At 36.7% G+C, this 57643-nt stretch overlaps 1 protein-coding gene across 2 annotated transcripts; it reads left to right on the forward strand.

Moving 5' to 3' along the window:
- The first annotated feature begins 18010 nt into the window (after positions 1 to 18010).
- LOC123550924 (3-oxoacyl-[acyl-carrier-protein] reductase FabG-like) lies at positions 18011 to 52328 on the forward strand. 2 transcript variants are annotated; one of them, XM_045339425.2, is made up of 9 exons: positions 18011 to 18150; positions 27759 to 27892; positions 28515 to 28607; positions 32736 to 32821; positions 43723 to 43816; positions 45521 to 45590; positions 47735 to 47771; positions 48393 to 48456; positions 49438 to 52328. In XM_045339425.2, exons 1-9 carry the CDS (start codon positions 18093 to 18095, stop codon positions 49594 to 49596), a joined length of 795 nt encoding a protein of 264 aa, XP_045195360.2. In that variant the 5' UTR covers positions 18011 to 18092; the 3' UTR covers positions 49597 to 52328. The 2 variants fall into 2 exon arrangements, with proteins under 2 accessions (XP_045195360.2, XP_045195361.2); XM_045339426.2 differs by lacking the exon at positions 32736 to 32821 and adding an exon at positions 33349 to 33434.
- Positions 52329 to 57643: the final 5315 nt, after the last annotated feature.

The raw sequence follows: 57643 nt of genomic DNA on the forward strand, positions 1-57643 counted from the left end.
CGCTGACTTAGTAGTCAAGTAGACGCCAGTAAAACAAGATTGAAATGTCACCCTTCTTCAGGTAAGAAAACCCAATGTGAATACGTCTCAGTCTGGTTACTACACTCATATTGAAAAGAGAATGTTCGCATTCTGTTTGATTGTAGGCTGTTTTTTCATTTTGTTTATGTTCGTAAGGTTGACGTGTAGACTAAGCGTTTGCTGTTAATTTTAATATTAACCTTTAGCCTGCTGGTGGCAAGTGATTCTGCCTTTGCAACCAGTGCAGACCAAGATCAGCCTGCACAGACGTGCAGACTTTTTTTCATAATAGGGAAAAAGTGTCTTAATTAGGAGCAAGAGACAGTGAAAATAAAGAGTCTATATTAGCAACAGAACATGATTAAACCAAGATTAAAGAGTGACTTTTTTGGTCTTTGGCATGAAGCTCCATGCAGTTTTGGTCAAACTTAGCTTTTGCTACCTTAACATAACTGATATTTTTATTCCTGTGGTGGCATTCATAACTCCCATTACTGTACAAATGTATTTCAATAGATTTTGATCATATTTCGGTAGATAAAAAAATATCAGCTGATTTCATTTACCTAAAACATACATAAAATTGAATGCTATACATCAGCAAAATATAAAAGATCTGATGGAAATTTTTAAGGCCGGGTTTGGTGAAAAACATACAAAAAGACCTGCAAGTTTGTTTTCTCGTTACTTTTAGCAAACCTTTGAACATCCTTTCTTGAATATGAAATTAACCCTTTTCCAAGTCACCCGGGCTCGTGACAATTATATAACCCATAAAAGTGCTATAATCATATCAACAAAGAAAAAAGCAATTCTCCAGTGCAATGCATAGCAGCTTGTAAAATGGACCACACTATGTACGATCACTAGTCAAGGCATTTTCAAATGAATGCGGTAGCACTGATGAATATCTAAGAGTAGGCGTACTCTATGAAGGAGCATTCATGTAAACAAACATTTGGTATAGAACAGAATAGAACAGAAAAAGTATACTTTTTATCACAATCATTTCAAAGTTTATAAGCTTATACTGTATTACGTTAGTAAATGTATTATTTATTTGCATGCATAATCAAACTTTTGAACAGAGCGCTGGCAAAAAAATAGCATCCTAAGTCAATATACATCAGTCTTCTTTTGTTTTTGCTTTGCAAAATTAGGTAAATATTATAATGTGGTAATTAATGTTCACATATACGTAAGGTTTATAGAAATAACTGTTTTCTATTATGTATTGGAACATTTGTTGTTATTAGTTGTAAAACGCATTTTAAAGTGATTCCGAATACACGAATAAACTGTATACAAGGTAATTATGATATTCATCCTTTTATTATTTTATATCATGAAGCTTTTAGAAGTGCCTAAAATCCATATAATCTGTCAAATTTGTTACTTCCAATGATAGTAGACATTTTAAACATGTCACTTTTAAAGCATGTCAGGTTCTTCGGTGCATTTTCCAGAAAGTCTGTTTCCATTTGAACCTGAGTTACAATTATTAACCCATTTACTTGGGCTCAATGACTCAGAGTACATTACATATGTAAGTGGTACTTCTCTACTCACCTGTTTTACTCTGTATTGATTTTTCGGCGACGCCGTCTAAATTCGTTTTCGTTACCTACGCCACGTGACTTCAGTTTGCAAATCAAACTACTTGATAACGCATTATAGATAATTTATCAAAATGGAAGATTTATGCAACACTCTTCCTGATTGGACGAGAGTGTCAATTTCTTTCACTCTGTTGATTGTGCTACGCTGAGTGAAATGTAGTCAAAGCGTTTATCCTAAACGACGCTGTTCACAGTTTTAAAGCTAACTTTGGCTCAGTATATCTAGCAAGAATATTGATATATCTCAAAATGATAAGTAAGTTTAATAAATATGATAAAAACCTGTTCAAATACCAACATATATCAAATTAAAAAAGAGAGCTGAATACTGTCTGCGTATCACATGAATAAGGGTGTGATAAGAGTCTTTTATGTAGAGAAGTGCTTTTTAAAAGATTTTCCTTGTTACAATTGTCGTCTGTATATGAAAAGGTTTCTTGCTTTTGTGACTTATTCAGATTGCGTATTAAAATGAATACTTGTTTGCTTTGTTATATTTGTTATAAATTATTTAACTGATTTATTATATATGAATGTTTTCCTTTAGTATGGTATGCAAATATTGAACTCAGTTGAAATCTGTTTTATTATATATATGCTATATAATGACTGAATCTCATTACACTTAACTAGAAATGTGTCCATGGGACACAGATGCCCCCACTACATGACATTAGTCAGGGGCCAGAACTCCTACAATACTGAATGAATCCGGATGCGAAACCCCAGGTGCACAACTACACATGCTGACCAACATTCCTGTAAACTTTGGTGATTCTAGATCAAATACTTTTGGGGCTATGCGCGTCACAACATTAAAATGACCAATTTTTACAAAGTCAGGGGCCATAACTTCTACATGACTGCATGAATCCGGACGTGAAACCCCAGGTGCACAACTACACATGCTGACCAACATTCCTGTAAACTTTGGTGATTCTAGGTCAAATACTTTTGGAGCTATGCGCGACACAACATTAAAATAACCAATTTTTTACTAAGTCAGGGGCCATAACTCCTACATGTCTGGATGAATCCGGACGCGAAACCCCAGGTGCACAACTACACATGCTGACCAACATGCCTGTAAAGTTTTGTGACTCTAGGTCATATACTTTTGGAGCTAGGCACGACACAACATTAAAATGACCAATTTTTACAAAGTCAGGGGCCATAACTTCTACATGACTGAATGAATCCGGACGCGAAACCCCAGGTGCACAACTACACATGCTGACCAACATTCCTGTAAAGTGTTGTGACTCTACGTCAAATACTTTCAGAGCTACGCGCGACACAACATTTTCGGAAGGACGGACGGACGGACAGACGGAAGGACAAGAGCAAATCTATATGCCCCCCCCCCCCCACCAAAGTGGGGGCATAAAAAATGAAAGTACGCTGCATACAGTTTATCTATGTGATATGACTACGGTCAAACTTTGCTTATGAAACAGAAATAATTACATTTGTATGTTTTGCTTGACCTTCACTTTTTTATAGATGTGACGTCATTGTCCAAAGATTCATGAATAGCGAATATGCATTTGTTAAAGCAGGAACAGATGGCCTATTTTAGAAATAAATAAAAATAATAAATAAAATAAAATCCTTTAATTGATTTTTTCTCATGTATTCTAATCAAACTTAATTTGTAGCATCTTTATTAGGCCCGCAGCCAACTTTGTTCAGCTGGGATATTTAACCCCTTTTAGGGGCTGCTAGAGCTAAAACTAGAAATACCTTTATACAGCGTCTCATGAACAGCTTGGTGGATCTTTGTCATACTTGGTCTGGAGCATCATTATAAGGTCCTCTTCCAAATTTATTTATATAGGAACTTGGGCCCTATTAGGGACCACTATAGCTAAAAGTAGATATGCCTTTCTTCGCATTAACCACTAAAATGTAATGGATTTTTATCAAACTCGATGTGTACCAATATCGTAAGGTCTCCTGCTATTTTGTTACAAATGGGGATAGGGACCAATTTAGCTAAAAATATAAACACGTTTAATGACCTCTTCTCATGAACCGCTTCATGAATCTTCATCAAACTACTGCTTTAATTATTCGTCTAAGGATAAACGAAACAAAATTGCAACCCCACGAAACCTTTGCGAAAAATTAAAAGAGAACCATTTAAATTGTTAAAGTACGGTGTTTAGTTTTGCAATTTGAAAAATGTTAGATGAAAGATGAATGTTAGATGAAAAATTCATAAACTTCTTTCCTTATTACAATTCGCCGACCATCATTTTTAAAGATATTTCTTGTTTTGTAGTATCATTGAACAAGGTGTAACGATGAGCTAGTTTCACGATACAATACATATCAGTATACAGATGCAACGATACGGTACATATCGCGATACAAATTGAGTATCATAAGTAAGCATTCATGTTACAAAATGAAAAGAAAAAATCAAAGTTCCTACATTTGGAAAGTACTTGAAATTTTGCTTTAAAGTTACTGTTATAAATGGTACATCTGTTTAGTTACTATCTTTAACATTGATTGTATGAAAGTTTTCATTCCAGTGCCGTATCCGGAGACAATTTTTAACCGATGCAATCTTGAGAGGTCGGTGGGCATGCCGCCTGGATTTTTTCGCTCAGGATGTCTCTGGTGTGTTCTGGAGCACTCTCAGACTGTGTTATATCACAGTAAAAATTGTCATTTTAGTCCTATTTATCACGGTTTCTTTCATACTTTAAGAAAAAAAAACGTTAAATATTGATTACAAGGATAATAGGTGATTTATCCTAGTCTAATATGGTTGGATATAATCATTTTTGTAATTGAAAGGCAATAAAATCAGAAAACCATCAGCAAAGACATACAAAAACATGCTATTTATCAGTTTACTAGTACTTTATTAGTTTATAGCCCGAGAGAGGGTAGGTACGGGCGTAGAGGGGGGGGGGCGGGGTGCTCTGTCCGTGAAAGTGGGGGTGGGTGGGAGAGGTATTCCCCTAGAAATGTTTGAAATACAGGTATGAAATGGTGGCCTCTGGTGTTTAGGGGGGTCAAGGGGGAATTTTGAAATACTGATACGAAATGATGGCCTACGGTGCATTTTTTTCTCTCTACATTTTGAGGTACTGTATGAGGAAACCCATCGTTTTAGAAGGGTCAGGGGTGGGGTGGGGGGTTCTCTCCCTGGAAAAATTTGAAATCAAATATGAAATGGCAGCCTCTGGTCCATTTTTTTGGTCTTTATTTTAAGGTATGGCAGGGGTTATCCCTCAGTTTAGTGGGGTCAGGGGGCTGATTTCCCTGGAAAATTTTGAAATACAGATACGAAATGATGGCCTATGGTGCATTTTTTTTGGTCTAAATATTGAGTTACTGTAGTGGGACTCTCTCATGTTAGGGGGTGGTTAGGGGCTCCCCCTGGGAAATACAGGTATGAAATGGTGGCCTCTGGTGCATTTTTTGGTTTAAATTTTGAGGTATGGGAGAGGGTTTCCCCCTCATTTTAAGTGCCTCAATGATGTTATGAGGCAAATGATATTCTGATATATTGTAATGATATTAATGTACCTTTTTGAACTTTTATAACTGAATTTTTCATCAGTGTGATAGGCCTACTTTTTACCCCTTTTTGGGCTCCTCAAATTTTAACCGAGGCAACTGCCTAGGTTTGCCTCAGTGTGGCTACGGCATGATTCAATGTTTCTACTTTTCACTATATCGTTCTGTATATCATACGATATGCGTATCGCCAGACTAACCTATCGTGATACAGTGAATTTCGATATGTCGTTACACCCTTAAAATCGGATAAGGGATTTAACTCGCTTTCTAAAAAAACTCCCACAGAAATATAAAAATTATAAAATTTTAATTGTTTCTCATATGTAACCTGTCCTCAAAAATTGAATATGTTTGCGTCATGAAAGTGTAACTTGCAAAAAGAATTTGTTTTTTTAACAAAAACACCGCTCAACCAAAGAAGTGTAAATACACGTCTCTCATTAAGTTGAACAACTCACCTTTGAAGAAATGTTCGGGGCCTCCGTGGCCGAGTGATTAAGGTCGCTGACTTCAAATCACTTGCCCCTCATCGATGTGGGTTCGAGCCTCACTCGGGGCGTTGAATTCTTCATGTGGAGAAGCCATCCAGCTGGCTTACGGAAGGTCTGTGGTTCTACCCAGGTACCCGCTCGTGATGAAATAATGCACGGAGGAGCACTTGGGGTATTCCTCCAACATCAAAGCTGGAAAGTCGCCATATTACCTACAATTGTGTCGGTGCGACGTTAAACCCAACAAAAATAAAATAAAAATTTGAAGAAATGTTCAATGGTCTGATTTCAAATCAGTTTTCGCCACTACCATATGCGTGTTTTCATTTACCGTCATTTATCGGCGTTTAGTATTAACACATACCTTACAATTTATGTATAAGATTGTTTTTAGTTTGATGTATAAGATTGTTTTTTGTTTGATGTGCAATGTATGTTAGCAAATAGTTCGGGAATGTATACATTGGTAATACTGTTCTTGTGTGGTGGCAAGTTTGTAGTTTCTGACATAATTTATTGGCGGTTGTTGTCGCGGATTTTGACTTGTTTGCCCCCGGAAACACTACGGCATCAGAACGCCAGTTAGGATGATGAATTATATTATGTAAGGAATCTGTCTAGCAGTTTTAACAGGCGCTCATAAAATTCGTAACATAAATTAAGTCTGACTTTAACCATCAAAGAATTCCCCTAGGAAAAACTTAAACAAACATGCAATGTCAATGCGACCGCTAGATCTATATTCTCTGCACTTACCAAACCTGTTTTCGAGCTCAAATTTGTCAGGACGAAGGGTGGCGAATGATCAAAACCAGTATATCAGTTGGGTATGAATCAGGACATTCATCTGCCGTGGCATTTGTACCGAATCGGAAGTATCTTCTCAAACAATTTGTTGGGCACACACACTGTTCACATACGTTTACAAATGAAACTGACACTGTGCATGTTATTTTGAACTAGACTTTTTTTATCGGGGTAGATAACCTGCTTGTAATGATTTATCACAGTTCTATCGCAGATTCACATCAGGCAGGCAAAATGTGTTTATATGAAACTGCTTCGGCATTGACAACACCCTTCCTGGTACAGCTGTATATCAAATAGGCCTACTAGTTTTGGGCATCTTGTAGATTTCTGTATTTCCAGCATCGGCATGTAGAACTTTATTATTGCATGCACTCAAAATTGTACGGTAGTTTAAATATTGCTGATTTGTTGTAAAGTTTTAAGTGTTCGGCATGCAGGTGTAATGAAGTATTTCGACCCCCATAGAATAATGACCCCCGGTCATTATTCTATAATAAAAGTGACCCCCCCCCCCCCCGGTCATAGTATTATGACCTCCAGATCATAGTACTATGACTCCCCCACGTGAAGTAAACTGAACCTCACGAAGAATATTGACTCCCATAAAAAAAACGAGCCCCGGTCATTTGGTCAAATTTAGTGATAACTCGTGTATCTAAGGCCTAATTGCTGCATTTTATGCCCCCACTCGGGGGAGGGGGCATATGGATTTGCCCTTGTCCGTCCGTCCGTCCTTCCGTTTGACCATTAGCCCCAGATACCATCACTTGACACAGAAATCAGAGCATTCCGCAACGGGAAAAGGGATTCTATTTCTAGACGCTGTATCTTGGTGTATACATTTCTTTCAGGAAAATAACAATTCACAATACGTTCACAAAACACACCAGTGTCAATAATCCCTGCAAACTTCGGTATGAAGTAATTCTTCAGAAGAAAACCACTGGCACCAGATCAGAAAGAAAATGCCTCCGTACGTGTTATACCCTACCCCTAGGTATTCTATAAGAACCATGGTCGTGAACGGAAAAATATACTAACCCGTTTCAATCGCGCATTTCATACCTTAAACACGCAGTGGGGTAAATATGTACTATGGATATCAAACAAGTGGTAATTTATCTTCCATTGTGTACCGGTCACATTTTTTCAATACATTTTATCTTAGAAAAACAACGCGTAGTTTATAGTAATTTCAACATTACACAAAAAACCTGCTTGAACTTCCCTGGTGAAGTTCCGTTCTAGATTATAAAACGATTCTGATTGGCTGTTGTAAAAATGTATGTCAATCGTCATTTTACTACACGTGTTCGCTAAAATGTGAAAATGCAGCAAAATGTGCAAAATGAATAAAATATACTGAACAGATGCAGACCAATGTACGATTTCAAATTAAAGATCATATACAAGATGAATTTCATTCATCATTTCGAGTTTTAGTGTAAAATTGTGATTTTTGAAAAATCTGTTTGTGTTTGTTTACGTTTCGCCAAACATGTGCGCACTGCCGTGACCTCTAGACCGGATGTTCATTAGGGAAGTTCAAGCAAGTTTTTTCTGTAACGTTGACAAAAGCATAAAATATGTTTATAATCTCAGCAATATGGAATATTGAGACAATGTGACTGGTGCACGATGGAAGATAAATTATCGCTTGTTCAATATACTAGGTACCCATTCACCGAACTGCGCGTTTAAGTTGAGAAATGTACGATTGAAACGGATTAGTGCACTTTCCCGTTCATGACCATGGTTCTTATAGAATACCTAGGGGTAGGGTATAACACGTACGGAGGCATTTTCTTTCTGATCTGGTGCCAGTGAAGAAAACTGCACAAGAAACTGCTAGCATAGAGCTTAGTATTAATAGAAGTTGCAATACTTAGCAGTGGAAGTAAAGTACGGTAGCGGCAACAATAGAAAGTAGTAGTAGTAGTAGTAGTAGTAGTAGTAGTGACAGTGGTAGTGGCAGTTGCAGTAACAGCAGCAGCAGCAGAGGAATAAGTGACAGCAACAACAGCAGCAGGAGAAGAAGAGGTAGATGTACAAGACGTATTAGTGGAAGCAGGTATAGTAGTATCAGTAGTAGCAGTAGTAGTAGTAGTAGAAGAAGAAGAAGTGCATGTAGTAATAGCAATAGAAGTAGCGGCACCAGTAGTAGTAGTACAATCAAAATGTTAACTATTGGCAATGGAGGGTATTAGAGTTGTAGATCTAGTAAAATTGTCCGTTAGGTTTGGTGGGGATCACTTTTTAATAGATATTATCGTCGAAAGTCTTTTTAGGAGCCGGTGTTTTACACGGAAAGAGTAACTTTTTTAAATAGAATAATGTCCGGGAATCGATATTGTATGAGAGTTCGAATGTAGTAATTTCGGCAGTGAGTATTTTACATGGAAGGAGCCACTTTTTCTATGGAATAATAACCGGGGTCGTTATTCTATTTCAGGCGCGTAACTAGGCATACGCAAATACGCACGTGCGTCATTTTCAAATCGCATTTTCCAAAAATAAAAAGTCTAAAAATGCAAAATCTGCATTAAAAATCGATGCCTAAGCGGGGTTAGGCATTAAATTGCTTTCGATCTTGAGTTCCTTATCTCAAAATCAAAAGATGTCCCTCACAAAAAGCCGACCGCAGACCTACTTTGTGTAACGATTTATAACCCTTGGTTGTATCGCTTTATCATTGTATCTCGGTATATTCCGAATGTAAAGAAGCCGCGAATGTTTGAAATGGCTGACTGTGGCACTTCGCCGCCTTACACTGACGTTTTTGAAAGCACAGAGAATCCAAGCTCTTGTAATAAAGATGAAGAAGTGGCATTACTCACTCACGAATGGAGCCCGCCTGCTTAGCTCAGTAGGGAGAGCGTTGGTCTACAGATCGCGGGGTCGCGAGTTCGATCCCCGGGCGGGGCGTATGTTCTCCGTGACGATTTGATAAAAACATTGTGTCTGAAATCATTCGTCCTCCACCACTGATAATTCATGTGGGGAAGTTGGCAGTTACTTGCGGAGTTTGTACTGGTACAGAATCCAGGAACACTGGTTAGGTTAACTGCCCGCCGTTACATGACTGAAATACTGTTGAAAAACGGCGTTAAACCCCAACCAAACAAAAACAAACAAACACTCACGAATGGAAGCGAGTCCATGTTTTTGATTTCCCGTATAAGTAAGTTAACTTAGAATGAAGTAGAATCACTTCTTCTGGTTAGATCTAGATCTATATAATTATATTCCACATCATGATTACAATAATATATTGCGCAATCGTACAGTCGCCATAGGTCTTTTGGGAGAGCACTCGCTGCCGAATCTATGGGTTCGAGGTTCGAATCCAGCGAGATATGTTTTATCAATTCTCATATATTTTTTTTTCTTTACATAATAGTGACAAAATTCGAAAGATACAAGCTTCTTGCTTTGTGGATTACAAATTGTTGCGATATTCGGTTAAGTGTAAAGGAGGCTACTGCGTCAATTGCTTTTTATTTGGTGAGCATAACCCATGTAATAAGATGCTCTCTAGAGAGCCTGCCAAATTCTTACCATGTTCAGCAATCTATTGCTGCAGATAATTTTTTGGCTGTAATGAGTATGGTGGGGGGGAGGGGGGGGGGACAGAAAGGACTATGAAAAGGGTGAAGACCTATCTGCGCAGTCCGTTGAGTACAGAAAGCGGTTGTCCGGGTTAGGACTCCTGAACATTTATAGAGAGCAAGAAATTAGTGCAGAACATGTTGACATATTTGCGAACAGGAAAAGCCGACGTTTGGCTCTTCCGTGTTTGAATATATAACAAGTCACACTGATAATTGATACGACACAAGCCCGTCGACCATAGCCATGTATAGTCAATCACGGGAACTTTGTGTTTTTCGTGCTGACGATTGAAGCGTGTAAAACGTGTATCTAATTAACTCCTGTCTTTATCGGAATAAAAATGTTCTGCATATTTTGATGATTTTCAGCACTGTGCCGTAGAATCGTTGCTATTCAGTTGGGTATTAATTGATATGTTAGATCTAGTGATGGACCCTCTCTGGTCACTAATAATGATGTGGTTGAAGCTGTGTTGCGGCTGTTATAAAAAATAGCATAGGTGTAGGAGCCGGGGGGGGGGGGGCCAGCGGGGGCCAGCCCCCCCCCCCCAAAGCTAAGATAGGGGGGCCGAACTATAGTTTGGCCCCTCCAATATTTTGGAAAAGAGATAACTTGCAGTCTATTATAACATTTACTTTGTATCATATAATTGTTTTCAACCTGATTTCTGATTTGCATTTGGCCTTTCCTTGCATTCTGACTGACTTCTCTCTTTCCATAAGATGTCATAGGCGTAGGAGCAGGGGGGGGCAGCGGGGGCCAGGCCCCCCAAAACTAGGAGAGGGGGGGGGCCAAACTATAGTTTGGCCCCCCCAATATTTTGGAAAAAAGATATAACTTGCAGTCTTATATAACATTTACTTAGCATCATATATAATTCTTTTCAACCTGATTTCTGATTTGCATTTGGCCTTTCCTTGTATTCTGACTTGTCTCTTTCCGTAGTGTGAGTAGATACTAAAATCTGTACGCGCCACGCCAAGGATTGTTTGATTACTTTTTATAAAAATAATATATCATTGAGCGCAACCACTACAGATTGAGCGTCTGCAAAATCCATGTAATTATTAAGCCTGTTTACGCATGTAAACGTTATGTATTTTTTTTTTCATTGTCCATTCAAGAGAAATGATATTTCCACAACTTTATATCACAATTAGACAAATGCAGCGCTAATTGATTGTATGTCCAGGGCTTCAACAGAAGAATGTAAAAAGATGGCACACTTAATTAGAACAATACATATTAAGACAGTTCAGTGCGTAGTCGTATGTGTATCATACGACTAACTCAATGATTGCTAAAACATAGAGGCCTGAGGGGGCCTATGGCCCAATTGGCCCAGCTGTACAAGGCTTTGAGGCTTTGTCATGAATAATGCACCGGGGATACCTTGCCGCCTAACCCCCCCCCCCCCCCCACCGCCGGTCAAAAAGGTTTGCCCCCCCCCCCCAAAGTTAAACTCGCTCCTACGCCCATGGATGTGTATTGAAAACCTGTACGCACGAGGATTGTTTAATGTTGATTACATTTAAAAAAAGAATATAATATTGAGCGCAATCACTACAGTTTCGATTTGAGCGTCTGCAAAAACAATGTAAGTATTTAACCTGTTTACGTATGTAAACGTTATGTATTTACGTTTTTCATTGTCCATTCAAGGGAAATGATACTTCCACAACTTTATATCACAATTAGACAAATCAGCGCTATTTTATTGCATGTCCAGGGCTTCAACAGAAGAATGTAAAAAAGTGGCACACTTGATAAGAACAGTACATATTTTGCCCGATTAAGTTACAAGCTGCAGACAGTTAAGCGGTTAAGCGCCTAGTCTTATGCGTATCATCATAATAACTCAATGATTGCTAAAACACAGCGGCTTGAGTGGGCCTATGGCCCATTTTTCTCCTGGACAAGGCTTTGTCATGAATGCACCGGGGATCGCCCCCCCCCCCCCCCCGCCGAAATGGTTTCCCCCCCCCCCCCCCCCCCCAAAGTTGAAGTCGCTCCTACGCTAGACTAGCCACTAGACTGATAATAACTGTATTTCTATATTTTTTCCTTTTTTGACGAATTCAATTTCATAGAGACAAAAGCCAGTCTATTTTAGAGATTTTCACACAGGACTGATGTTGAAATTATCAGTCTAGTACAATCCGAAATGCTCTCAGAGAGATGATTGGCACCTATGGCTATTAGATTACCATGGATAATTTGGTACATCATGCTAGTGGTCAAGTGTTAGCTGCTGATCTAGACTAGCCACTAGACTGATAATAACTATATTTCTATATTTTTCCCTTTTTTGACAAGTTCAATTTCATAGAGACAAAAGCCAGTCTATTTTAGAGATTTTCACACAGGACTGATGTTGAAATTATCAGTCTAGTACAATCCGAAATGCTCTCAGAGAGATGATTGGCACCTATGGCTATTAGATTACCCATGGATAATTTGGTACATCATGCTAGTGGTCAAGTGTTGTGCTGCTGATAATAAATCTGTTTACCTAACTGATTTTTAATGGTGATAGTTGAAGAACCATTCTCATCTAGAATAAACCATTTTGCTACTTTTGAAATCTTGATGGGTCATCTTGCAAAAATATTTATTAACAATAATATGTTTATTTTATTTAAAAGATTATTCTAATCATTAAAATTCTGAAACTGAAGAATGGATTTTAAAAGTTTATTACAGCATGTCTTTGTCAAAGGCACATTTTAAAAAATATGTCAAGTTCAAGTTTATTCAAACGATAAAGAAACTGCTTTGTATAGTATGTGTCAAAAAAGAAAATTATGATTGCTACCATATAAAACTTTTCAAAGGTGTTAATAAAACCGATACTTGTTGTCCCATTGGAAAGCCAGTAGATATAGACAAAATTATGAGAAAGCTGTACCAAAATTAAAAGAAACACAAGTGTCAGCATAAAATGATTTCTATTCAGTGACCAAGCACCGTACTGCAATCACTGCAGCACCAAACAAAAAAGATGTTTTATTTTCTTAACAAAGATTGATAAATAACAAAACTATTGAAGGTCGATGCATATATGCAAGACTGGTGCACCATTCTTATTGCCAGATATCTAATGCTAATCGCTAAATAAAATATTCTTACTCTCATAATAAATGTGAAAATTTCAAATAGCTAATGTTTACAATGCTGAAAGATAATGCTAATTGTCCATTGATTTTATGAAATAAAGGTATGCATCATGTTTTATGAGTCTAATTTGAAGCATCTTCCACCATGTCATGCTAGCATCGGACAATGCATGTTAGCATTCAGCTTTATATGGAGGGCTGGTGCATCATGCTAATTGCCGAATGTCAATTTTAATGCTAAATGCCAATAAATTTATGCTAAATACATATTATTTAATGCTAAATGCCATTTTTTATTAAATAATTTGTCATTTAGCATTTTGCAATTAGCATAGCGCACCGTCCTTCCACAGTATTGTTTTGCCATCGCATTTGACAATTATGACTCAATGTTTAAGATTTAGCATTTGGCATTAAATATTTTGCATTTAGCATGTGGCATTTTTCAAATGAAAGGGCGTAGTTATAATTTTAACTCCTAATGCTATATATTTTATGCGAAATATCAAATGCTTAATTGTATTTAGAGTATTAAACATTTTTAACGTTAAAATGAAGTATTTGGTAAATTGAACAAGCCTTCCATGAATAAAACTATACTATTATAAACTAAATAGCAAATAAAGTGGTTTAACAAGATGTGATGACCAGCGCTTAAAATTTCAAATAATATTACTTAATAGTATACATAAGATTTTCAACCATCTCCAGTCCTCTCTTCACTACGCGATTAATTGAACAAATGCATGTACCTTATAAGAGATATGTAACTAATTGTTAATATGTAGAGTTAGCTTTTCAAAACCAAAACACTTTGAAACCACATGTCTCTATTTAACATTATATTTTTCACAAATCAATTAATTTTTATTTTAAAACATTTGGCTCTGCTAATCTTTACTAAAGATTTATACAAGTATGGGGTTTTCTTGATTTGTATAGTAGTAGTTAACTAACTGGAGTTAACTTAAAGGTCCATTACTAAGGGAAAGTGAGTTGGCAATTTTTTTCATAGCCAGTGCATAAACTTCTGCAAGACACTAAATAATGAAGATTGGCAGGTCAAAATTTACAGAAGATCTTTGGAACTCAAAGAAATGTATGTGTATTATATTGAAATTTCAATGAATCGACAGAATGACCCCCCAGGTCTTTTTAACTTTCTTCATACATCATAGAAAAATAATTGTACATATACTGCGATTTATTTCGAATTTCTACATACCAACTTTCATTTTCCAATAAAATGAATAAGTTTCTCTGCTTTTTAAAAGAAATTAAAATGTTCACTTTCCTTAGTATTGGACCTTTAAGAATATAGTATGCAACATGCGAAATTTGCACAAATAAGAAACATACAAGAATTATAAGCTTAAATGTATATCTAACTTTGAGACGTTTCTATCTTCTGCAGAAATACCAATTTTTATGTAAAAAAGTGTGCTTTCATGTATTTACATATAGATTTTTAAAGCTAAAAATTCCCCCAGAAAAGCCATAGACCTTCTAACTAACAGAATACAGTATAACAAGAAATGAAAGCATTCTGTCCGAATATTCTCAGAGCAAGATTGCAGATTTATGTGCATGTACTTGTGTTTCACTGTCCTTCAAATACAACATTTCAGCATGCATTATTCAGCCCCTGAACCTGGATATTCATTAATGCACAAAGAGGTGATGCCACTATATTGTATGTGCATTCCGTCTATTAACTTAAGGTTTTAACACAAATATCGCAAAAGCTAACTTTTTCTGCTACCAGTTCAGGGAAAAAACACATCTGTTCTACTTCTTTTTTGTTCAAATGCAGTTTAATTCCTTATGTCCATTTTATGACAAGCCATAGGAATGTGTATCTTTCAGATTTTCCAATCTAACTGCAAGTACCAATACAGAGAAATGAAAATTCATTTCTGATAAAATTTCAACTCAGCTGACCCCTGCAGTTGTAAATCCCAGCTACCAGATGGTCTCGATAAATTGCATAAACATGTGGCAGTAAACTATCAGTTAGGCTGTGGTCAGTTCTTGACATTGATTGATAACAAACCTAAAAAGAGGTTTGTGAATTTTCGGATTGTACTAGACTATGATATTGGACATAGGATATAGACTGGCTCAATTCACTACATTCAATCATAAAAATGTAAAAAGATATATCATTGTCTAGGAGCTAGTCTACTGCTGATCATAAATCTGTTTACCTAACTGATTTTTAATGGTGATAACTGAAGAACCATTCTCATCTAGAATAAACCATTTTGCTACTTTTGAAATCTTGATGTGTCATCTTGCAAATATTTTTATTAACAATAATATGTTTATTTTATTTAAAGGATTAATATAATCAGTAAAATTCTGATACTAAAGAATGGATTTTACAAGTTTATTACAGCATGTCATTGTCAAAAGCACATTTTAAAAGATATGTTCAATGAGTTCAAGTTTATTCAAAGATAAAGAAATTGCTTTGTATAATATGTGGCAAAAAAGAAGATTATGATTGCTACCATATAAAACTTTTCAAAGGTGTTAATAAAACCGAGACTTATTGTCCCACTGGAAAGCCAGTAGATATAGACAAAATTATGAGAAAGCTGTACCAAAATTAAAAGAAACGCAAGTGTCAGCAAAAAATGATTTCTATTCAGTGATCAAACACCATACTGCAGTCACTGCAGCACCAAACAAAAAAGACCTTTTATTTTCTTAACAAAAATTGACAAATAACAAAACTAAACTGAAGATCGTTGCATATATAGAAGGCTGGTGCACCATTCTTATTGCCAGATATCTAATGCTAATTGCTAAATACAATATTCTTGCTCTCATAATGCAAAAATTTCAAATATCTAATGTTTATAATGCTGAAAGATAATACTAATTGGCCTTTGATTTTATGAAATAAAGATCTGCATCATGTTTGATGTGTCTGATTTGAAGCATCGAACAATGCATGTTAGCATTCAGCTTTGTATGGTGCTAATTGCTGAATGCCAATTTTAATGCTAGATGCCAATAACCTTATGCTAAATACATATTATTTAATGCTAAATGCCATTTTTATTAAATTATTTGTCATTTAGCATGGCGCACCGTCCTTCCACAGTATTGATTATGACTCAATGTTTAAGATTTAGCACTTGGCATTAAATATTTTGCATTTGGCATGTGGCATTTTTCAAATGAAAGGGCGGAGTTATAATGTTAACTTCCTAATGCTTATTTTATGCGAAATATCAAATGCTTACTTGTATTTAGAGTATTAAACATTTTTGACGGTAAACTGAGCCTTCCATGAATAAAACCTATACTATTATCAACTATATAGCAAATAAAGTGGTCTAATGAGATATGATAACCAGCGCATAAAATTTCAAATAATATTACTTTATCGTATACATAAGATTTTCAACCATCTCCAGTCCTCTCTACACTTGCGATTAATTGAACAAATGCATGTACCTTATAAGAGATATGTAACTAAATGTTAATATGTAGAGTTACCTTTTCAACACCAATACATTTTGAAACCACATGTCTCTATTTAACATTATATTTTTCACAAATCAATTATTTTTTATTTTAAAACATTTGGCTCTGTAATCTTTACTAAAGATTATACTTGTATGGGGTTTTCTTGATTTGTATAGTAGTAGATAACTAACTGGAGTTAACTTAAGAATAATAGTATGCAACATGCGGAATTTGCACAAATAAGAAACATACAAGAATTATAAGCTTAAATGTATTTCTAACTTTGAGACGTTTCTATCTTCTGCAGAAATACCAATTTTGATGTGAAAAATGTGCTTTCATGTATTTACATACAGATTTTTAAAGCTAAAAATTCCTTTCAGAAAAGCCATAGACCTTCTTACTAACAGAATACAGGATAACAAGAAATGAAAGCATTCTGTCCGAATATTCTCAGAGCAAGATTGCAGATTTATGTGTCTGTACTTGTGTTTCACTGTCCTTCAAATACAACACTTCAATATGCATTATTCAGCCCCTGAACCTGGATATTCATTAATGCACCAAGAGGTGATACCACTATATTATATGTGCATTCCGTCTATTGAAGTTCAAGGTTTTAACACAAATATCGCAAAAGCTAATTTTTTCTGCAACCAGTCCGGGAGCGGGAGGGTGTGTGTGTGTGGGGGGGGGGGGGGCACATCTGTTCTACTCCTTTTAACATTGCTCAATTACAGTTTAATTCCTTATGTCGATTTAATGACAAGCCGTAGTCCTGAATGTGTATCTTTCAGATTTTCCAATCAAGTTACAAGTACCAATACAGAGAAATGAAAATTTATTTCTTACAAAATTTCAACTCAGCTGACCCCTGCAGTTGTAAATCCCAGCTACCAGATGGTCTCAATAAATTGCATAAACATGTGGCAGTAAACCACTGATCTCTATCAGTTAGGCTGTGGTCAGTTCTTGACACTGATTGATAACAAACCTAAAAAGAGGTTTGTGAATTTTCGGATTGTACTAGACTATGATATTGGACATAGAATATAGACTGGCTCAGTTCACTACATTCAATCATAAAAATGTAAAAAGATATATCATAGTCTAGGAGCTAGTCTACTCCTACGCCTATGAATAGGTATTAAATCAAATTTGCTACCGTGAATTGTATGATTTTTATATTGAAATTCGTCATCTGGATACCCTCCAGAACGCACCAGAGACGTTCTAAGAAAAAAAATTCCAGGGGGAGCATGCCCCCGAACCCCCCTAGCAATCGTGCGTATTCTCAAAATAGACCCAGTTACGCCCCTGGTATTTTAATGGAGATTGGTAGGCTACGTGATGCCTGACGAGCGCAACAATCACGTTTCATTGTTCTGACGGTACCAACAATAATGGCGGACAGAGGATTCGGTCTGGGAAGGTTGGATGGAAAAGTTGCTCTTATCAGTGGTAATAACTCGTTCAAAATTATTACCAATTGAAAAACGAACCATTTAAGTATATCGGAGCTGTTTGTTACATAATTTTAGACTGACATTCCTCCGAAAATTCGAAAATCTTCTTTCACTCCTATTTCTGGGTGAAGGTGTATGGACATTAAATTTTAAAATATAATAAAAGCTAGGTGCTACCTAAAAAAATCAGAACTCACTTGAAAAATCCACAGGTACCTGGCGGCTGGAAAAACAGCTACCGTTCTCACTAGCTGCAATGCAGGGTTTTTTTTTTACGACTGGGGAAGAGGCCCCAGCCTGTCATTGGGGGAAGAAAATAGCGCGCGACGAGCAGTTTTGGGGGATTTTTTCACTCAGGGGGGAATTTACAATTATGCATAATAAACACTTTAAACTATGTTTTTATTACATATTCTTGCAACTTTTAGCAACTATACACACTGTCACTTAGCAATAGATGGACTTGCACTAATGTCCACTTAATGACTTATCATTGTAACAAGGTGGGTAGGGAGAGTTGAAATGCTCAAATCATTGAATATTTAAAGGTCACATGCTTTTATTCACAAAAAATGCTTTAAAATAAGAGTTGCTTTTGCAAGAGTCATCATATTATTATTAAATGCATACTTTTGTTGGCTTTTTATTTCAATTGTAGTAGAAAATCTTGTAAGAAAGGATAAGAAAGTGCGAAAATCACGATCGCGAAAACGTGTGACAAATATGAAAAAAACGAAAGCAAACATGAAAAATTCTTGATAAAATTTCATCTTTTCACCAGAACTATTCCATACTTATAATATCTGATTACTTAAAACATTTATATTTTATTTTGCTCTAGCAAAATACCTCGGCAAAGATAATAAATTTGCGTAACGGCCGACCGGCTTATTTAATCAGATCAAGCACATAAAAAAATTACTTTAAATTAACAACACATATTACACAATACAGCATAAGCTGTTACCGCTAGTTAACAAGAGGTACAAACACGATAATCTGACGCTGCATTGTTTATCAATCATCTATATTACAATCTGATGATAACCACGTGTCACTCGGCGCGTGGCGTGATTGACATCTGTCAGTAGCTTATTAACATACGACGCTCCGCCTACTGTCATACTTACGCTGGTGTCGACAAACAGTATGAAGTTCACTGGGATTTTGATTGACAAGGGGCAGAGCTTTTGAACTCGTTATGCATCAAAGAGTATTACCGCAAGACAGGCAGACGCCCACGGCATATTATGTCCGGGTCAGATACGAGTTTTTATCGATTTTCGCTGGTCAAAACCGGAACCTCTGGTCCACTGAACGCTCTTCTAACATGTTTCTACTATTTCTAAAGGTTTCACACCCATTGAAAATTGTGAAAGACCGTCTGCAAATGTGAACGGGTCCGATAATCGGTCGGGAAAATCGCTGGGAGTAATCTCCATTGCTTTGTTTACGATTTTGGAGGGGGGAAATTTCGGACGTAGGGGAATTTCAACTGCGGTAGGGGAAATCCTTGGCTGTGGGGGAAATGCTCGGCTGGGGGACGAGGCCGATATTCGGCCTCTGCTATAGAATAAAAAAAAACCCTGAATGATTTGATGTTATTTCTCCTAATTGAAATTCTTTACATACACCGTCACCAACACAGGCACTCGTTTCGGTCAATAAAACACATACAGTGCAATATTACACCACTGTAGCCTCTATATCACATACAATGCAGTATTACACCCCTGTAGCCTCTAAAGATTTAGAGGCTATAGGGGTGTAATATTGCATTGTATGTGTTTTATTGACAGAAACGAGTGCCTGTGGTCACCAAATAACCAACAACTTTCAATTTAAATGCTTTTTTGAAATATCCAAAATTTTCCAGTGATATTAAAAAAAATGATAAGGTAGCTCTCACGAAATTTTTTCAACCAATGGAAGTCGATTGAGCGCGGCTTGGAAGTGAAAAGACATGCGCACGCTGAGAATCTCGCCCTTTTTACCTGCCCTCTCAGACTTTGTTGTTTTCATTTGTAAGCAGGATTCAGTCCACTTCCGTTGGTTGAAAAATGGCGTTAGGACTACCTTGTAATGTTTTTAATATCATCAGCAAATTCGTAATATTTTAGAAGCATTTAATTCGAAAGTTGTGGCAATCTAAACGTCAAAACTCCGAAGGACCAAAATAAAGGAGGATAAATCACAGTACACATGTCATGTAAGGTTTTTGGTTTATTGCTTGCACATACTGGTGTGTAGATACGGTAAATGTTAATTGTGTACAGTACATACATAGGTTTAGATTACCAGAAAATTTGTAATTTTGGATATTAATTTTATTATTTGATAATTTTTACATAAATCAATGAGAAATTGAATCCCCTTTTGATACATGTTAGTTTTATTTGAATTTATAGCCAATTCATGATATAATTGGCATTTAAACCTGTAGCATGTAAAGTGTCGACAGCAGGCCTCGACCATAGCGGTGGACCGTTGGACCGACGCAACCAAAATATCGGCAGGTCTACTAACTATCAAAAGTTGGATAGACCGACGGTCAACCAATTTTCAGTCACGGTCTGCAAATAAAATAAAACCCTTAAAAGTGAAAAATCGGGGGAACAATCGTACCCATATCGGCGAATTCACAAAACGAAAGTTGATTGTTAATTGTCCACTTAATGACTTATCATTGTAACAAGGTGGGTAGGGAGAGTTGAAATGCTCAAATCATTGAATATTTAAAGGTCACATGCTTTTATTCACAAAAAATGCTTTAAAATAAGAGTTGCTTTTGCAAGAGTCATCATATTATTATTAAATGCATACTTTTGTTGGCTTTTTATTTCAATTGTAGTAGAAAATCTTGTAAGAAAGGATAAGAAAGTGCGAAAATCACGATCGCGAAAACGTGTGACAAATATGAAAAAAACGAAAGCAAACATGAAAAATTCTTGATAAAATTTCATCTTTTCACCAGAACTATTCCATACTTATAATATCTGATTACTTAAAACATTTATATTTTATTTTGCTCTAGCAAAATACCTCGGCAAAGATAATAAATTTGCGTAACGGCCGACCGGCTTATTTAATCAGATCAAGCACATAAAAAAATTACTTTAAATTAACAACACATATTACACAATACAGCATAAGCTGTTACCGCTAGTTAACAAGAGGTACAAACACGATAATCTGACGCTGCATTGTTTATCAATCATCTATATTACAATCTGATGATAACCACGTGTCACTCGGCGCGTGGCGTGATTGACATCTGTCAGTAGCTTATTAACATACGACGCTCCGCCTACTGTCATACTTACGCTGGTGTCGACAAACAGTATGAAGTTCACTGGGATTTTGATTGACAAGGGGCAGAGCTTTTGAACTCGTTATGCATCAAAGAGTATTACCGCAAGACAGGCAGACGCCCACGGCATATTATGTCCGGGTCAGATACGAGTTTTTATCGATTTTCGCTGGTCAAAACCGGAACCTCTGGTCCACTGAACGCTCTTCTAACATGTTTCTACTATTTCTAAAGGTTTTCACACCCATTGAAAATTGTGAAAGACCGTCTGCAAATGTGAACGGGTCCGATAATCGGTCGGGAAAATCGCTGGGAGTAATCTCCATTGCTTTGTTTACGATTTTGGAGGGGGGAAATTTCGGACGTAGGGGAATTTCAACTGCGGTAGGGGAAATCCTTGGCTGTGGGGGAAATGCTCGGCTGGGGGACGAGGCCGATATTCGGCCTCTGCTATAGAATAAAAAAAAACCCTGAATGATTTGATGTTATTTCTCCTAATTGAAATTCTTTACATACACCGTCACCAACACAGGCACTCGTTTCGGTCAATAAAACACATACAGTGCAATATTACACCACTGTAGCCTCTATATCACATACAATGCAGTATTACACCCCTGTAGCCTCTAAAGATTTAGAGGCTATAGGGGTGTAATATTGCATTGTATGTGTTTTATTGACAGAAACGAGTGCCTGTGGTCACCAAATAACCAACAACTTTCAATTTAAATGCTTTTTTGAAATATCCAAAATTTTCCAGTGATATTAAAAAAAATGATAAGGTAGCTCTCACGAAATTTTTTCAACCAATGGAAGTCGATTGAGCGCGGCTTGGAAGTGAAAAGACATGCGCACGCTGAGAATCTCGCCCTTTTTACCTGCCCTCTCAGACTTTGTTGTTTTCATTTGTAAGCAGGATTCAGTCCACTTCCGTTGGTTGAAAAATGGCGTTAGGACTACCTTGTAATGTTTTTAATATCATCAGCAAATTCGTAATATTTTAGAAGCATTTAATTCGAAAGTTGTGGCAATCTAAACGTCAAAACTCCGAAGGACCAAAATAAAGGAGGATAAATCACAGTACACATGTCATGTAAGGTTTTTGGTTTATTGCTTGCACATACTGGTGTGTAGATACGGTAAATGTTAATTGTGTACAGTACATACATAGGTTTAGATTACCAGAAAATTTGTAATTTTGGATATTAATTTTATTATTTGATAATTTTTACATAAATCAATGAGAAATTGAATCCCCTTTTGATACATGTTAGTTTTATTTGAATTTATAGCCAATTCATGATATAATTGGCATTTAAACCTGTAGCATGTAAAGTGTCGACAGCAGGCCTCGACCATAGCGGTGGACCGTTGGACCGACGCAACCAAAATATCGGCAGGTCTACTAACTATCAAAAGTTGGATAGACCGACGGTCAACCAATTTTCAGTCACGGTCTGCAAATAAAATAAAACCCTTAAAAGTGAAAAATCGGGGGAACAATCGTACCCATATCGGCGAATTCACAAAACGAAAGTTGATTTTGCCTTAAGTACGGCATTCTACAGTTATAAGCATTGGCGAGTTAAAGTCAGGATAACACAAATGGACTACTCCACCGATCGGGCGAGTGGTTTTTACGTGGTAACTTTACCAAATTGAGAAATTACATCAGGCAAAATTACCTGGATTGACTGGAATTTACCCGCGAATTCTAAAAATATCAAAACGTCATGCTGGTAATTTTCCATTCCACTAGCACGTGCGCCCTATCGTAATATCTAATTTTTAAATCGCGGTTACTTTTGACACAGAAAATGCGCGTAGTGCATTCATTTTATAATATAATCGCTTCAAATTTTCAACACCGCTTGAGAACTAATACAGTTTGAATTCTATAACAATTTTAATAAGATATCGACAGGAATGTAGGCAAAATTCTTTAAAAACGATCAAATTTTCATATAATGTTTTGTAAAATTTCCAACAGCGCAATCTTGATTATTTATTTCTTTCTTAAAGTAAATAAACAGTACATACTATAGTAATAAAATTCAGACTTCTGACCAGAAAGTACAAAAAAACACAATTAAAAAATCTTAAATAATGAAAAAGTGGCAGCAATTTAAATACATGGAGTAAAACGATTTTTGGCAAACAGATTTCTGTTAGCGCTGCAGAATAGGTTACGTGACCTCATGAACGTAAATAGAAATGTGGTTTTGAAATAAAGTAGTATGATATCGTTGCGGTTTTTAGTAAGTTTTAAATGATTCTTTTACATGTATTTTTGACACAACACTTTGTTAGATATTCTTCTCAAACAATAATGTAAATTTCTTGAGGGCAAATAGGTCACAGAGGTAGGACATCCACTATCATCGTTCACGGTTTGACACATTTACATGTCAGTTTATTCAGGATATTGCACATTCGCTTTTAAAAAATTAAAGAAAAAACTTTTTTACTGATTTCTTCTCAACAATTAAAGGAATCGAGAAAGTACGATCAGACAGTGATGTGTCACATGGCGCGAAAACATGACGTAATGCCATGACAATCTCAGGGAAACTATACCGCTTTGATCTCCACTTCAGATGCCATAATAACCGACACACTTCTTTTAGCTGTTTGAGGGGGTGTTAATTGATGATGAAAACAAGGCCAATTACTTAGTTTATCATCAGAATTATTACCGATAATTGTTGATGTTTTTTTTTTCACTTTCAACACGGGTCGGGAGGATGATGATTATTGTGTCCATATTTTGGGACACTTTTCAAAATAATTATTTTTAGGGATAACAGATTGCTACTGTTCCATTTTAGATTATTTTAGAAATAAGTCCTGTTTCTTTGAGTCATATGAAGTAATGATGTCTACAACATCACAATTTATGTGATAGAATTGGAGGTCCACTAAAGTCTGAGCAGGTCTACTAGATTTTAGCAGTTGGTGGACCTGCTGGCAGCTGCTGAAAAAAGTTAAGGTCGAGGCCTGGACAGCGATGAAAATTTCATCAGAAATTTCCTCCACTATTTTGGTCTTTCGAGTGTTTGACGTGAGTGGGGATATTGCCCATATGAAAAAAATTATCTCAATATTTCCTAGGATCGCGCCAAATTTGTTGGACTAGTAATCTGACGTGCTTAATAACTCTGTTTTACTTTATCATGAAAATACTGGTTGGCGACCCAGTTTCGGACAATTTTACAACCTAAAATTTTCAGCTGTCATATTTTCATTTTTAATGCAAAATCCATGAAATTTTACCTGAATCAAAATCAGTTCTTCGGTGCCACAAAATGTGAATTTGTTTGTATCTAAAAATAAAGTGAACACGTCTCTGAGGCCCGAAAGAGGGTAGGTAAATTTATCGTTTTTAGTGTGTTGTAGGACCCAGAAACCAGACAGTAGGAAAACATTAATCATCATCATTTCTGTCTCGCAGAATCACTTTTAGGTCAGTGTTGATGTTAAAAAGACATGTTTACCTTGTTTTCATCCAGTTATTATACCCCCACAAAACGAAGTTTTGGTGGGTCTATTGGAGTGAGCTTGTCGGTCTGTTGGTTTTCATGGTTTCCGGACAATAACTCATGAAAGGCCTGACAGATTTAAATAATTTTTGGTACACAGGTGTAACATCAGAAAATACAGGTCAAGGTCGACTTTGAGGCCAGTAGGTCAAAGGTCACAGTGACCCTGAACAGTTAAACAGTTTCCGGATGATAACTTGAGAATGCTTGGGCCTAGGATCAAAAAATTTGGTACACAGGTGTAACATCATGAAATACAGGTTAAGTTTGACTTTGAGGTCAGAAGGTCAAAGGTCAAGGTCACAACGACTCTGAACAGTTCAACAGTTTCCGGATGATAACTTGAGAACGCTTGGGCCTAGGATCATAAATTTTGGTGCACAGGTGTAATATCACAAAATAAAGGTCAAGTTCGACTTTGAGGTCAGTAAGTCAAAGGTCAAGGTCACAATGACCCGGATCAGTTAAATGGTTTCCGGATGATAACTTAAGAACACTTGGGCCTAGGATCATAAATTTTGGTACACAGGTGTAACATGATAAAATACAAGTAAAGTTGAACTTTGAGATGAGTAGGTCAAAGGTCAAGGTCACATTGACACAAAACAGTTAATTGTTTTCTGGATGATAACTTGAGAATTCTTGAGCCTAGGATCATGAAAATTGATAGGGAGGTTGGACATGACAGGCAGATGACCCCAAGTGATTTTGAGGTCAGTTGGTCACAGGTCAAGGTCACAGTGACCTGTAAAAATTTAAACGGATTTCAGACAATAACTTCAGAATGCTTTGGCGTAGGATCACGAAACTAAATAGGGAGGTTGGTAATGACCAGCAGATGACCCCTATTGATTCCGAATTCAAAAGGTCATAGTGACCCAGAACATTTAAATAGTTTCTGTACAATAACTTGAGAAATCTTAGGTCAAGGACAGAGCTCCAGATAAGCTGCGTATTTGCGTATTTACACAATTAAAGTTGCAGAAAACCCAGTTGAATTCATACAGTGTGAGTACTGAAACACAGTTAGAGTTCCTAATACCCAGTTCCTTAAAAATCACTTGCATATCTCATTTTCCATATTATAGAACGGGTACAAGACTTTAACGCTAGACAACTGACTGGTTATACATTACGGCAAAACAGGTATCTATTTATTGGAAAAAGCACAAGACCATTCAAAAAAATTACGCAGATAAACTGACCACTTCGCAGAAAAACGTTGCAGCACAAACAAACAAAATAGCAGGATATTTTGTTGTTCAGCAAAGACAGTTTATCTGTTTGTGATAATAAAGTGCAACCGATACTGGCTGACATCTTACAGGAGAGCGCATATTGCAGTGAATATATCGTTCGGGATATTCATCATATTGTGGATTAATTTATCTCTGACTGCATTTAAAGTGCCAAAAAGACAATGGAACAAAGTTTCCCAGAAAACATTAAACAATTGGAGAAAAAATATCATTGGTTAAAATTACACATAATTAGACCAATAAATTAAAATACACCTTTACCTTCCTTACAGGCATGCAGAAAAATAGTCAAACCTGGTTAATGATATATACTGTAACAGTAAGCCTGTTTCATCCAGTATAATTTAGCCAAAAAAAAAAAAGCCTCAATTGTTTGTGCGAGATTGGTGAAATACCCAATTGGTTTTAGCAGATTACTTTTGAAAAGCCTTAGTAATAATATTATTTTTACCCAGTTCAGATTTCTAATACCCAATTCAGACAAAAAGTGATGAGTAAATACCCAATTCCACCAAAAGCTTATCTGGAGCTCTGCAAGGATCATGAACTTTCATAAGGAGGTTGATCATGACAAGCAGATGATCCTTTTTGATTTTGAGGTCAGTAGGTCAAAGGTCAAGCAAGTTTGGCTTTGGCAATGACTTAGTTTTGTGACAAGGCCATATTGTGGGGGTATAATTCGTCACTCCTGTGACAACTCTAGTTAATGGTTGATATAAGGCTGTTGAGAGTTTAAAAAATTCAGCTGGCCTACATACTAAATTCATCTTTTCCATTTTTTTTTCAAATAATTTAAGAAATAAATAATGGCCATTATCTTTTGGAAAATTTTATTTAAGCCTGGCAATATCTTAACACGCAATTTTCTCGTCTGCATTTAGCAGATTGTAGATGAGTACCCCTTGAATAATGTTCGGGCCTCAAAACAAGTATGCGCATGTGCACTGAAAGCACATGCAACTTCCCCCAGCAAGAGCTGTCACAACATTTCGTGAACAAATGTAAAGATTCAAATTTTGTAAGTTTTACTAACCGATTTGCAATTGTTGCAGTATTTGTTGCACATAAAACAAGTATATGTGTACTTGTCAACAAATGATCAAAAAGAACACTGAAATAAGCATTTATGTGACTGTCCAGGTTTCTGGGTCGTCCGAAATTCTGGGTCGCCAACCAGTATGCCCTTTAATTTTCAGTTAAGAAATTTTTTGTTATGTTTTTATACATAAGCTGTTATCTCATTTAGCATTTTACAATTTTATTGTTAAGGCTTTTGAATAGTCAATTGTTGCTGTCCTCATAGTCACACAGCACTTAATTTGCTAAATGGTATATTTTTTAGATGAGATATCGGTGTAATAAATGCAAGTTATATTTCATTTAACTCTCGCAAAATTTGGGTTTTCTAATAACAACATAACTTCATATTTTATCGGTCAATGATTATCGGACAGAAAAAAATGATGACCAGTTTTTCTGCTGTGTTCATTTTCAGGCGCCAGCTCGGGTATTGGTGCTGGGACAGCCAAGATGTTTTCAAAACTTGGTGCTAAGTTGGCTCTCACTGGGAGAAATGAGGACAACTTAAAGAAAACTGGCAATGAATGTGAGGAACTTGGAGGACATAAGGTAAATAAACTAAAGCATGATGTGACTTTGTTTAATAATTATTGTAGTTGGATTGTAAAGGAAATTGAAAGCTTCAAAAATTAGGCCAGTGGCTTGTTTGCATCAAGGTCAGAGGTTCTACTCATTTAAGACATAGTGTAGTTGTCAAGCTTCTCTTCTAAAGCTAATATGTCAGCTAGTATGCCAGCCCTTCTTAAAAAGTTTGACAAGAATTCAGTGAAACTTCGCTTGAGTGATTGGTATGAGGTTTGGTGTTCATTTCATTAGCACATCCCTCTATGATTAGTTCTGGCAGAGTAATGTCCCATTAAGAGTTACCTTAAAAAATTGGTCCAGATTACTTCTCCTTCACTGTTGATATCATATGAATGATAAGCCTTGTTAGCAAGATTAAACAGTACCGGTATGTATTACCTGGCACAATACATTTTTGTTTTACAGAAAACATCCATCTAGTTAAGTTTATACGTTAAGTAACGTAGATTTAAGCTTCTAAGTTGTGAAGATACATGTAGCTTGAAGTGTGTTTTTTTATTCATGCATGTACTGCAACTGGGAAACTCCATAACTATAAAGAAATAGTAACTGTATCATGTCCAGCATAAAATGTTGTGTGTTTTAGGTTCTATGTATCCCTGGAGATCTTACAATAGAGGAAGATGTGAACAAAATTGTTGAAGATGCAGTGAAACATTATGGACAGCTTGACATTCTGGTAATGTACACTAACCATTGTCTAGATATTGCTTGGTATTCTGGTAATGTACACTGACCATTGTCTAGATATTGCTTGAGATTATGGTAATGTACACTGACCATTGTCTAGATATTGCTTGGTATTCTGGTAACATGCTCTGAGCATTGTCTAGATATTGCTTGATATTCTGGTAACATACACTGAACATTGTCTAGATAATGCTTGGTATTCTGGTAACATTCACTGACCATTGTCTAGATATTTGCTTGATATTTTGGTAACATACACTGACCATTGTCTAGATATTGCTTAATATACTGGTAACATGCACTGACCATTGTCTAGATATTGCTTGGTATACTGTTGACATACACTGACCATTGTCTAGATATTGCTTGATATACTGTTGACATACACTGACCATTGTCTAGATATTGCTTGATATACTGTTGACATACACTGACCATTGTCTATATATTGCTTGATATTCTGGTAACATGCACTGACCATTGTCTATATATTGCTTGGTATACTGTTGACATACACTGACCATTGTCTAGATATTGCTTGATATACTGTTGACATACACTGACCATTGTCTAGATATTGCTTGGTATTCTGGTAACATGCTCTGACCATTGTCTAGATATTGCTTGATATTCTGGTAACATACACTGATCATTGTCTAGATAATGCTTGGTATTCTGGTAACATTCACTGACCATTGTCTAGATATTTGTTTGATATTTTGGTAACATACACTGACCATTGTCTAGATATTGCTTGATATTCTGGTAACATGCACTGACCATTGTCTAGATATTGCTTGGTATACTGTTGACATACACTGACCATTGTCTAGATATTGCTTGATATACTGTTGACATACACTGACCATTGTCTAGATATTGCTTGGTATACTGTTGACATACACTGACCATTGTCTATAATTGCTTGATATTCTGGTAACATGCACTGACCATTGTCTAGATATTGCTTGGTATACTGTTGACGTACGCTGACCATTGTCTAGATATTGCTTGATATACTGTTGACATACACTGACCATTGTCTAGATATTGCTTGATATACTGTTGACATACACTGATCACTGTCTAGATATTGCTTGATATTCTGGTAACATGCACAAACCATTGTCTAGATATTGCTTGATATTCTGGTAACATACACTGACCATTGTCTAGATAATGCTTGGTATTCTGGTAACATTCACTGACCATTGTCTAGATATTGCTTGATATTTTGGTAACATGCACTGACCATTGTCTAGATATTGCTTGGTATACTGTTGACATACACTGACCATTGTCTATATATTGCTTGATATTGTGGAAACATACACTGACAGTTGTCTAGATATTGCTTGGTATTCTGGTAACATACACTGACCATTGTCTAGATATTGCTTGACATTCTGGTAACATACTAGATACATTGTCTAGATATTGCTTGATATTCTGGTAACATACACTGACAGTTGTCTAGATATTGCTTGATATTCTGTTGACATACACTGACCATTGTCTAGATATTGCTTGATATTCTGGTAACATGCACTGACCATTGTCTAGATATTGCTTGGTATACTGTTGACATGCACTGACCATTGTCTAGATATTGCTTGATATACTGTTGACATACACTGACCATTGTCTATATATTGCTTGATATTCTGGTAACATACACTGACAGTTGTCTAGATATTGCTTGGTATTCTGGTAACATACACTGACCATTGTCTAGATATTGCTTGACATTCTGGTAACATACTCTACCATTGTCTAGATATTGCTTGATATTCTGGTAACGTACATTGACTATTGTCTAGATAATGCTTGATATTCTGGTAACATACTCAACCATTGTCTAGATATTGCTTGATACATGTATTGTGGTAACATACACTGATCATTGTCTAGATATTGCTTGATATTCTGGTAACGTACACTGACCATTGTCTAGATATTGCTTGATATTCTGGTAACGTACACTGGCCATAGTCTAGATATTACTTGACATTTTGGTAACATACTCTACCATTTTCTAGATATTGCTTGATATTCTGGTAACATTTACTGACCATTGTCTAGATTGGTAGCGTACACTGACCATTGTTTAGATATTGCTTGGTATTTTTAGTAGCGTGACCATTTTCTAGATATTGCTTGATATTCTGGTATAATGGATGAAGATGTGATGTTGTTTTACATAAAAATACTGTTTGTACATCGTACAGTAAATACATCCTAGCATCGAACATCATAGCAGTGCCCTGAAAAAAGAATATGACACTAAACAGGTAAAAGTTTGGATGATGTCGATGTTATAATCGAAATAATATACCTAAAAAGTGATTTTTAATCCCCCGCCGTGGCGGAGGGATTATAGGAATGGTCTGCGTCCGTCCGTCCTTCCGTCTTTCCGTCCTTCCGTCCGTCCGTCCTTCCGTCCGTAACAAAATCGTGTCCGGTCCATATCTCCTAAACCCCTTGAAGGATTTTCATGAAACTTGGGTCAAATGATCACCTCATCAAGACGATGTGCAGAACCCATGAGTCAGCCTTGTCGGTTCAAGGTCAAGGTCACAACTCAAGGTCAAAGGTTTGAGCCTGCCATTTTGTGTCCGCTCTATATCTCATAAACCCCTCGAAGGAATTTTATAAAACTTGGGTCAAATGATCACCTCATCAAGACGATGTGCAGAACCCATGAGTCAGCCATGCCGGCTCAAGGTCAAGGTCAAAACTTAGGGTCAAAGGTTTTGAGCCTTCCATTTTGTGTCCGCTCCATATCTTCTAAACTCCTTGAAGGATTTTCATGAAACTTGGGTCAAATTATCACCTCATCAAGACGATGTGCAGAACCCATGGGTCGGCTCAAGGTCAAGGTCACAACTCAAGGTCAAAGGTTTGAGCCTTCTATTTTCTGTCCGCTCTATATCTTCTAAACCCCTTGAAGGAATTTTATCAAACTTGGGTCAAATGATCACCTCATCTAGACGATATGCAGAACCCATGAGTCAGTCATGCCGGCTCAAGGTCAAGGTCACAGCTTAGGGTCAAAGGTTTGAGCCCTCCATTTCGTGTCCGCTCTATATCTCCTAAACCCCTTGAAGGAATTTTATAAAACTTGGGTAAAATGATTACCTCATCAGAACGATGTGCAGAAATTATGAGTCAACCATGCCAGCTCAAGGTCAAGGTCACAACTAAGGGTCGAAGGTTTGAGCCTTCCATTTTGTGTCCATTCTGTATCTCCTAAACCCCTTGAAGGATTTTCATCAAACTTGGGTCAAATGATCACCTCATCAAGAACTCATGAGTCAGCCATGTCAACTCAAGGTCAAGGTCACAACTGAAGGTCAAAGGTTTCAGCTCTGTATCTCCTAAACCCCTTGAAGGATTTTCATGAAACTTGGGTCAAATGATCACCTCATCAAGACGTTGTGCAGAATTCATGAGTCAGCCATGTCAGTTCAAGGTCAAGGTCACAGCTAAAATCAAAGGTTTACCCTTTCACTATCCATAGCAGTGGCGGGGGATATAGCTGTCTTTCAGACTGCCTTGTATCATTAAATGAAGTCATTGTAGTTCAGATGAGTGTCGTTATATCATTTGGTCTGCATTTTTTCATCAGAACTTTAATGACTTTATTTCATTTAAGAAATAAATTATAACAAAAGAGTGTTTTAACTGAACACTATGCACGATGGGCTGTTATACGTCGGGCGTAATAATTTCACGAGGGCTGTGTCCTCGTGAAATTATTTGTACGACGTATTACCGCCCAAGTGTATAAAAAGTGTTAAAATACGGTTTTGCTATAAATTATTTCGATTCTAATATGCCCTTAATCTAAAACAGTAGATAAAATATAGGAGCACTCTTTCTTGGTCGCAGCAAAAACATTGACATCACCACATGTTAACGTGACGTCATTCTAGCATAAGTGTGTTTTAACAGAGACAAGCATATTAGAATAGAATGATGATAAAATCAGTTTGGGAAATATTATTTCTTAAATTAAACATAAATAAATCACCAAAGTAAAAAAACATTTTACTTTGTCTGAATGTTTAAACTTAATATGGATTATTAATATTACTTTTATATCTCCGTGGATCAGGTGAACAGTGCTGGCATTGTGGAGCTAGGAACCATAGAAACCACCTCTCTAGAACAATATGACAGACTCATGAATACAAATGTCAGGTGATTTGAAATTATCTATGTTTTTGCTCCAAAACGGGGTATTTGAGTGAGGTTTTTTCCATTTCATTGAATAGTGAGAGCATAAAACAAATTACCAAACAAATACAGACACTTAAATATTTAGTTTTTGTTTTTTGGAAATCCTTACTAAAGAAAGAATGAGAAATAAAAAATGGATCTGTTTTCAGAAAGGTCAGTAAACTGTGTAGACATGTAAGAAAGTACTGTCGCTTGGGCAGCTGAAATGGAGAAACACTCATTCATATTCCCTTATACCACCATATTTAACCTTTAGCCCACTAAATTTCTAAAATGTACTGGTCCATCATTCTATTTGGGCAATACCATTTATCACTCGAAGGGTTGTTCACTGAAAATTACTGGCTAAATAGCGAACAGTGTAGACCATGATCTTGGTCTGCACTGGTCGCAAAGGCAGATTCACTTGCCGCCAGCAGGCTAAAGGTTAATTTAATCTTTTGACTGCTTTTCTTTCATGATTCACATATTTTTCCATTGTTACACAGGTAAACAATGCTGGAATAGGAGAACTTGGTACAATAGAAAATACGTCTTTGGAACAGTTTGACAGGATAATGAATATTAACGTCAGGTTTAAAATACTATTACAGTTTCTGTGTATTCTTGATTTCTTTGAAATTAGATATAATCAGTATAGCATAATTTTTTGTGAAAGCTTCTGCTTTACCTACAGTCACAATAATTTGCATTGCGTTTCCAAAACCCGGATGTGTGAACCAGCATGATTGATGTCTGCTTAGCTCAGAAGAGAGAGTGCAGATCTACGGATCACTGAGTTGTGACTTTTATCCCCGAGCAAGATGTTTGACTGATAAGAGACATTGTGTCTGAAATAATTCATCCCCCACTTCTGATTCATGAGGGAAAGTTAACAGTTATTTGTTGAGTAAATGGATTTGGTCAAGAGTTTAAAAGACATCTCATGGCCATCTTTCACTCAAATATTTTATCTTTAGGTCTTTACTTACTGTGAAACCATTTAAATTAGCTGGCATGAAATTTTGTGCAAACGGCAAAAAGACAGTTTCCCGCAGACTTTAATTCGCGCATTTTCAATTTAAATAAGAATTGTTAAAAAATTATTTTTTTTAGAAATCGACGGCATATCACGTTTAACTGTCATGTACCGCCAGTCAGTTAAAGCTGCCCATTTTACGACCTTGTTAAATAAACAATATGACTGCAACAGATGATTGTTGTTAATTGACACTGTGGTTAGGTGAAGTGTGAAAGAGTATCAAATGGTCAGTTAAAATGTCTTATTATGAATGGCGCTTGTCCAATTACTCTAAAACAACAATGCAAATAATTCACGCAGTGGCGCCGTTACCTTCAATAATGCAATGTGACAAACTTGAAATTTGGGGATGACGATGAATTCATACACATACAAATTAAAATAATAGCATAGTTTTCTGTCAAGGAATAAATGATGGATAAAAGAAATATTTCGTATCATTTGTAAGACGATGAATAACAATGATTTAAAACTGGCACAAGTGAAGTAAAACCAATTAACAAATTAATACCTATAATTTAATCAAATTTCATAATCCATTTTGGTAAAAACAAAGTTCGTATCAAGACAACATTAATTAACTGCCGATAAACTGTGATGTTTGAGAAAGATCGAAATACACGAGACTTATAACATACATGTATTTCAGACAGGATGTAAATTCGGATAATTATATACTAAATGGTTAAATAATAGGGCGTCAGTAGGCCAAAGGTCAAGGTCACATTGACCCGGAACAGTTAAACCCTTTCCAGACGATAACTTGAGAACACTTGGGCCTAGGATCACGAAACTTAATAGGGAGGTTGATCATGACCAGCAGATGACCCCTGTTGATTTTGAGGTCAATATGTCAAAGGTCAAGGCCACATTGAACCAGAACAGTAGAACTTTTGTTTACAGTGAGCAAATAATTTCTGTTCCTTGTGCAATTACTGAATGCATCAAGGGGGGCATTCCGTATTCTACGAGCTCTTGTTTCATTTCGTTTCTGGCCCTTTAGTATCATGTAACCACCACTGCATACACACCCTGCTTCTTGCCCCCCCACCCCTCTTATATCTCCCACCAAAAAGAAAAAAATAATGTTTGCATTTTCTTTAAATTTTGCTTCCGTCCTCCCTTGTTATAATCTTTTGGGCACATATATTGCCCCGCTTAATGGAGCTCTTGTTTAATACTTTCATATTAAAGGGTAGTTATTACAAAATTTCATGAAAATAATAAAACATGCATTTTTATACGCCCGTTCGAAAAACGGGACCTATTATGGGAACGCCCCTGGCGGGCGGATGGGCGGGCGGGCGGTGTCCACAGACTTTGTCCGGAGCATATCTTCTACATGCATGGAGGGATTTTGATGAAACATGGCACAGTTGTTCACCATCATGAGACGGAGTGTCATGCGCAAGAACCAGGTCCCTAGGTCTAAGGTCAAGGTCACACTTAGAGGTTAAAGGTCAAATTCAAGAATGACTTTGTCCGGAGCATATCTTCTACATGCATGGAGGGATTTTAATGAAACTTGGCACAGTTGTTCACCATCATGAGTCGGAGTGTCATGTACAAGAACCAGGTCCCTAGGTCTAAGGTCAAGGTCACACTTAGAGGTCAAAGGATACAAGAATGAAAACTTCGTCCGGAGCATTTCTTCTTCATGCATAGAGGGATTTTGATATAACTTGTCACAAATGTTCACCACCATGAGGCAGAGTGTCATGCGCAAGAACCAGGTCCCTTGGTCTGAGGTCAAGGTCACACTTAGAGGTCAAAGGGTACAAGAATGAAAACTTTGTCCGTAGCATTCTTTCTTCATGCATAGAGGGATTTTGATATAACTTGTCACAAATGTTCACCATCATGAGACGGAGTGTCTTGCGCAAGAACCAGGTCCCTAGGTGTAAGGTCAAGGTCACACTTAGAGGTCAAAAGATACAAGAATGAAAACCTTGTCCGGAGCATTTCTTCTTCATGCATAAAGGGGTTTTGATATAACTTGGCACAAATGTTCACCACAACGAGACGAAGTGTCTTGCGCAAGAACCAGGTCCCTAGGTCTAAGGTCAAGGTCACACTTAGAGGCCAAAGGTCAGATACAAGAATGACTTTGTCCGAAGCATTTCTTCTTCATGCATGGAGGGATTTTGATGTAACTTGGAACAATTATACACCATCATGAGAGGAAGTGTCATGCACAGTTCCTTTCTTTAGAATTACTTCCCTTTGTTGTTATTATAAATAGCTTATATTGTAATTCTTCATTACTAGTCATAGGGAAAAATCAAGACCACTTTTCTGTGGTACAACATAGATGTTACTTTCAAATTTTAGGTGTATTTTAAGGTCTCTCTACCTGGTAAGAAATTTTTTTTGTGGACTTAGGAAAACAAAAGACTTACAATGATTACTAAACAACCACAAAATTAAAATTCATTTGCAATACAGCAGCTAGAGTAAAGAAATTTGCTGTGATGGGCGTATATTGTGACATTCTGGCACTCTTGTTTAAGGGATCTAACTGTATGAAATGGGTCCTTTCGTTCCTTAAATCAATAATGTTACAGAATATAATAAATATGAAATATGTCATAGATTATGCTGCTCAAATGTGATTGCTCACCTTTAATAATGAAAACCCAAGATCATGATTAGGCAAAATTCATGCCAGGCTATAATTTTCACTGTAGCAAAGCCATAGAATGACAAAAAAATGCCAGTAACATGTGGTTTCCATTTTCACTCTGATTAGTTTTATAGAAATCCAGCAAAATGCCGATAGGAACAGAAATTTACATTCAGTTGCTAAATATAAGGCAAAAGTGTAATTAAGACATATGTAGAATAATGTTGTCTAAGTTCAGTCTAAAGTTCTTGGAAATTTTTATGCACCCGAAGGGAGGCATATTAGTTTTCAACGTATCTGTTAGTTCGTTCGTTCATCACAACGTTAACTTTTTGCATGAAGGCACTTTACTCGCGAACCACTGCTTCCAGGACCTTCAAACTTCACATGCTGATAGTACTTATTGAGTACACGACCCCTACTGACTTTGGGGTCACCAGGTCAAAGGTCAAGGTCACAGGGGCCAATGTTAACTTTTTGCATGAAGGCACTTTACTTGCGAACCACTGCACCCAGGACCTTAAACTTCACTAGCTGATAGTACTTACTGAGTACACACCCCTACTGACTTTGGGGTCACCAGTTCAAAGGTCAAGGTCACAGGGGCCAATATTAACTTTTTGCATGAAGGCACTTTACTCGCGAACCACTGCACCCAGGACCTTCAAACTTCCTATGCTGATAGTACTTATTGAGTACACGACCCCTACTGACTTTGGGGTCACCAGGTCAAAGGTCAAGGTGCTGTGGGGGGCATTTGTCACCATTAGTGACAGCTCTTGTTTTTATTAGCCCACCATCATCAGATGGTGGGCTATTCAAATCACTCTGCGTCCAAGGTCCGTCCGTCCGTCATTCTGTCCGTCCGTCCGTTAACAATTTCTCGTTATCGCATCTCCTCAGAAACTACTAGGGGGATTTTGATCAAACTTTATCAGAATGATGTATTGGTACCCTAGTTGTGTCCCCCTGAAAATCAGACTGGTTCAACAATTTATGAGTGAGTTATGGCCCTTTGTTTATTTCTATAATTTACATAAGATTTATATAGGGAAAAACTTTGAAAATCTTCTTGTCCAAAACCACAGAGCCTAGGGCTTTGATATTTGGTATGAAGCATCATTTAGTGGTCCTCTACCAAGATGATTCAAATTATTTCCCTGGGGTTAAATATGACCCCGCCCTGGGGGTCACATGGTTAATATAGACTTATATAGGGAAAAACTTTGAAAAACCTCTTGTTCAAAACCACAGGGCCTAGGGCTTTGATATTTTGTATGTGACATCATCTAGTGGTCTTCAGCTAAGATTGTTTAAATTATCCCCCTAGGGTCAAATATGGCCCTGCCCTGAGGGTCATATGGTTTACATAGACTTATATAGGGAAAAACTTTGAAAATCTTCTTGTTCAAACCACAAAGCCTAGGGCTTTGATATTTGTAATGTAGCATCATCTAGTGGTTCTCTACCAAGTTTGTTCAAATCATCCCCCTAGGGTCAAATATGGCCCCGCCCCGGGGTTCACATGGTACATATAGACTTATATAGGGAAAAGCTTTTAAAATCTTCTTGTCAATAACTACAGCATTCAAATTTGGGCCACATGTATATTTTTGAGTGGCAAGATGAACCTTGACATGAGTTGACCATGATTTTGACCTGGTGACCTACTTTCACATTTCTGTAGCTACAGCCTTCCAATTTGGACCACATGCATAGTTTTGTGCACTGAAAAAAACTTTGACCTTGACATTGACCTTGTGACCTTCTTTCACATTTTTGAAGGTACAGGCTTCAAATTTGGACCACATGCATAGTTTCGTGTTCAGGAATGGAATTTGACCTTGATTTTGACCTAGTTACCTACTTTCACATATCTCAAGCTACAGCCTTCAAATTTGGACCACTTGCATAGTTTTGTGTACCGAAACAAACTTTGACCTTTACATTGACCTAGTGACCTACTTTCACATTTTTAAAGGTACAGGCTTCAAATTTGGACCACATGCATAGTTCTGTGTTCCGAAATAAAATTTGACCTTGATTTTGACCTAGTGACCTACTTTCACATTTCTCAAGCTACAGCCTTCAAATTTGGACCACTTGCATAGTTTTGTGTACTGAAATAAACTTTGACCTTAAGATTGACCTAGTGACCTACTTTCACATTTCTATAGCTATGGCCTTCAAATTTAGACCACATGCATAGGATTGTGTACTGCAACAAACTTTGACCTTGACATTGACCTGGTGACCTACTTTCACATTTTTGAAGGTGCAGGCTTCAAATTTGGACCACATGCATAGATTTGTGTTCTGAAGTGAAATTTGACCTTGATTTTGACCTAGTTACCTACTTTCACATTTCTCAAGCTACTGCCTTCAAATTTGGACCACTTGCATAGTTTTGTGTACAAAGAACTTTGTCCTTGAAATTGATCTAGTGACCTACTTTCACATTTCTCAAGCTACAGCTTTCAAATTTGGACCACATGCACAGTGTTGTGTACGGAAATGAAAATTTGACCTTGAGCTAGTCAGTAAGTCTTGAAATTTGGAACACTCAAAAATGGCACATTGGTGGGCGCCAAGATCACTCTGTGATCTCTTGTTAGATTTTGAGGAAGTTTCTTGAAAGTAAACTATTTGAAAATGAAAAGTAGAGATTATTGCTTCCTTTAATACAATTTTGCATGTTAACTAAGGGGTCTAAAGTGTGATACCTCATGTGTTGCCTTGTTGGTTTGAATCTTGGAGGAGAAATTTTTTTTTTGTTCTTTTTCTGTTTTGTTATGCATGCAGCATGTTTTTTTATTTGGATGAAATACTTGCTGCAGTGAAACAAAGTTTTGCCCCTGGGCACAGGTCCCTATCTCAAAGGTCAAGGTCACAGTAAGGGATCATAGTTCAGATCAGATCTTGTTGATGCCATAACAAGGCTCTAAGTAACATTTATTAGCCCACCATCATGATGATGGTGGGCTATTCAAATCACTCTGCGTCCGTGGTCCGTCCGTCCGAGCTCACATTTGCATACTTAGGTGACTATAGGAACAATAGGTAACTGTACTTTTTCTTTGATGTCATTCATTCCGTAAGGCTTTTATGTGGCTATTTTTCTCTTATGTGGCTAAAAGAACAATAGAGAGAACAAAAGCGTAGCCACATAAGTATCCATATGTAGGAACGTCCGTTAACAATTTCTCGTTATCGCATCTTCTCAGAAACTACTGGGGGGATTTTGACCAAACTTTGTCAGAATGATGTATTGGTACCCTAGTTTTATCCCTATGAAAATCAGATTGGTTCAACAATTGTTTACTGAGTTATGGCCCTTTGTTTATTTTTATAATTTACATAGAATTATATAGGGAAAAACTTTGAAAATCTTGTCCAAAACCACAGAGCCTAGGGCTTTGATATTTGGTATGAAGCATCATTTAGTGGTCCTCTACCAAGGTGATTCAAATTCTTTCCCTGGGGTCTAATATGGCCCCGCCCCGGGGGTCACATGGTTTATATAAACTAATATAGGGAAAAACTTTGAAAAACCTCTTATTCAAAACCACAGGGTCTAGGGCTTTGATATTTTGTATGTGACATCATTTAGTGGTCTTCTACTAAGATTGTTCAAATTATCCCCCTAGGGTCAAATATGGCTCTGCCCCGGGGGTCACATTGTTTACATAGACTTATATAGGGAAAAACTTTTAAAATCTTCTTGTCCAAACAACAAAGCCTAGGGCTTTGGCATTTGTAATGTAGCATCATCTAGTGCTTCTCTACCAAGTTTGTTTAAATTATCCCCCTAGGGTCAAATATGGCCCCGCCGTGGGGTCACATGGTTCATATAGACTTATATAGGGAAAAGCTTTTAAAATCTTCTTGTCAATAACCTACAACATTCAAATTTGGACCACATGTATGGTTTTGAGTGGCAAGATGAACCTTGACATGAGTTGACCTTGATTTTGACCTAGTGACCTACTTTCACATTTCTGTAGCTACAGCCTTCAAATTTGGACCACATGCATAGTTTTGTGCACTGAAAAAAACTTTGACCTTGACATTGACCTAGTGACCTACTTTCACATTTTTGAAGGTACAGGCTTCAAATTTGGATCACATGCATAGTTTCGTGTTCCGAAATGAAATTTGACCTTGATTTTGACCTAGTGACCTACTTTCACATTTCTCAAGCTACAGCCTTCAAATTTGGACCACATGCTTAGCTTTGTGTACCGAAACAAACGTTGACCTTTACATTGACCTAGTGACCTACTTTCACATTTTTGAAGGTACAGGCTTCAACTTTGGACCACATGCATAGTACTGTGTTCCGAAATAAAATTTGATCTTGATTTTGACCTAGTGACCTACTTTCACATTTCTCAAGCTACAGCCTTCAAATTTGGACCACTTGCATAGTTTTGTGTACTGAAATGAACTTTGACCTTAAGATTGACCTAGTGACCTACTTTCACATTTCTGTAGCTACAGGCTTCAAATTTAGACCACATGCATAGGATTGTGTACCGAAACAAACTTTGACCTTGACATTGACCTAGTAAACTACTTCCACATTTTTGAAGGTACAGGCTTTAAATTTGGACCACATGCATAGATTTGTGTTTTGAAGTGTAATTTAACCTTGATTTTGACCTAGTGACCTACTTTCACATTTCTCAAGCTACTGCCTTCAAATTTGGACCACTTGCATAGTTTTGTGTACCGAAATAAACTTTGACCTTAAGATTGACCTAGTGACCTACTTTCAGATTTCTCAAACTACAGCCTTCAAACTTGATGCACATGCATAGTTTTGTGTACAAAGAACTTTGTCCTTGAAATTGATCTAGTGACCTACTTTCACATTTCTCAAACTACAGCTTTCGAATTTGGACCACATGTGTTGTGTACGGAAATGAAATTTGACCTTGAGCTAGTCAATAAGTCTTGAAATTTGGAACACTGAAAAATGGCACATTAATGGGCGCCAAGATCACTCTGTGATCTCTTGTTTTCCTAGGTTTTCAATTGAGGGGCCCTCCATTGCTGATGTCTTGACTTGAAGTCGCTTGCCCCTAACCTCTCTAGGACTGAGATCCACAATAGTTGAGAAATTCATCCAGGAGGCAAGATGAAGGTTGTGGTTCTACCCTGGTTCCCCCCTATGCCTGAAATAATGCTTGGATTGGCACATGGGTTTTTCCACAATCATTAAAAGCTGGAAAGTTGCAATATGACATATTTTGTGTTTGTGTGATAAGATTATGCTCTAAGTAGCTAGCAAAAATGATCAATTCTGCTAGAATTGTACATTTCAAGTTTGGCTATTCAAGGAATAAGGAAGGCTATTGTACGTGCCCTAGCATTGCTGTCGGATTTCCTGTTGCATTTAAAGTTTTGTGTCAAGCTTCTTTACTTTTCTATATCTTCCTATCTACTGCACCTATTATCATCAAACTTTACCAAAGGGCTAGCCATAGTAAGAGGCAAAAATATGTTAATTTAGGGTCAGGTAACCGCCTCGGTAGCTCAGTGGTAGAGCGTCTGCTTCGAGTGCGGGAGGTCGTGGGTTCGATCCCCGGCTGCGTCATACCAAAAATGTAAAAAAAATGGTACTAGCAGCTTCCTCGCTTGGCGCTCAGCATTAAGGGGATAGTGCTAGGACTGGTCAGCCCGGTGTCAGTATAATGTGACTGGGTGGGGTATCATGCCACGTGTCTACGGCGTGATATTCCAGTGAGGCAGCACTATAAAGTTGGGCATTGTGCTCACTGCTACAAGTAGACACCGTCATTTATATGACTGAAGAATTGTTGAAAAAGACGTTAAACCCGAACACACACACACATCCTTAAGGTAAAGGTCACTGGGATCAAACTGTAATAGTGCTGATAAAAGTTTTATGGCAAGCTTCTCAGTTATGGTACTCTTGTTTTGTAAGCTGCAGCCCCTAAAATCGTCAAACCTCACATAGGAATTGATCTTAGTCAGGGGCAGACATGTTTCGTTTAAGCATCAAGTACCTCAAAGGTCAAGATCACTGAGATCAGATTTTGTAATAGTGTTGGTTAAAGTTTTTATGGCACACTTTTCAGTATATCTCAGGTATCCCCTATATTCTCTTTTCAAATGTTTATGTTGTTTGAGTATCTATCAACCCCACTCCATTCCTTGGCTCTCCATTTCCAATTTTTTTTTTCATTGTTTCTTAGATTTCTGTATACCTCAACACATAATCCCATCCATAGCCATCCACTCCCCTCAAAAAACAAATCTGTTATTTACTTCTCTCATGCTTGCTTATATCTTACAATAATGATAATAATGATAATATCTTGCTTAGTTGAGTATGCTGTCCTCCTGACAGCTCTTGTTTTGACAAGTTGTACATTTAGAGTGGATGAAAATGAAAGAAGTAATGTTTCTGAGATAAAATTTATTTGTTGCCGAGCCCGCTTGAGGAAGCAAAGACATAGTTGTCCAAATGGCTGTTCAGTGTGCGTCCGAGCAACTTAAAAGATAGAGAGGGCCATCTAACTGTAAAAAGAACAAAAGAGAACAATAGCTTCAATCCGTTAACAATATACAACAAAAGAAATGGCCCCCTATATCATTTCAGTGGCACATCCGTGTGTCCGTCCATCCGGATTTGTTTGTCCAGACCGTAACTTTGACATGCATGGAGAAGTCTTGTTCATGTTTGGTGTGAATGTTAACTACAGTGAGACAGAATGTCATGCGCAAACCCCAGGTTCCTATCTCAAAGGTCAAGGTCACAGTTGGAGGTCAAAGGTCATGTCAAATCTTGTCTGGCCCATAACTTTAACATGCATTGAGGAATCTTGTTTATATTTGGTATGAATGTTCGACTCAATGAGACAGACTTTATCTCAGAGGTCAAGGTCACTGTTAGGGGTCAAAGGACGGGCTCGACATGTTGCCAGTGGGCATCTAGTTTTTCAACTTGAAACCAAATCTATTCTGTTATTCTTCCCTACCTATAACACTTGAATCTGACTCTAAGAAAATATTTTATGGATTGTAAACATCACACAGAACAGCATAAATTTGATGCAGTTTCTTTGCCAGATTTGTTAACTGAAGACCCAGCGCTTAAATAACCATGTTAACATAGTGAGAGTACTTTCTGTATAGACATTGACAACATATATTTTATAACCTTAAATTGGCACAAAATGTGTATTCTAGGGCCATGTACCATCTGACCATGTTAGCGACGCCACATCTTGTAAAGACTAAAGGAAGTATTGTGAATGTATCAAGTGTGAATGGTATCAGATCTGTAAGTATTTAATGTTCTTTCAGTTTTTCATATTCTGAAGACACAAAGTTTTTTTTTCAAATTGAAAATTTCTATATTGTTTGCTCCAGGCATGAAAAATGGGATGCATGCAGTGGTACAATGTCCCTGTGAGTGTCCATCTAGATATCAGTATGTTTGCATTTGTTTTAGAAATACTTTACCTGATTAGAATTTGAAATAACCTGTCACAGTCATTCACCAAAATAAGACAGTGTGCTGTGAGCAAGGTCAAGGTCATACTTGGATGTCATATATTTAGCATTATTTCCGAAGAAAAAGTAGAGCTATTGCTCTTGCCCTAGCTTGGCATCGCCGTTGCCATGGGTAAATGTTTTTGATAGTCATATATCTCTGTTACTATCAAAGCTATTGACTTGAAACTTAAGATATTATTTACTATCAAAGTCAACAATTCCCATAATTTGAATTTTGACAGAGTTATGCACCTTTTTAACTTAGAATGTTTTGATTAAAGTTTTATATAATGTCAAATTTCTCTGTTACTTTCAAAGCTATTGACTTGAAACTTAAAAATAGTTATTTACTATCAAAGGCTACACAAGAAGTTTTGACAGAGTTATGCCCCTTTTACTGGCAAAGCTTTAATTCAGGATTAAGCACTGAGGAAAGTTGAGCGTGCTTTCTTATGGACAGCTCTTGTTCTTGTCCTGTCAACTCTTGCATGTATGGATGGATATTTTAATAATTTGGCACAAACACCCACTGTATAATAAGTTATATCTTGCTTAGCTAACCATGCAGCATGAGAAAGCCAGGTGTCATGTACAGGACTCAAAATCTCTAGCTGGAAGGTCATAACCACGCTTTATGGTCAAATATTTCAATCTTTCCTTACATTGTCTTAATTTAAGTATCAGATAACTTGGCATAAGCATTCGTTGTAAAAGGCATTATATTCCTTGCAAGACTTAGCCCCCTAGGTCAAAGTTCAAGGTTACACTCACTGGAGACCCACACTTCTGCTCCTAACATTTTGTATAATGGCATTTGTGTCCTTTGGATACGTTTATAGTTCTTGTTACATCAGGCCCATAAAGAATGGCAGAATAAAATTGGTTTATTAAAGGGATGCAATCTAAAACATTAAAATCTCAACAGTTGTTGGACAAAGGGCTTTTGTCATTACCAGTTAGTGTGAAATCATTTAATAGTATGGGCTTAAAATTTCCTAGTTAATGCCAAAAGTTAATGCAGAGATCTGGATTAGTAACTTTCTAGTTTGAATGGTGAAATGATCGGTGGGAATTTTATTTGTTTGTTGGTATTAATGAGCCGTGCCATGAGAAAACCAACATAGTGGGTTTGCGACCAGCATGGATCCAGACAAGCCTGCGCATCCACGCAGTCTGGTCAGGATCCATGCTGTTCGCTTTCAAAGCCTATTGCAATTAGAGAAACTGTTAGCAAAGAGCATGGATCCTTACCAGACTGTGCGGATGCGCAGGCTGGTCTGGATCCATGCTGGTCGCAAATGCACTATGTTGGTTTTCTCATGGTGCGGCTTGTTTTGTTTCATGTATTAATGCAAACATGAAATCTATGAAATTTAGTCCCCCACAAGAATGAATGATTTGTCAATATACTAAATTGACATTCATTTCTTCATAGAAGATGTATAGTGATATTGATGTTTTATAAAATCTGTTCTGATTTTGCTTGCAGTTTCCTAATGTGTTGGCTTACAACATGTCTAAAAGTGCTGTGGACCAATTTACTAGATGCTGTGCTTTAGGTAAAGCTTTGAGAGCACTTTTGTCCAGTTTATCAGATGTAGATATGTACCTGTTTCATGTGTGTTGTAATCAAATTACTGAGAAATTTTACCAAAGAATTTATTTTCACTCAATTCATTTATTGTCCATATTCATGTAATTAATAGTAGCAAAACTGTTTTTGATTTTATAAATAGCCATATGTGTTACGATGGTCATATATTGTGAACAGTCTATGTCTTAAGTATAGCAAAATTTTAAGCTTATGAAAATTTATAAGTGTACAGTAAGAATTGGTTAATTATGAAAAAGAGAGGTATACTAGTCTGATGCCTTTGTCGATCTTTCTCATGGTAGACCTTTTGGTTTTCTGTCAATAATTCCAGATCATCCCACTTGATATGATAGTTGCCTGTTGTCAGAATATCACCCATAATGTATTAGGGGTCATTCTAATACGATCCGATTCATTTTCCTATTAAACAATGAAGGCTGAAAACAGTGAATTATTTTACAACAATTCACTTTTCTTACGTCACATTTATTACGTCATAGCGTCGAATGGCACAGGGGCACGCAGGAAAAGAAAGCGATTGAAAACAGACAAATATTTAATGAATACCTTCTAGGATGCACTTGGTAACGTGTTAGAATCGAAAAAATCTATCTCATTAAGTGATTTGCTCTTGAATAAAATCATTGTTTGTCATTCAGATGCGTATTATTATATCACTCGGGCTGCGCCCTCGTGATATAATTCCTTCACATCTGAACTCCAAACAATGATTTATTCAGCTACAAATCACCAAATGAGATATATTATTTCTTAAGTAACTCATTGTTCAAGGTGACAGAGACTATGAAACAAAATGTTTTCCACTTGATAACCAAAGAAAAAAGGGCTTTGGTAGCTAAACTTTATAGGAATGTTGCCTATGATCAGTGGATCACCTCAGTTGTTCTGTGGGTGTAGCCAAAGCTCAAGGTCAAGGTGACCTACAGACTGAAAAACAGTTTCTGTTACTTTAGAAAGACTGGTATCGAGTTGTCATTCTGCACAGGATGATTAGTTGCTGTCAAAAGATGACCTCTGTTGTTTTAAAGATCAGTAGGTCAACAGTCAAGACCTTTAGATTTAAAACAAATTTTTGGTGTATGACTAAGTATGGCTTCAGCCTACAGTTGTCAAACTGTATTATAGGATTTTTGCCTGTGGTCAGTAATTAATCCCTTAAGGTTTTTTGGGAAGTAGGTCAACAGTCAAGATGAAAAAAAGCTATGAAACATTTAGGGCTACTACTTTCGAACTTTATAGGGTTATTGCTGTTGGTCAACATATGACCTATATTGTTTTTTAGGGTCATTAGATCTATGGTAAAGGTCTCTTTGACCTCTAGACTGAAAATACTTTTTGCTTACCTGTAGAAAACTTGGTCTATGGCCTCCAAACTTCATCTGATGTTTGCCTGTAGTCAGTAGATTACTCCTATAGATATGACAGTCAGTGTATTCAAGGTCAAAGTCACATTGACCTTTAAATTTGAATATAGTTGCCAATCAATATTTGAAGCACTCCTTGGGATATTGCCTCAAACTTCATAGTATGGTTGCCTGTGGTAACTTGATAAATCATGTTATTTTGTGGGGTAAGGATGTCAAAAGTCCATGTTAATGACAAGCGATTAGTGTAAAGCATAGTTGTGTATATTATCATCACATCCTGATTAAATGATTTTCAGTGGAATCAGGACTCTTGATTTGTCAAATTCTTTGATCTGTGCTATTTAACCTGTACCACTGTATAACTATACCACCAACCTTCACAGGAGTCACCACTACCAAGCCTAGTTCAAGGTTGTGTACATTGTTGGAATGTTATTTTCCAGTGATTTTCCCTGGAGTTATGGCCCTTAATTTAAGGCAATTAACATTTTCTGCTTGATGAGTTGGAGACATACTTCTGTGTGAAAAACAATGTCTTGTTTGGTTTTCAAAAGTTGAAATCCACAAATTTATATCACCACAAAACAGTGAAATTTCCTGCCCCACAAAGTTAAATAACTGTCGCATTAACTGAAAATTTCATTCAGGTTATATTGCAGCCTACATGAAATACAGAAATGTATTGAACTACTAATAATCATTTATTTAATTTTCTTTACAGACTTGGCACCAAAGCAAGTTAGAGTAAACAGTGTTAAGTAAGTCTTTCTAGATAAATCTTACTGTTTAATGTAAGGAAGTCAGTAATAAATGTATAAGAGAGGTTGAAATGCAGTGTATACATGTATAGGGGTATAGCATTTGATTTCTTTTAATACTAAATGAAGCGATTGTCAAATTTATAAATACTTAGTTATAAAATAAAAGGTAATAATTGAACTTTATACAGTACAAGTTGAAATTGTATCAAGAGACCACCTAAGGGAAGGGCAAAAAGTGGTTTCTTGACACAAATGGTTTCTTGATACAATGTAATTTGTTCTTTAACACCACAAAAAGGAACTGGAAAAGTGGTCTCAATGCAAGTGATCTCTTAATTAATACCCATGGTCTCTCAAGCAAGTTCGGCTGTATTACTAAATACGCAAAAAGTGTGATTGGTATAAGAGGTTATATATTACATTCTAAACTCAGTGGTTGCAGATATGATTCCCATAGGAAGCAATCCATAGGACCTGTCAGAAGTCAAGAAATTGTCTCTGAGCTTTTTGATATAATCTGTAAGACCTGTCTGCAAAAATGATAAAATTCAGTAGATTTTAACAAAACAGATGGATTTTTTGTCTTTGTATTGACATTGATGATATCTTTGATTTCAGTCCTGGGGTTATTATCACAGAAATTCATAAACGTGGAGGACTAGATGATGAAGCATACCAAATGGTAATCTTTTTGACCATTTAAGTCCGTGCAAAATGTTCATTCAGTGCCTTTTGTCTTTCTATCCCACATACACAGGTCTCAAAAACTCTCCATCCATTAAGGGATTTTGAAAAAAACTTGGCATAAATGTTCACCATAATAAGACGACGTGTCTTGCGCAAGATACAGACCCCTAGCTCCAAGATCAAGGTCACACTTAGAGGTCAAAGGTTAAAACAGGGTCTGTTTTGTGTCCGGTCCATAACTCTGCCATTCATGAAGGGATTTTAAATTACTTGGCATTCTGTTAACCAGAATGACATGACATGTCATGCGCAAGACCCAGACCTCTAGCTCCAAGATCAAGGTCACAGAGGTCAAAGGTTAACAGGTTCTGTTTCGTGTTCAGTCCATAACTCTGCCATCCATAAAGGGCTTTTGAAATAACTTTGCATAAATGTTTACCATAACGAGACGATGTGTCTTGGGCAAGACACAGAGCCCTAGCTCCAAGGTCAAGGTCACACTTAGAGGTCAAAGGTTCAAAAATCTTGTCTGTCCAATTTCTTTTCCATCATTATGCATCACTGATTCAGAGTTTCACAGAGGATCAACCTTTGTTGATTTGTACAAAAATATTTTTGTGAATATTTAATAAGTATCTAGGAACTAAAGCGTAAGAGTACTTAGGGATTGAATACTTATTTTGAAACAATTAACAGTCAGAAGTTTATGGTACAATACAAATGTACATGTTGTTTTTTTGTCCCAAACTTATGAAATATTGCTTTATCATGCATTTATTTACTTTCATAGTTGTTATGCCACTGAAGTGTAGCCATAGTAATTGTACATTTCAACGGGATCAAGGTCAAGGTTGCTGTGACTTAAAACACACATTAAAATAGCTACTCATTTCCTTCTTTTGTTTTTACCTAAATGTTGTGACATAGTAACTACAATTATTGCATGAGAAAAGTTTATATTTTTGTTTTCTTACAGTTTTTGGAAAGAACAAAGTTTACACATGCATTAGGACGTCCAGGCCAGGTGGAGGAAGTAGCTGCAATGATTGCATTCCTTGCTTCAGAAAATGCCTCGTTTATTACTGGAGCACAAATTCCAATAGACGGCGGAAGACATGCAATGTGTCCTAGATAATGAGGAAAAGAACTGCAGATTGTGTTTTAATAATGTACATGTATGTTTGTAATTTTCTGCATATATTGTCATGTTGTTTTTTTTTTTTAATGTCATTTCTGCAAGTCAAGTTTGTTAACATGGATCATGGTTGTCATTTTGAGTAGTCTTTATTTATTTGTTGTTTATGAAAATGCTTCTGAAGGAATAATCCAAATGGACATTTGAATTCACATAAACATAGAATATTTATCACATGAAAGCAGTAAAAAAACTGGTTAAATACACAAAGTTTTTCATAGATATCACATGGTATGAAATGTTTTGTAGAAATAAACAGAATGACAAACACTGATGCTCCTGGTTGTGATAAGACTGCTGTGTGTAAATTAAATAGTACAGTTGCTAAAGGTCAGAAAACTGAATATGTCTGCTAATTACCCAATCTATGACTGCGCTACTTTTACATACTCTGCTCAAAATAAAATGCTTGTCTACAGACGTACAACTTTCACATTCATTGAGATCTGGCACACAAGTCAGCCTTAAACTACAAATCTTATAGAAGAATTGCATTGTTTATATATTCTTCACGTACATTTTAGCATCTTCAAGAAAATATAGGTTTTATAAATATGCCAACACCAGGAAGTAGTACTGTAAAATCATTAAATTTCGTGGGCATGAAATTTCATGGTTTTGGTCAAAACAGCAATTTCGTGGGGATATGAATTCGTGAATTTCAACTTTTGAACATAAAATAAATGGGGAATTTTACTTGTAAGTTGGGATTAAATTTCGTGGATTGACTCAACCACGAAATCCACAAAAATTATTCCCCCACGAATATTAATGATTTCCCAGTACAGTGAAACACCGCTCGCTCGAGCATCGATGACTCGAGCACCTGGGCTCGCTCGAGCAATTCATGTGGTCCCGGCCGATTTCCTTCTATTTTGTATGTGAAATTACCATGGCTGGGGCGAGCATCGATAACTCGATCGCTCGAGCATGACACCTGGTCCATGTGGATGAATTTACTCTTTGTTGCTTATGCTCAAGCAGAGGTGTCAAAACTTTTCACACCTTCGGCGGTCAGAATGTATCGGTTAATTTAAAATTTTCGCTCGTGAGAATTGCATGGTCTATTCCCCGCCTATCTTAAATGTTTGTCGGTATATTTGATCTGATAATGGGATTAATTATTGATGAAATTTTATTGATCAAAATTGTTATTAATTATTACTTTTTTCTGCGGGATCGAGAAGATAATTATGAGATCTTAATATTTTAATCAACAGTTGTTTGCATTCAAATAAAGGAAATAAGATAGCCTTTTCATAAAATTGAGACGATAATTATGAGATCTTAATTTGGAGAAGAAAATTGCGAATTCTATTACAGTATTTCAAATAAAAAAAAATGTCAATTGTTTCTTCATATGTGCCATTTACGATCTATCATAAATAACGTTTGTAATACGTTTTTTGAAAATGTCACGAGTGTGTTAATATTACGCATCACCGTTTCCTCTGCAAATGGTCTCGATGACAATTGGTAAAACAAACTTCAATCTTCTTTGGTCAATGTTTGGGTCGCTCGAAACCATGGATAACTCGAGCATTTTGCTCATCCCCTTGCGACCTCGAGCGAGCGGTGTTTCACTGTATATTGTTTTGCTCAGGTTACACCTTCTGTCCAATAAGTGCAGATCTCTTGGGGCCAGAAATGGTCATTTTACAAAAGATTATTGCTTATAGTTAGTAGATTACCCCTATTGTTTTGGAGGCAGAAGGTCAAAGCCACAGTGACCTTGGGCTATAATCTATTTCTAGTCGATGATTGAGAACAGTCGAGTCTGCAACTTAATATGGTGTTGCCTGTGGTAGGAAACTGGTGTCAGTTATGTCAGTCAAAGGTCACAGTGACCTCAAACAATTTCTGATTAACCTGGAGAATATTTGGATTAAACTCAAAAGCACACAGCTTTTACAAACAGATGTTAAAAATTATGATTGTACTGTTATTGATGATATAGTTTTTATTGAGAAAATTGCACATTGACAAAAAGAGTGCGTGAAATCGTGCTGTTAATTTGTTTTCAACTGCTAATGTTACACTGAGATTTTGTTGAAGTAACTGAAAAATTCATTAATTATATCAGTTGTAGGTTTGTTACCTAATGATTTTACTGGTCAGCTTGTTCAATACATTGTATTTGGTGCATATTCTTTTTTCCTGCTAAAGGGGAGGAGGTTTATTGTTTTGCTCTGTCATTGCATTGGTTGGTAGATCTATTAATTTAGGGTCAATAACTAAATGCTGGCTTGAGCCTACAGTGGTCTGAAATTTCATAAAATGATTGCCTGTAGTCAGTAGTTGAACTCTATTGTTAGAGGACCAAAAGTCAAAGTTACAGTAATTTTGAGGAAGGAAATGTTTATCCTCTTTAGCCTACATCCCTTGAACTTTTTAGGAAGTTTTCTGTTGCCAGTTGAGTCAGTTAGACAGTAGGTCCAATGCTAAGTTCACATTGACCATGCGACTTTATTTGGTTCTACATGTACTAGCATTCTTCTTTAGACTGAAAATAAGTACCTATTTACCTGTGACAGGTCATCTTGTGGGCATATATGTTTAATACTCTTCTTTGATATTTGAACAGAGACTTTGTATTTCATATGCTTTTTGATATATTATGTCATGAGATTTGTACATCTGTAATATTTTTCATTAAAGAAATGTTATCTGGATTTGCTGTTTTTCTTTGATGTTTAATATGTAGATGTGGATATGCTAGTTAACTTTGGACAAAAATGGTTTAATTAGCAGTGCATTTATATTGTGTGAACTCTAATTAAAATACAAAATTATCAAACAGTTAATGGTTTCAGTTAAAGTTGCAGCTAAAGTTTCAAATATGTACCCTAAATTTGTCAGACTTCATAAACTGATAAAAACTGGACTCGTTGGTTAAAATCAGACTGACAATTCCCCAAGTGGACAAATGTAACCAGTTCCTCAACAGGGATTTTCATGAATTAATTTCTTTAAGACATTGTCACACTTCATTTTAAATATCTCAAAAGGAGGCTGGCTTTTACATATGTTTATATAATTGTATGGATTTGTTTTGAAGTTACCATAATAGTCCCAGTGATGGAATTGGACTCAAATATATTTAAATTGCAGTTTTGGCGCTCTTAGCTCAAGATTATCATTGAAAAAGTTAAGAAATTGTGCAATTTTCTAGCAGTTAAGGTTGCAGACCTCAAATTGATTGTTTCTCAATGGTTTGGGAGTGCAGAATTCTTCATGAAAGGAAAACATGATCATGCAAGCTGGCGCACAGATCGTCGGTTCTATCAAGATGCCCGCCCATGCCTGAAACTATGATCTGAGGCGCACTGAGTTCTTCCTCCTCCATCAAAAGCTGAAAAGTCGGCATGTGATGTAAATGATGTAGGTATGACTCTAAACACACACCCACACAGAAGAGTACTGATGCCTTTAAAATTCAGACTATCCCAGATGTCACTAGCGTCTTTCGTGAAACATAATTTAAACCTGGCATGGGATTAGAACCTTTGATTCTTAATAGGAAGTTTTACACTCGTATCATTTAAAATGATAGGATGGGCTGCTACTAACCGAACCAGCACAGGAAGCATTTTGGTCTAGTAGAGTGATGGCTGACAGATTATGGAATACTTTGCTTGAGATTGTCATAGATGTATCTGTAAGGGCAAGATTAGTTTTATGCCCCTGTACGGAAGATCGAGTTATATACTTGTAAAGTGGCAGTCATCTACCATGCTATACTTTGTACTTTACACCTACAGTTTTCATCAAATTAAAAAACAAGAAGGCCATGATGGCCCTATATCGCTCACCTCTTATCATTGCTCTTGAGGACAAGAATGTCCTCAGAAAAAATATCTAAATCCAAAGGACAGGAACAACAAAGGGAAGAAATTTAACCAAAAAGAAAAAAAATTCTTACAAGGTAAAGATATGTCAAAATACACCTAAAAATTGGAGGTACCATCCATGTTGTACCACAGAAAAGTGGTCTCGGTTTTTCCCTACGGCCAATAATAAAAAAGTTACTAAAATAAGCTATTTATAGTAACGTAAAAGGGAAGTAATTAAAAAAATAAATATTGTAGGTGAACAAAAGAAGATCTGCCAAATAAATCTGTTGACATAAATGAAATTTCAGATCAGTATCTTCATTAGTTATAGAGATATACCCGTTTTAATTTGAAATAAAGGGAGGTAATTTGACATAAATCATTCCATAGTTATCTACCCTGATTGTCTCAGTACAACTAATAACAATAATGAAATTTCAAATAAGTCCTATAAGTACTTGATATAAATCCATTTTGATTACAATCAGGAGAGGTAATCAGATATAAAATAACTCTGGAACCTATGATTGGATCTGATTTGTCATGGAATCCAGATTTATTGTTGTTGAAGATATTTTGGAAGTTTGTATCAAATAAAAGAAGTCTCTATATGGCTGCAAAAGCCAAAATAGCCAATTTCGGACCTTTAAGGGGCCATAACTCTGGACCCCATGAAGGAATCTGGCCAGTTGAAGAAAGGAAGCAAGATCTTGTGGTGATACAAGTTGTGTGCAAGTTTGGTTAAACTCAAATCATAACTGAAGCTGCTATTGTGCAGACAAGGTCAAAATATCTAATTTTGGCCCTTTCAGGGGACATAACTCTGGAACCCATTGTGGGATCTGGCCGGTTGAAGAAAAGAACCGAGATCTTATGGTGACACAAGTTTTGTGCAAGTCTGATTAAATTCAAATCATAAATGAAGCTGCTATTGTGCAGACAAGGTCAAAATAGCTAATTCTGGCCCTTTCAGGGGCCATCACTCGGAAACCCATAATGGAATCTCGCCAGTTCAAGAAAGGAACCGAGATCTTATGGTGATACAAGTTGTGTGCAGTTGTGTGCAAGTTTGGTTAAAATAAAATCATAAATGAAGCTGCTATTGTGCAGACAAGGTCAAAATAGATAATTCTGGCCCTTTCAGGGGCCATAACTTTTGAACCCATAATGGAATCTGGCCAGTTCAAGAAAGGAACCAAGATCTTATGGTGATACAAATTGTATGCCAGTTTGGTAAAAATCAAATCATAAATAAAGCTGCTATTGTGCAGACAAGGTCAAAATAGCTAATTTTGGCCCTTTCAGGGGCCATAACTCTGGAACCCATAATGGGATCTGGCCAGTTCAAGAAAGGAACCGTGATCTTATGGTGATACAAGTTGTGTGCAAGTTTGGTTAAAATGAAATCATAAATGAAACCACTATCATGCAGACAAGAAATTGTTGACGGACGCACGGACTGACGACGGACGAAAGGTGATCACAAAAGCTCACCTTGTCACTATGTGACAGGTGAGCTAAAAATAGCTTATTCTGGATTTTTTGTAGGCTTATGGTCGGGGGGTGGGGATGGGGGTGTGCATCGCTATCATTTTAACTTTAAATATCTCTGATGGATCTCCACTTAACCTGGTCTTTAGCATCTTTGTTTGGCCTTCTCAAGAGTTTGTTCAAATGGTATTGTTTGACCTCCTTAACTTTTTATGAACTGCGTAAAAGGCCATCATCAAACTTTGTCTGTAAAACTTCTGTCAAATGAGGTCTCTTAAACCTTTTCAAGGAAAACCTGTAATCAACTTCTTTTCATATACAAGTGGCCAAGTGGTAAATGTAGCCGAGTCACTTGCTCCTTAACGTTGTAGATAAATCTAAAACTAGAAAGAAATTAAACAACTAATGGACAGCTTGATAAATCTTCAATAAACTTCAATAGATTCCTTGTTTGGACTTCACAAACATTTTCGGTGGACCAATTTTAGGGGCTGTAAAACCTAAAAATAGAAAAGCTTTTAAACATCTTCCCATGAACTTCCTCACAAAACTTTGTGACATTCTTGTTCGGACCTGCGAGTTAATTCAGATGGTTCAGCTTGGCTGCATTTAGGGGCTGTCGAAAGAAAGCTTTTTCTCATGAACCTTTTGATAGGTCTTGACAAAAAGCATATTTCTTGGTGTCTCTAGAGCTAAAATAGCAAAAACTTAAACAACTTTTCAAAGAGGGTTTGATTGATTTTCATCAAACTTGGTGACCTATTTAAAGTTAGTTAAAATGGTTTCTCAAGACAGCATATTTTTTTACTATGAAATCTAGGTCAAACTCGATAATGAATCACCTGTGGACAAAAACCAGTCATTAGGTAAAACAGAAAGACATTGATAACATTCTAGAGGCCACATTTTCTAACTAAGCTTCATAAATTCTTGTAAGAGGATTGTTTTAATGAGATCAATGACAAGTTTTAAACTTGGTTAACTGAGATCTGAAAATTCAAAGAAAAAAGGTCACTATGTCAGTTCATTACAAACTATATGACACGCTCTATACCTGTTTTTTATGAAATTTTGTCAGTTTGTCTTATCAAATCTAGACGTTTAAAACTAGGTAAACTAAAGTCAAGAGCTAGGTCACTAGGTCAAATAATTGACAAGCTTGGTCCTATCTGTCTTACCTGATAAAGCATAGTCAGAATGTTCGATGTAATAAAACAAGTGTCACGGTACGGACTTGGTCATGTTAGGAAGAATATAGGTTAGGCAGCTGGTTGGCTCAGTCGGTAGAGCACTCGCCCTGTAAGTGAGGGGTCCCTAGTTCGTGGTCCAGACTGACTGCAAATGTTTCTCACTGCACATTTTTCTCACCCTGTGACATTTGGCACCCAACGTGGGACCATGACATGCTTGCTTTATCAATCATACCACACTTGCAATATCATGCACCTGAATTTGAGGACGATGGGGTGTATGTCACAGTACGGACTTGGTCATGTAAGGGGAGAATATGTGTCGGGCGACAGGTTAGCTCAGTCGGTAGAGCCCTCGCCCTGTAAGCGAGAGGTCCAGGCTGATTGCACATTTTCTCAATCAGACAGTGATACTAAGTTACCTAGTACTAGGTAAGTGAAAAAAACAGGGCAATGGCTCTTTTCTAAGAACAAGAGGGCCCTGAAGGCCCTGTTTCGCTCACCTGACTTAATTCTAACCCCTGATAACTAGCTTACCTTTGATCTGATCTAGTGAACTAGTTTCTGACCAAGTTTCATGAAGATACCGTCATAAATGTGGCCTCTAGATTGTAAACAAGCTTTACCTTTGATTTGACCTGGCAACCTAGTTTCTGACCCCACCTGACTTAGATTAGAACTTTACCTTAAGATTATTAAGATAAACATTCTGACCAAGTTACATTAGGATATGGTCATAAATGTAATCTCTAGAGTGTTAACTAGCTTTTCCTTTGATTTGACCTGGTGACCTCGTTTTTGAGCCCACATGACCCAGATTCCAAACTGACCTAAAATCATCAAGATTAACATTGTTTCATGAAGATACAGTCATAAATGTGACCGCTAAAGTGTTAACAAGTTTCCCTTTGATTTGACCTGGCGACCTAGTTTTTGACCCCACGTGACCCAGATTTTAATTTGACATAGAGATCATCAAGACAAACAAAGATAATTATGTTATAAATGTGGTAATTCTGATAAATTCTCATGAGTTTCAAACTTAAAATTAGGTCTCTAGAGTGTTAACAAGCTTTTCCTTTGATTTGACCTGGTGACCTAGTTTTTGACCCCACCTGACCCAGATTTGAACTTGACCTAAAGATCATCAAGATTATTATTTTGACCAACTTTCATAGAGATATGATAATAAATGTGGCCCCTTGTGTTAACAAGCTTTTCCTTTGATTTGACCTGGTGACCTAGCTTTTGACCCCACCTGAATCAGATTGGAACTTGTCTTAAAGCTCATCAAGATTACATTCTGACCAAGTTTCATTAAGATATGGTCATAAATGTGGCCTCTAGAATGTTAACTAGCTTTTCCTTTGATTTGACCTGGTGACCTAGGTTTTGACCCAACATGATCCAGATTCGAATTTGACCTTAAGATCATCAAGGTTAACATTTAGACAAAGTTTCATGAAGATACAG

The sequence above is a fragment of the Mercenaria mercenaria genome, chromosome 4 (genome assembly GCF_021730395.1).
Source record: "Mercenaria mercenaria strain notata chromosome 4, MADL_Memer_1, whole genome shotgun sequence".
Lineage (NCBI taxonomy): Eukaryota > Metazoa > Mollusca > Bivalvia > Venerida > Veneridae > Mercenaria > Mercenaria mercenaria.

Bases quoted from the DNA above. Each gene is read 5' to 3' on its own strand.
- LOC123550924 (XM_045339425.2), top strand. From the start codon at position 18,093: ATGGCGGACAGAGGATTCGGTCTGGGAAGGTTGGATGGAAAAGTTGCT. The intron at 28,608-32,735 runs GTAATGTACACT...TCCGTGGATCAG, and splicing joins ATGGACAGCTTGACATTCTG to GTGAACAGTGCTGGCATTGT. The intron at 47,772-48,392 runs GTAAGTCTTTCT...CTTTGATTTCAG, and splicing joins GTTAGAGTAAACAGTGTTAA to TCCTGGGGTTATTATCACAG.